The sequence below is a fragment of the Falco cherrug genome, chromosome 5 (assembly GCF_023634085.1).
Source record: "Falco cherrug isolate bFalChe1 chromosome 5, bFalChe1.pri, whole genome shotgun sequence".
NCBI classification, from domain to species: domain Eukaryota; kingdom Metazoa; phylum Chordata; class Aves; order Falconiformes; family Falconidae; genus Falco; species Falco cherrug.
Window position 1 is genome coordinate 27,072,166 of NC_073701.1, and position 72,089 is coordinate 27,144,254.

The 72,089-nt window shown below is 38.4% G+C and overlaps 1 protein-coding gene across 2 annotated transcripts; it reads right to left on the reverse strand.

Annotated features, from left to right (window-relative positions):
- Positions 1-4,141: 4,141 nt before the first annotated feature.
- Positions 4,142-48,591, reverse strand: MTPN (myotrophin). Of its 2 annotated transcripts, XM_055711748.1 has the most exons (5): positions 48,240-48,591; positions 41,908-42,060; positions 23,758-23,871; positions 22,294-22,377; positions 4,142-7,368 (listed from the first exon to the last, which is right to left on the reverse strand). In XM_055711748.1, the coding sequence occupies exons 2-5, from the start codon at positions 41,935-41,937 to the stop codon at positions 7,282-7,284; spliced, it is 315 nt and encodes a 104-aa protein (XP_055567723.1). In that variant the 5' UTR covers positions 41,938-42,060; positions 48,240-48,591; the 3' UTR covers positions 4,142-7,281. The 2 variants fall into 2 exon arrangements, with proteins under 2 accessions (XP_055567723.1, XP_055567722.1); XM_055711747.1 differs by lacking the exon at positions 41,908-42,060 and having other exon boundaries at positions 48,240-48,587.
- Between the last annotated feature and the right edge of the window lie 23,498 nt (positions 48,592-72,089).

Below are 72,089 nucleotides of genomic sequence, written 5' to 3' on the forward strand. Positions count from 1 at the left end.
TTCAGGTAGCATCAAAGATCTCTGTGGCACCACTGATACTACCGTATTCTGCAACCAATCTGTCTTCCAGCAGCTTTCAGAAAAAAAAAAAGAGAAAGTAAATCATATTGTTTAAGTCCTAAAATTACTCAGGGTACACAAGAAGATAAAGCATCTGACAAAAAAAAAAAAGTGGGACATGCTACTATAATATTTAAAGTGGAGAACAAGCCTGCAGCAGCAAGGATAGGATAGAAAAAGTCTTGCATTTACTTGATTACTCCTCGGTCTTTCCTCCTGTGTTTTTAATTCCTCCTTTCCTGTTATAGGTAACAGGCAGCCTCAGATAGAGTATTTTCGAGTAACATCTACGAACAAGTTCTCTGCTTACTTTCTCGCCACCTATTAAAAAGAGAAAGCCAAGATGGGGCTAAAGTAGAGCTTTTGAAAGCTGTGCATTCAGGAAGGGTAGATAAGGATGAGAGAACAGCAGCACCTGTCACAGGTCAGCCCTGGCAGGTGAAGAACAAATACAGTTGACAGAACATGATTGTTAGAAACCACTCAGGGAGATTTTGGCATTAATTCCTAGTACATTTCACTCTGCGCATCTCTGCAAATCTCACCTCTGACAGTAAAAACCCCAACCCCTCAATCCCAACCTCTGAACTTTGCAAATTGGGAACAAGGGATTTTTCTTCCCCCAAAGCAACCATCGGCTAAATGCCAAATTTTTATTTTTTTTTTAAACTGACAAAAGAGAATGGCCAATATATATTCAGTGCTTTACAGTAAGAACAAAGCCTTAGAAGTACATCCTTATTAAGTATACAGGTTATGCAGCTTTATTACTGTAGGCTAGGTCTTTTTTCTTTCAAGTTATTGTTTAATATGGCTTTGTAAATATTTCAATTTATAGCTATCTTCAGAAATTTCATTAATTTATAAGCCTGGGTTTCGTTCTTACATTTTAAGCCTCCGACACTAGAAATTGGTGTGCTTCCCATCTGTTTAATCTCTCATTAAATAAACTCTTCTGTGCTTTTGAGAACAGTACTGACACTGACTGCAAAACACACAAACCCCCCCAAACACACTTTAAGGTGTGTCAGGTCCAAAGAGATAATCCTTCAATCATCTTACAAGCTAAGTGCACAATAAAAGACATTAAGTTTTCCTATTGAGAAGCGAAATACAAAGAGGTCTGTGCATACTCACAGAATGCATCTGTTGCTGTTGTAGTGATCCCAGTTCTAACCACATCTCATCCAATGCCTCAAAAACTTAACTATTTCTTCCCGTATTCTATTTATGCCTACTGTTCAGGATGTGTCCACGTGTAGATACTGGTATCAGGTGTAGGACTAGATTTTCACAGCAATTTGTCAAAAGTATAGTTGGGATGTATCTTTCAGCACACATTTTCTTTTAGAATAGATAAGAACACACAGACTACATTTTTTATTTCAAAATGACGTAAGAGATAAAACTGTAACTTTACCTTTTACAACAGGGATTTACTTTTTGCAAAGGAGCAATGAAAGAAAACTTAAAAGCATTCTTGGTTTAGGAGGCTTCCTAAAGCACATGCAAGACAAATTAAAAAAAATAATATATACATACACACAAGTGACAGGAATAAACTTTGGGAAATACTTTGGGAACCATAGATATTTTTTGCTCTTTCTAGAAGGCTACCATGCTATGATGACTACAGCTCATCCAGTATAATGACAAATTACTGTTTAATAGTCTTTAATAATGGCCACTACCCTCGCGCTCTGCATGCTAAGAGATTGAGAAGTCTTCTACATTGCAGAAACTCAATTAGGCAGTAACAACTCCGTTCAGGTATCTGTCTTTACCACAGCCCTAATGAAACTTCTCCATCTGCCCTGTGCTACAGTGGACTGTAGCATGAAGCTGTTAGGACACTCCAAAAGCCTAGGACATCATGCAGCTCTCCCACAGATATCACCACTAAAGAGAAACCAAGTTGAACCATTACACAGGGACATGCAAATACCGATCTGGTTTGGTGGCTGCACTGAGAAGTTGGGGGGAAAAAAAACAAACCACCAAACATTTTGTGTCAACCTGGAACATATTTCTTGGTTTTCCATGAAAATAAATAAAAAAGAAATGGGTAGTTGGATTTTTTTTTGTCACAATATCCTGCTACTCTTTAAATAAAAGGCTACATTTCTTAATTACCAGTGTATTACAAAAAGAAAGAGGAAGTACAACAATTTCCATGAAAAGCTACAGACTTTTCAAGACATCCCACCTCCAAACTCCCAAAATAGTTTCTAAAAAATGTTTTCTTTTACTTTGGAACAAAAGCTTTGGTGAACAAAGTGAGGCTTCTTTTGAATGCACTGAGGAATTACTTTCAGTTATAGGAAAATAAACACATACAAAGGAATGTTAAAAGGTAAATAACTTTATATATATATAAACTTGAATATATTGTAGGTTATGACATTATTTTCGAGACAGAGGTTTGGATCCTTGAAATTTACACTCAGTTTGACACAACTGTAAGAATTTTTCCTTTAATGAAGTTTGATAGATGAATTGAGACAGTCTATTGTGGTTTTGGCACACTGTCCTGCCTCTCAACTTTAATGGCCATAAGATGAACCTCAGTGCATGAAAAAGAAAGCCTCTATTCTTAATTTTGAAATGTTGCAAAATGACATGGAAAATGAAAACTCTTATTTTCCCATACTGAAAAGTACAGATGCACTCTGAATTAACATTAATCAGAATAGCAAGCAATGGTACCTAAATGCAACTTTTCATAGTTTAAAATTATTAGAAACATTGTTTTGACTGCTAAGGCAGGGAGACAGCAATGCTGCTCCTAGGAAAAAAAAAAAAAAAAAAAAAATCATCATTCACCTCCCAAGCAGGCAAACACTAGGTGCTTTTGAAGCCTTTTAAGATACTGCAAGAAAAAGTGCTTTCCAGGTAACTCATCTAGCAAGTTTGTGGCATGACTTAGTTGAAAGCTGTTCCAAGACATCAGATAAGTAAACCACAATTTAGAAGAGAGCTTTGAGAATGCAATTTTCTCAAAATTGAGAGAAACAACCAAGTGATTCAATTGAAAAAATTGCTTTCTTGGGCCAACTTCCTTTTGGAAGGGAGCTGAGAATTCCATTCCAAAAGATAAGCCATAGAAAAATACTAGGAAGAGTTTTTACATGTATAGATGAGTTTGGCTAGCCAGTCGCTGAGGAACGTGAGTGAAAGAAATCTTCATTCTGAATCTTAGCTAGTATTTTCTCAAACAAAAAACCAACACAAAACAAACCACAAAAACCCCCACCCAGTAAGATGAACACACAGGCACTGAAGCACACACATGAGTTGCCACTGGTGATCACACTATTTGAACTGCTTTGGTATGAACATGTCCTTTTCTCCAATAATTGACTGAAAGGTTGTGCGTACAGCATTAGAAGTCCATGTTTTCGAAGTTTAGCACAGAAAAACAGATCAAGTTTCTTTTGAATTTTTTCCCTATATTTATATTTTCCCACTTTGACACAACACTTTCCTGTACTTTTCTTTAAAAGTGTATATTTTAAAACAAATCGTATCAAACAATTCAAGCAATTGGATTTAAATTTCTATGGACAAGCAAAGTTATAAGAAGTCGTCCTGACAAAGTCATTGTAAAGATGCAACAGGAATAATGAATACAGTTTTCTATACAATTCTATTTCAACTGTGCCTTCTGTAAATAACTGATTCAATTTCTTTGATTAAGTAAAGGAGAAAATAAATTCCTTTAGTTTTCACAGGTAACGGGAGGATGATCCCTCTCTCTACAGACTGTCTTGGAATTTAACATGAATAAGAGATCTTCAACATTATGCATTACCATTTCAGCAGGAAATGCAAACTGAAAGACCACAGAATTAATCAAAACCTCTTTTAAATGGATTAATTAAAAAACCCAAAACAACTTCATATATTTAGTTCTCAAAGCAGCTTCCATTCCACATTTAAGTCTTCTAAGTATCTGAACATTTTAATCACTGTACATATGAGCTGGAGCTTAGATGCCTTCCAGACAAATATAAAGTTGTAGCCAGAGATTAAAAAACCAAAACAAAACTGGAGCAGAGGGAAATAAAACTCTACATTCTCATATCGCACAATTCAAGTTTATTCCATTCATTCTTGCAACACAAACTTAAAAATACAGTATCATTTAGCATTCTGATGTCTATGAACCATGATAATGATGAACCCAACTGTGTCAAAACAGTTAACAATGGTGAAAAGAGGAAGTCAAATATCAAAATGCACAGAGCACTAGTTTTCTTCTGTCACTGCGTAGAAAGATGATTGTTTATCCATTTACAAAATATAATTAAGACAAGTTCATTTTGAAATTTCGCATGCAACACTGCAATTGCTTGCCTAGGACACTCCATTCTTACCAGCCTCTTCTACAAATAATTCAATCTTATGTTAAAGGATAGAGTTCCATTTGATTATCATATTTCTTTTCCCATTTGCTCCCCTTAAGAAAAAGGAGCAGAGGGTATTAAATTCAAAATATACTTCAGGTTATAACTTATTGAGCACAAATTTCAAAGAGAAAGGTTTAAGAACAGAGTAGATTTCCAAGTATATGAGATTCCAGTCTGAGAAAGTATTAAGTTCTGTTTATAGAATATAAAATGATTTATGGTTTGGTATTTTCATCTAGTTAGGACCTACTCAAAGACAGAGGCAGCCACCCATTAATTTTTCCATAATATAGCTAACAAGAAGGGAAGAAATGAACAAGCCCAGTTTCTAGACAACTAAAAAAGCATAAGCTTTTATCATTACTTTTTTTTTAATCCTGGGCAAAATGATCAATTACCTCTTAAGTAGTGCAAAAAGCAAAAAAGTATTTCTTCTTTATGAGCCAAACATTAAATGCCATCTTTTAACTATCTCAAAAGGCAGCTTGGGTATATATTACAGCCAAATTAACACTTGTCTCACTGAAGTCTGCATTTTTTTTTTCAAGTGAAGTAAGAAAAAATCAGGTGTCTACATAATTGTAGAAAAAGGGAGGCAAAATTGCCTCAGTGAATCACCAGAAGAGTTAGTACAAAGACGATGTTCATTTACTATAATGCTCAGTTGATTGAGAGTCAATGAGAGTTGAAGGGCAGGGCAGGAAAGAATGCAGAGGAAAAACCCAAAAAAATCCAAAAGCACTACGGCCAGACAACTCGACACTAATTAACACAAAAAACTTGAATAATCAAGTTTTCCACATAAGAACAGATTGCAGTTTTCTAGACTAGTATTTCAATAGCTAAGTATTTAGTAGCATAATACGGAGGCAAATTTATGCCAAAGATTGTTACTTTCATAGCTGAATAAAGAATTAAACCTATAGTCTGTGTTCACACTGTTACAATGACATGACAATCCAGCACTGATCAGAGATAAGATTAAACAGTTCTCTTTAAATAGTCATTAAAAGCCCTGTTCACCAAACATGCTTGTTCTTTTATCAGCAGCTCACCGACTGATTTATCACCGATTTCCAACCCTTCTGCTCTTCCTTGCCACTCATCTCCAAGAAGCAAATAGTAATTGCACTATACAGTTCATGGCCAGAGTTGATTGTTTTCTCCATTGCTTTTCTTATGGAATGTGTACACGTAAATCAGTTTCTGCTCTCATTTTACAGTTTAAATGCAAGGCTTTTTATAGCTGAGACATTCAATCATAATATGCAACATATGATTCAAGTAAAACTAAGTCTCCATTAAATATGAGTGGTAGTCACTAGCCTACTTCTATGTAACTTCTCACTTTCAACAGCGATATCAAAATACCAGCTACTTTTGTTTAAGAATTCAGCATGAGACATTATATACATTTGTTTTCTGTATTCTGTACGCTATCAGAAAGTTTGAAATCTGTATTCAAAAAAGAGGAAGATGTACAGTTTGTGGTATACACTTTTCTGTTATAAAACTTGTTATTCAATTTTGGGTGAATCAGCAGTCTAATGAAAATTTTCAAGATGAAACCCAGAAGTTCAGACATTCCTGAGGACTGTAAGATGTGACAGAATCCCTACAACATCATTTAATACCTTCCCATGAATTATCAAGGCTGTCACAGTACTGTCATACTTACTGGTACAGCAAATCTTATCTAAAAGTCCATGGATAATGTAGTATGGTTGCACTGGGAATTTTCACAACAAGCTCCATGCCTTAATGAACTTTAAGAGGTTCTTTCAGCCAACAATAAAACGCCAATTCAAAGATATGCAGAATTAAAAGTTTGGGTTCTTTCCTCCGGTAGTTAGAGCAAGACTTCTACTTGTACGTCTTCCTGTTCCTACCACCCAAACTTAGAAAGCTGACATGTATCTTTAAAGTTTACCAGAAAAGTTCAGCATCAATATTCACCTAACATGAATGTCCAAATCTGACTTCATTATCCTTGTGTACCAGCCTGTAGCTTTTGCACGTGTCTAAATTTTATGACACTAAGTAAAGAAATTCTATCTTACAATCCTTTTGGAAATAACTACAGTGACATTTTGAACTCTCTCAAGAACAGTTGCTTAAAATGTCTGCCCTGGACTAGAACAAATATGGGAAAAAAATCCAAAAGTACCTTGGCAGATATTCTGGAGTGTAACACCACAATGCCTCAACTGATCTTTCCTGGTTTACTTGAGTCAGGAAAACATTAGTGTGACATCCAATTAGTCAATATAAAGAACAGCTCCAATAACTAGTATCAAAAGTCCTCAAAACTGCAACAAAAGCTTTAGGCAGAATAAGAATAAAGCTACCTGCTGAGAGAGAAGAGAGAAAAGCAACCCAGCCACCTACATTACTACACTTCAGATTATGGCAGACACTAATAGCATGGGACTATTGTCTCCTTCACAATTAGTTTCAGGTACATAGCACAGTACTTCCATCTAAAGGAATCTTTCAACAAAAATCTTAGTACTAACCTAGGAGGTTTACAAGCCAAAAATTCAAGATCATGGTCTGTCTTCCTTCTTCCATTTTCGTGAGAAATGGGAAGAGATTGTGCACTGACAAGAAGTGCTACAGGAACACTGTTCCTAATAGTTTTCAACCCTCTCCAAACAGATTATCTTTGATACAAGCCCCTAACTAGTCTGATTCATGAAGAATTTCCCTCCCCCCCAGAGTATTTAGCTGAAGAAGCTGGAAGATGCAAAGAGTGACAGACAGGCAGCAGTGTGAGGCCACAAGAGAGGCATTTAAGATATCAGTCCATCCGTCACTGAAGAAGAGTTTTGATTGCCTGGTTGTCAGTGGCTTCAAAGGCAGTTAGTCCATCTGGGCCTTTCACAGTCTTATCAGCACCCTGTAAAGACATTGAGAAGGACTGTCAATTCACAAGGCCAGGCTGTATTAGTATTAAGTGTGTCACAACAGTTATTTACCTTGGATAGTTATATTAATTACATACGGCTTTCTAGTGCAGTGCATTGTTTTCATTTAGAAACTAAACCGCCAAGATTCATGTACAAAACTATCTGGCATGCAGCTAATCGAAGTTTCAAACTTTACAATTAGAAATAAAAAGTCACATAACTTTTGTCACACAGCAAGTTGCAATATCAACAAATTATCAATTAATCTTGGATAGAAACAGAAGGATTTTTGTTTGTTTTTACTCTTATGAATGCAAGAATTCAGCGTTACGCACTTGACGAAATCTGTGGTGCAAAAAGCTTTTTCACATGCTAAATTAGACAGTTAACATCTGGAAGTGCTTACTTATTATTCTATTAAAAATATAAAATCATACTATTTTCTTTCTATATCATAAAAGACTACATCCATCTAGGATTGTGCTTCTCTCCCATTTTGAAAAAATCCCTATTGCTACATACATAATAACCACCACCAAACCATGAAATCACTCCAAGTCCAAAACTGATAAAGTTTGTTTTGAATGAACTATGCATACAACTAAGAGGCAACAAAACAGAATAGGGAGATAACAGAAGTATAGAGGATAACAGAAATGCACCAACTAGACAAAGTGCAGAATAGCAAGCACAAACACAGCCTCAGTGCTAGGATTATGGAAGGACAGCAGAAGAAGAGAAGCAGAGAGCGATTAGCTACTCATGTTTGAGCACTGTGCAGTCATATACCTAAAAAGGAAAACCCAGATTAGATTGTAAATAGGGTAAAGGGATAAATATTATTAGAGAACACAGGACTGACTACAGAAATAGAGAGATGTTTCCTGAAAATAAGGTTAGACTCCAGAATAACTTTTCTTGAGAAGATAGGCAAGTGTAAGACCTTTTAAATATGTGTATTTGCTCAATCAAAATGACAGGAAAAAAGACTGTGGGTACAAGACACACTTTTTCAAGAGCATGTACTACAGAGATTTGTCTTTATGTATAAACCCTCTGTAGAAGAAGTACAAATCCTTTCTCACACTACAAGGAAGTGCACAGATTAATAGTTACTATTAAGGACACCCAATCGCTTTTTAAGAACATAATGGACCTAGAACTTCCAGAGGTTCTTTACTGATAAAATATTATACACGAAAGCCCCACTAAATTTCCATACGTACTACCACGTCTGTTCCCAAGACAACTCTCAGCCTAATAAGCTTCCCATTGTAACTGTTTCCAAAAATCTAATAAACTGGATCTGATATTAGAATGAATCATAGAATGGTTTGGGTTGGAAGGGACCTTAAAGATCATCTAGTTCCAGCTTCCACTAGACCAGGTTGTTCAAAGCCCCATCCAACCTGGCCTTGAACACTTCCAGGGATGGGGCATCCACTTCTCTTGGAAGTCTGTTCCACTGCCTCACCACCTTCATTGTAAAGAATTTCTTCCTTGTATCTAATCTCTTTCAGCTTAAAGCCATTACCTCTTGGCCTATCACTACATGCCCTTGTACAAAGTCCCTCTCCAGCTTTCTTGTAGGCCCCCTTGAGCTACCAGAAGGCTGCCATAAGGGCTCCCCAGAGCCTTCTCTTCTCCAGGCTGAAGAACTCTTAACTGTCTCAGCCTACCTCTGATAATTTTTGTGGCCCTCGAATGGACTTGCTCCAACAGCTCCATGTCCATATGCTGGGGGCCCCAGAGCTGCATGCAGTACTACAGGTGGGGTCTCATGAGAGAGTGGGTAGATGGGGAGAATCACCTCCCTTGAACGGCTGGCCAGGCTTCTTTCGATGTAGCCCAAAAAGCTGACCATATTCTAGGCTGCAAGCTTATATTGCCAGGCCATGTTGAGCTTATCAACCAAGACCCCCAAGTCTTTCTCTTCAGGGCTGCTCTCGATACATTCTCTGCCCAGCCTGTATTTGTGCTTGGGATTGCCCCAAAAATCATGTGCAGAACCTTGCAATTGGCCTTGTTGAACTTCATGAGGTTTGCATGGGCCCACCTCTCAAGTCTGTCGAGGTCCTGCTAGACAGCATCCCTTCCCTCCACTGTGTCGACCACACCACACAGATTGGTGTCATCAAACTTGCTGAGGGTGCACTCAACCCCAAATTGCTATGATCTGCTACCAATACTACTTTTCACATCATAAAATATCTCCCTCAAACACCTGAATATTCACAAGTAATCTGCCATTCTAAAAAGATGTGTTTACAGTGGTTTCTAAGGCTGTGTTTGGTGGCAGTCAGCTGTGGGGGCAGGGAGACATGCTTCTGCTATCAGGGAAAGAGCCTGAGAAAATGAAATTATATTGGGAACTCCAGTAAAGAATTTAGAGGGGGATATTTATAATTGCAGTAACTCCTTCCAAGCAGCTCATTTTCTCTAGTACCTTTCAGGAAGCAGAACACATACAAAACATTTAGCGCACATGCAACAAATTCACTCCAGGACAGGTGCAAGCCTAACATTTACATCTCTCCTGTTACCGTGTAACATCCTCATCCCAAACAGTAGGCTCCACACTGCAGTATCACTGTTCTACTCAGCATGAACATGAGCTGAATCATTCTGTTCCTAAGAAGTGACATTGTAAACACACACTTAGGCTGAAACCACTGAAACTCACCGCTTGTGAAACATTTATTTTTTTTCTCCTGAAAAAAACACAACTGAGATTTAACAGGTATTTTAACAGTTGCCATCTTGGCTGTCCTAGAAGAAAGGCAACCATGAAAGAAGTAATGGCTTCTTTTGCAGGTGTTGGTTGTTTCTACTGCTTAGATAGCACTCTCAAATTAGAATCCATATGGAAATCAAAGGGCTTCAAAGCTGTTCTTTGATGTTAAGCTCAGAAAACCTGAAGGAACTCAGACTTGAAGGAAAATGGAACTATGCAGTAACTGACCAACTGTATTCATCTTGAATCAGAGTTTAAAGAACTTATAAACCTCTCCACCAACGTACCAGCATTTTGGGTATAAAAAATGTAACTGTTAAAAGTTCTCTTCATACTTTAAAGTTACTGCAGCTAATTTAGACATAGGACTGCTTTCCACCCTCATGCACATTTGTACTTCAGAAAAGTTACAGATATGCAAGTCCTGACTTTCTAAAACAGCTTTACTGAATGTAGGATAAGAGGGTCATGATTACCTAAGGAGGACACCGTTTAATAAACTCTGTGTTAATAAATTAGGAGAACGGCCCCTTAGCTAGGCTGAAAGATTTCTGCCTGCATTTAATATAATGAGAAGAAATAATAAAGTTCAGGTCAATAGGACTTTAATTTTCAGAAGTACAACACTGCCTGGAAGCAAGTTTAATGAAAAGTTATAGAAGTATGATGATTCTACAGTATTCTCTACTTCCTCAGAATAAAAAGTATTAACAGATTATGTTTGCATTTATGTTGTTTTCTTAAATTACACACAGAAATACATATAAACTCTTCTTTCCTTGGCAGGGTGATAACAAACAAGAATGTCTGCCGTCTTACGCCACTGAGCAAATCACAAGCATTAAACATGCTCTGAAGGCAGTAAAATAGCTGCTAGGGTAACACTGCAGTTCAGGGGGAAAAAACCAACAAACAGCAACCCCAAAACATGAAGGCAGCAAAGGCAATGCAGAGCTGTCACCAAACCCTGTGAAACTGGAACTGAGGGCACTTAGTTAAGCTGGTAGAAGATTGGTACTCAGAATGAGTTGCCAGATGAAACTATGAAGGCAGATGTCCGTTTGTTCAAAAAAGGATATGGATGAATTCAGGCACAACAAATTATAACATTTCTTAAAGGGGATAGATATGCGTACCTCTGAAGTCCCTAATACAACTATGAATGAGGGGAATAGGTGAGCAGAAGTGCTCATACTCACATCCCTTCCCAAATGTCATCCCTTCTGCCACTGTCAGAGGTGGAAAAAAAAAAAGTGCTAAATTGCCTAACTCAATAGGATATTTTTTAACACATTTTTAGTAAAAAGCAGAGATCAAATTGCATTAGATATTTAAAATCTAAAAAACCCAGAACTATCTTGAAAACTGAACAAATGGGTGTGATTTATCAAATCTTTTGCAACAAACCTCATCCTCCATTAGAAGCATTCAAAACAGTTTGTTTATTGTAACATCGCAGTGGCTTCTACACTAAAAATCTTTTTAAATTACAATCTCAAAAACAAGATTCTTAAAGAAAAACATTGAACAATTTGAATTTTGTATATTTTTGCTTTTCAAATAGGCATCCCTTAAATCTGCTATTCCTGAAGAAGCTAAAAGCAAACTGAAATACAGTGATGTTGCTTCAGTCCAGTTTTTAGTACTCATTACTTAATCTGTTATTCTGTAGAAGGCTGGCACATAAGATGAGCAAAATAAAACTTTGGTGTTTTGGAAGACAATTCAGTTCAGACTTTGTCAAAAGCTACTAAAAATTAATTTTCTCCCCAGTAGTAGAATATGGTCCACTATTATGTTACTTAACATTATTAATAGTTCTGAAAAGACAGAGGTGAAAAAAATGAACAAAAGATCGGTCAATTCTGCTTCATTTTGAGGTCACAACATGCTGCAAACAACTTCACTGTTTAAAATTATAAAGACTATTTTAATATACCTCAAATTCCTAGAAAAATATTTTTAAGATTAATAAAAAGGAATAACTTCTGTTTATGTAGTAGTAGGACAAGCCCTACCTCTGAACTTTAAGCAGGAAATGCTCTTTAGACCAACTGTAGTTACTTTCATCTATTACAGTAAGTGAGAGCAAAACATTTTCAACTGAAACTCAGACACTGATAGAGCAGTTTTAGGCATCACAGCCTCCATAGGTGTGCTCATGGTGATGTCCGTGGTATAATATTACACACACTTTCATAAACTTGAAAAATATCCTACAAATTCCCAGAACTATTTCTAGGCTATATACTGTATTGGTAAGACTTGATAGTTTAAAAAGGAAGAATTATTAAAAAGGGCAGTTCTATAGGAATAGGCAACATGAATTCTTCAAAAGATATGTTTTAAAGGATACGGTATTTTGATTTCTAGCCTGACCAAAAAGAGTGTTTATTAGAAAAGCTTGTCTCAACTCTGACTTAGAGCATTTACACTACTTCTGGTAGCCATAACACCTTAAGATTTAACTCATTCTACTCTATTAAATTCACCTATCCCTTGTTGATGACAGTAAAAACCATCTTCACCCATTGTTTATTTCAGTACCTGAGTCTTTCAATTTTTAAGAATTAATATGACACTGTATATTACCTACAGGTAACTGTAGGTTAATTAAGCTTTTTGGAGGCTGATCTAGCATACATGTAGCAGCTGTTTGTTAATCTAAACATCAAAATCTTGTGCCCAAATGGAAGGTAAAGTCTTCTCTAATGTACAGAAAAGTTTCAAGTGTAAAACCTCACATTTAATTCCGCCCCCCCACACACACACACTTAAATGTTTTACAGTTTTATAACAACTTTGTGATTTCAGACCAGCATTGGAGCTTTAACCCTTATAGATCTGGAAGGAGTGACACTCCTTGAACATTTTAAACATGCCAACAAAAACTTTGGTTTTAATCTTTAACTTTAAATTGTCACATTATCGATGTTTTAGTTTAGTTCATATTGGGCAGACCTGAACCACCAGAGATGGCCACAACTGTGCTATGTTGAAAACCATTTAATGAATCCAATCTGTGAAAATCATGGCAGTAATTGATTGTGGTTGATCACTACGATTAGCACAATAGCAGTGCTTGAAACCACTCGATCAACTGTAATCTCAATTTTTGAAGTTTTAAAACTACATTTAAGTTTCTTATGTAATAAATCAAACTGAGCATTACTGATTCCAAAATTAGAATATCTAAACAAGGCATCAGGAAACTCACTGAAATGATAACTTCAGAAGAAAGCATGTAATAAAGGCCCTTTTGAGAAACTCCTTTGGAAGATTTACGTTAGGTGTTTTTCAGTTATCCTGTGCATGCACTGTAATTATGAGAGCAAAGTCTTATAACTATTTCACTTTGTTTTGAACAATGCAAGTTGTTTTATTTATGCAATGTAACTGTATGTTGATTATATCTGTTTTTTTCATATTGGAAAAAGTGTCTAAACTTGAATACCAACAGACATTATTGTAATATGTGAAGCTACAGTTCAAAGTACTTTAATCATAAAACTGTAATTCAACAAAATGTTTTTTACTATGCTTCATGAATAGAAAAAAATGCAAAATATTGGGGATCAAATCTATCCAACCATTCTAATGGGTGAAGACTCAGGTTTTGGGTTTGGGGTTTTTTTCCCCTCTAAAACACTGTCAACAACTTCAATACTGGACAAAGGATTTACCAGAGCGAAAACAACATTCTAGAGCTGTGTGCTTTCTGAAGCTGCAAAATAACTGCTTAAAACTGCTGGAGTACTCATTTGCAACCACTAATGAATATTTAAATCACATTTCAAAAACTTCCTATAAAACCTACCAGAAAATTCCATCAGATGGTTCTTTTTTTCAGTACTTAATTCACCATTTTTAATGAATATACTTTCCAAGGTCAAACCAAATGTTAACGGATTACTTGCCTTTCACAGATCACACTTTAAATGATTGCAGGATTCTAAGAAGAAACTTAATAGCTAAATCACTTGGTTTGGGGAGCTCTTAATACACCTCCAGAGACAGTGACTTGAAAAGCTAAAGTGTTAAAACACAGACAAGATTATGGAAGGAGTTCTGCAGTTTTCCTGTTGCTCCAGTTTTAATATGCAGCCAAATTCTACAGAATCACCAGCTGGTTTAGAAAATGTTAAATATGTCATAATTTGGAGCCACAGTTGACGCAAAACAGAATTTAATGCATTCTTAGGGGCATAGTGGGAGGGAAGAGGCAGGGAATAAGATCTATTAAATCTAAACTTACCCAGAAGTAATCAGTTCCAGTTCCCTGAAACTGCACAAGGGAGGTATAGCAGCACGGTATACTCTGTTCTGGCAGGTATAATATTCTAGACTTTCTTACTTCTACCAGTGAAACCCCTCCTCTGAGCATGTAACTACAGCTTTTTTTCAAGCATCTATTTTGCTTCCCACCTCCTTGAAGTCTCATGCTACCTGCAGTTACAGCTGAATGTTACTTCCCATACAAAGGTTAAAACCACTGTTATTAACCTGAACTGGTATTCAGATTTTGCCCTGCCTATTTCTTTGTAAAGGTTTTTAATATTTTTATTTTCATTGCTAAAATGAAGCAATGATAAGCTTTTTTTTCTTAGAAAATGCATATATTTGATTACAGGTACATTTCCCAGACAATGAAACTGTGCATTCCGACAACATGATTCCCTGTGATCAGGTACTTCCAGACACCCTCCCAACATAAGCTTCTAGACAAATTTAATTTTCCACAGACCTTATACTGCACAGCTAAGGGATTCAGACTTGCATGGAAACAAAACAAAAACAACAAAAGGAATATAGCTGTGGCAAAAGTTATGCAAGGGCTAAATAACCTTTAGCTTGACTATTTTTTTTTTCATAGAAGAAAAGTTGTAAGGCTGCATTAATCCCTCAGATACAACAATATCTCAGCTACCTGCTGTCAAATGACAATAGCTAGTGCTTTCTTTAGTTTACTGAAACTAGTAAAAATCAAACCAGGCTTTCAAAATGATGATGACAAACAGGCTTGCAAAATATTTTCCCCAGTTCTTCAAGAATAAACATGAAGTATGGTAATAAAGGGAAACAGACCAGTTGTGCCTTTGCAATTAATAGTATAAAGCAAGTGTGGGTATAAGGGACACTACAGGGCTAGCTAAAGGGACTTCATCCTTCCCATCCGCTCCATGTCTCTTATTCTCAAATTTCATCTGAAATTCATTCATCTCCTACAGAAACTGTCAGAACAGTCAGCTGAGCAAGTATTTAGTACGTGGCAACAAGCAAACACCACCTGCCATTTACAAGGAAACAACACAGAGATCAGGTGAGCAGTAAAACAGAGAAACTAGGTTCTATCATACATCTGCAAAAACTGTAATCAAACCCAGGAGGCCACCCTCTAGAACAGGCAGGTCACATTGCAAAAGCACTGAGAAAAATTTCCAAGGCAGCAGCTGAAGTGAAACTGATGATACCTCCGTTCCGTCTCTTGATTTGGCACCAGCATTTCTCGAATTCCGTAAACTAACACAAGGAGCTAAATCCACAACAGAACTTTAATTTAAAACCACTACAGGACACCACAAACTAAACTTCTGAAGACAGCTCAGGTGTTTGGCTGAGCAGATTTAAATGTGACTGCACATTGGCTGTACGTTACAAAGCATCCAGTGGCAATGCCTACTTAATCAGGTCACCCTCCATCTCCACAGACCCTTATCAATCCTTACAAGGCTACCGAGGTGGGTTTTTTTTGTAAAGTCTTGCTAGATTCCTCACTCATTTCCAAACGCTGCCATACAAAATCCATTTTAGGGGACTGGTAATAGTGTAGAGACTCCTCAGCCCACTGAATGTTTTGTCTTGTCAAACTATAGCCTCAAAAGCTAATTTAATAATAGAATACTTCAAATTGCCCAAGGAAAGGGCCATTTATAGATCATATACCACACCTTTCCACTTTGTTTCTTCAGACAGCTGCACGTTAAATTATATTTCCCTACTACAGTGTCATGGTTTAACCCTGGCTGGCAACCAAGCACCACAAAGCCACTCGCTCACTCCCCCCTGCCCCCCACAGGATAGGGGAGAGGACTGGAAAAGTAAAAGTGAGAAAACTCATGAACTGAGATAGACAGTTTAATAGGTAAAGCAAAAGCCATACACGCAAACAGAGCAAAATAAGGAATTCATTCGCTACTTCCCATCAGCAGGCAGGTGTTCAGCCATCTCCAGGAAAACTGGCCTCCATCAGGCATAACAGTTACTTGGGAAGACAAACGCCGTAATACCAGATGTCCCCCCTTCCTTCTTCCCCCAGTTTATATACTGAGCATGACATCATATGGTATGGAATATCCCTTTGGCTAGTTTGGGTCAGCTGCCCTGGCTGTGTCCTCTCACAATTTCCCCTGCCCCTCCAGCCCTCTCGCCAGCAGGGCCTGAGAAACTAAAAAGTCATTGACTTGGTATGAACATCACCCAGCAGCAACCAAAACCATGAGTGTGCTATCAACTTTGTTCCCACACCAAACCCAAAACACAGCACTGCACCAGCTACTAAGAAGAAAATTAACTCTATCCCAGGATATGCAGCCATGAATGCCCAGAACGAAATTATTCCAGAATTAAGGTTGATAGTTAGATCTTTTGAATTTTCAGAAAGAAGCTCATTTATGTAACTTAATAAACATTCAAGTCCTTGAAAGCCACAAGATTTAGACATAAGGCATGCAACACAACAACTCTCCCAGCAACAGTAATTTTACTCAGCTGACCAAACCTAGCCACAGGTAATGAATGGTGGTGATAATTTTGACCTGACAATGTACAGTTCTATTCCAGACTTGAACACCAGCATGATGGAAAGTTGAATACATTGAGGAATGGCAGACACTGAAGTTGGCTGATAGAAAGCCTTCAAGGACAAGTCAGATAGTCATCTACTCTACAACAGTGCCATTCTTAAAAATGACTTGAAGATAACCTCTTGGGATCCCTTCCAGGCTTTTTAAAAATTATTTAATCCGCATGCTAGATATGGTTGAACCTGATTTAAGTTTTTCCTCAACATATTCCAACAAATACTGCAGAATAAAATAGAAAATTCTGCTTCTGAGACAGAGTGCTTATCAAGGTATCACCCTGCTATGGTACTGTCAAACCAGATCAGTGCTTCAGGGAGCTCTTGAGAATTTGAAACATCTCTCCTTCTACTGCCTTCACATAAAACTTCACATATGGTCAGCTCCCAGAGGAATCTTGCTTCCCCAGAAGCTGTGAAGCCATTTGATTCTGATGCATTGCTAACCCCAGTGAACAAGAACAGGTTAGCTGGTTGTGACTATAGCAAGAATGGCTGGAAGCACTACTTGAAAGTTGGAATTGGCTTTATACTGCTTCTCAGAAAACAATCGGACAAAAAGCTAGTTTAGGAGTAGGAACAATGTCTTTAGTCTTGCTCCTCCTGCTGTCAGTCCAAATACAGTCTAACACTTAAGTTTTTGGTAAGAAAGGAAAACACAGTTAATGTCACCTGTGTGTTCAATAAATGCATATAATTAGCATAACAACTCTTGCTCTATATAAGTCCAAATGGGTCCACCAGCTTTATAATTAATAACAGCTTCTGAGGAGAAAAGGAGCATCTTCTCTCCAGACCAATGGAAGAACTGGTTTTTTACTTGTCTTTATAGTGTTTATTCTCTTCTGTTGAAAAGGGTGATAGGGAACAGAATTAGAACTATGTCATGTCATTTCTCCCACCTTACCACTAAAAGAGCAATGCATATAAAAGACAGTTTGACACATCACATCCAGTGGATTAGATAGATTTCAATGGATTCATAAAAGCTGTGTAGCTCAGATGTCATAACTACATGTCTAAAAAAATCCTAATCCTCAACTCTTGCAGGTGAGTGACGGTCTCTTCTCCTGAGTAACAAATGAGAGGAGAAGAGGAAATGGCCTCAATATCTGGGGAGGTTCAGAGTAGATACGAAGAAAAAATTCTTCACTAAAAGGATAGTCAAAGCATTTGAACAGGCTGCCCATCTTCACTAAAAGGATAGTCAAGCATTTGAACAGGCTGCTCAGGAAGGTAGTGGAATCACCATCCCTGGAGGTATTTAAAAAGGTGCGTAGACATGGCATTTAGAAACATGGTTTAGCAGTAGACTTTGCCAGTTTACAGTTGTACTCTGTGATCTTAAGGGTCTCTTCTGAACTAAATGATTCTATGATTCTATCAGTTCAGCTGTATATGGATGGCCAGCGATTCCCAGATAAACCACCAGCCTTCACTATTCCAAAAAAAGTCATTTGTATTTTAGACACAGCGTCATCACAGCATTCAAATTCCATGTGTGATAAGCATTAGCTAAGAAAAATGAAACAGTCCTTTCTGAGGAATACCAAGAGCAAACTGCTTTATCATAGGAAAGTCCTGTTGAAAGTTAGTTGAAATTCCATAAAACAAATGGTTGCTTTAAGGGACAACAGTTGGTGTAATGTCTTCAACTATTAGTATAATCTACAGAAAATTCCAAGTCACGTGGCGTACATGAAAACTTTTGTAGAGACTGAACTGATAAGAGCCAGGATAGGTCCCCCAATGTCTTTCAAGTAAAGCCCTTATGAGTGTAACGTGTTTCTAACATGAGCTTTGAAGAAGCTCGGCTGTGTTTTACTGTGCAACTGCATGATCACCAGTATCAACAATAGAAAGCACAGGTTTGCAGCAGCCCAGACTACTTCAATTTAAGATCAACTGGCCATTCTAATAATTCTAGTCAGTTTAAGAGCTTAGAATCTTGATTCAGTGTCTCTATATGTATTTATTACCCTCTGAAAGTGAATTACGCCCAATTATTTTTAATGGGTTTACTGCTTTCAGCGGAAGAATGTTTAAAAAATGCTTTGCAGTCACACCATGTGAAGGAGTAAACAGCTTATTCCATCATATGAATGAATCTTCTTCAGTAACAGAGTTTACAAAAATCCTACAGTGTCATCTTGACTAAGCTAACCTTTTTCATAATTGATACTTTTATTAAGGTACATTTTCTGCATTTTATATTCAATTAAGGTCTGAAACACTACTTGGAATGACCTTCCTCCTCTCAATAGTTCAAGAGTCTCACATGAAAAGTTTATGAACATTCCCACAACTCACAGTACTAGAAGGCAGTACAGAATGTTAACTTAAAACAATTCAATTCCCAAATCAACAACTGCATCCAACAATTATTTATATTACATCTAATCTTATCAGATCAAGAAGAACAATCTCTTCTTCCTTACAAAATTTTAACTTGATCAAACTGCTAGCTTTTTTATATTTGTAATATGCACATACACTAAGGAGATACGCATCACTGTGTTAATCGGTTCTCAGAACTTATGAAAGTACAAAATAATACTCGTTATTTTTGTTTTCCGGTTTAAATTACGTTAAGGAGGTTACTGACTTTAGTCCAAAAGCTTAAGGTATATGCTATGACAGAGGCCATGTATGCAAGAGATCAGCTAACAGGGTAAATGAAGGCAGCTGAAAGTAGGTACATGTAAAATAATGAAGCTTTTTAGCAGTAAATAGAAGTGTAATATTTCAAAAGCAACAAAGAACAGCTTTGAAGAAATCTTAAATATATTGATTGGTCCTTTTTTTTTTTTTTCATTTGCAGTTCCATTACTTACATACACTAACATGAGACATTCTTAATATTTTTCCTGTATTTGGAGTTACAATAAAATATACCCATTCCAAAAGTAACTAGGAAAAACACTGAACAAAGTTAAACAGTAATTTTTAAAACTTTCAACAAAGGTGGAACTACCTAAACTCCAAGGTATCTGCTGTCAAAGAACATTGAAAATCAAACGATGTTACAAACTGTGTGACAACAGATGTTCAAACAAGGGTCGTAGGATAATTGTATTAAGAGAAAGAACAATCTCTTAATATACGATCTGCCTCAGAGTGAGCTGATGAGCAAAGTTTCAGTTCATAAATACTTCATCAGCTAGCCCATGTGAATGGAAGCAATCAGATGTAGTACAACATTCAGCTCTGCATGAAGAAACCTGAAAGTAATATAGGCTTTCCCAAACTACTGAGTTGAGGTTAGAAAAATGTTCCTGCATCTCCTAGTCCAAGTTTACTTTAACATTCTGCACACTTTGTAATATTGCCTGATCTTTATGACTCTTGAACTTAACCAATGCCATTGAAATTGTAGCAAGTACAGAAATCAATACATTCTCACAAGCTGCGTGAAAAACAGCTGGTTCAGGAAGGACCTTAATCCTTAATGCCCTTGCTGACAGAGACTACTATGAATGCACAACCCTTACTAGCTGCCTGACAATTCATGTGTGAACTCAAGTTTTGAGGAATCTTATTTATTAATTGAGCAACTTAGAACACAAAACACTTCAGAACAGAAATGGAGAGAAATACAACATGGCAAAAGGGTAACTTTTCTTGTAATGTGTATATAATGATCCTAAATGAAGGATCAGTCCTCACAACAAGTTTAAGCAAGTTGGATGTACCACTTGAATCCTAAATTAACCCACACAGTATTTCTTCACAGAAAGGCATAACTAACATTAGACAGGATCAGAGAAGTGAAGAAAAGTGCAATTCATGCAGCATTAAGGCAGTTAACGGAAACTTTACCTTCGAAGTGGCATATGGAAACATTACGCAGCATGAAATCCTTTGGTCAAATTATTTAAATTTGTTCATATACTGAAAACGCACTGTTAACCTCTTTTCAATGTAAGTGAGGTGTTAACAAGAAGGAGCACATATGAATGGAGACAAAACATTGCCTGAATTAACTACTGCTTCGTGAAATGGATCACCTTTGTAATACAAATCAAAGGGAGAACAGAAACAGATCAAGTTTATTCTCCCCAGGACAAAATTTACAAACACTATTAATAGAGAAACTTGTCTTCCTACTTTTTACTTCCCCACACTCTGCCAACCCAGATGGGTTTTCAGTCATCTGGCAAAAGCAGGAGGGAAACCACACCTCTGAGCAATTTCACAGTGGAGATTCCATCACATGAAACACTTAAACAGCTGCCAAAGCTAAATCCCACTCCTCCCTGTCTGATGAAGGATAACATTTTTTTTCTTGCCTGATTTGTTGTTTATTGCTCTATAGCTGGAGCGCATAGTACTTTTAGTGGTCACTACTACTACTGCTACACTACAAAAGTCCTGGAACTTTCTTCTTCAGCTATCTTCTCCATAATCAGTGTATCCTTTTGTAGGCAACCAAATGGAAAAAACAATTTAACACCAAGGAAAGCCCAGAAGGGTGGGAACAACAGCAGGAGATGAAAATCGTTAATAGAACAGGGGGTGGAGATTCCCTGAGCCTGTCCAAGGAAGGTCTCAAACACTTGCAAGATCAAACAAAAGTTTACTTTGTATGACCCTGAAGAGGAACTAAAGACTGATAAGAGAGAATAGCCTGCTGAAGGATGGGTAATGGGCCAAGAAGCAGCGGAGTCCGAAGTTTTCTGCAATAACTGGGGGAAGATAAATGTGGAAAGGGGAGATCCCAACCACGGGCTCAATTCAATGCCAAAGGACGTGCCCTGCTTGCGCCCCCCAAAGAAGCATGTGTGCTAATTTACATGGCAAGCAAAGCTGATTTAAGTAAGAGGTAGTCCACATTAAAGGATAAGAATAAAAAAAAGGAAGGCAAGTACCATTTTGGGGGGGAATAAGAAAAAAGAAGTGACTTCCGGATGAGTGCTCCTACAAGAAACACCCCGTCGGCAGGCCCGATGCTAGACCCAGGACTGGTGATCCCTCCCCTGCTTCTCTTTTCCTGGTAAGTAACACAAGGCATAAAACTTTATACACATGGTGATTGATAAGCATTTCTACTAGCCAATTGTTTACCAACGAGCCTAACTATGGAATAAAGTCTTTGTTTACCTACAGACTTCAGATATTGTGTATATCCTATTCCAACCAACAGAGTCACCAAATCTGAGGCACTCCTACCTCCTTGGCAGGACACGACACCTCTCTGGTTTAGCAACATAAACAGCATTCGTTTGATGTTCTGAACTTACCTCAAGCATTATAATCTTATTTTAATAATCATAGTAATATACTTTGCTAACGGATAACTTGTTCTGAACATTTGTATCTCACCTTTGACAGAAGCAATTTCACACAGGAAACATGGCCCTCATAGACTGCTGATAGGAGTGGTGTGATATTATGTTTGTCTGGAGCCTGTAAATTGAGACACAATTTCACACAGCATTAAAAGGTTTCACTTTTGAATTATTTTTGTCAACAGAAAACTGAAGGTAAGGATTTAAAATATCCAGAAACTTATTCCCTCAAGAATGTTTTACTCTTCTTTGTAAAAAGAATGGTCATTGTTTAAAAAAAAAAAAAAAAAAGGTAACAGCAAGATGTTTCTTCCATAAGTCTTCTAGGTCTATATATATAAAAATATATATTCTATTTCTATATATAAATATATATTCTATTTCTATATATAAATATATATTCTATTTCTATATATAAATATATATTCTATTTCTATATATAAATATATATTCTATTTCTATATATAAATATATATTCTATTTCTATATATAAATATATATTCTATTTCTATATATAAATATATATTCTATTTCTATATATAAATATATATTCTATTTCTATATATAAATATATATTCTAGGTATATATACACACAAATATATCTATTTTTAGGCCAATAATAGAAATTGTGGGGTTTCAGCTGACAAATTTTGACCAATTTACAAACACTACTCCTAATTCTTCCATTTCCCAGCCAGTCTGACTTCAGAAGCTAGTTTTGGCTGAAACATTATTTGGGCTGTCTTCTCTAAACTATAATCCTGGAAAGAACAAGAAATGAAATAACTGCAATGTTCTTTTCCCCTCTATTTTTTACTCCTCTCCAGTTAGAAGGACGTCTGAGGGAGACAGTCTTTTCAGACACCAATGGAAAAATCCAAGCCATTTTGTTACGGACTAAGTCTAAGAGGTTTTACACATAAACTTTCAGAGAAGCATTCTAAAGCGTAGTTTTTGGGGTATATGGTTAAAAAATTTTGAAACTTCACTTTATGGAGAACTACACTATTTTGAAGTGCCAATACAGCCCAGCACGTCTTTTCACAAAAAGATCCATGCTTGTCAAGATACAGCAACATGACTAAATTTGTACAAGTAAGAAAGTCTCAAAAAAAAAAAGGCACACCAACAACAGTTGATTCTACTCTAGCCAAAGATGCATTGCACTGCCTTCTGAAGTCTCTTCCAACAAATATATAGTATGTATTCCATGTAAACTTCATTCAGATGTGACGACTCCATTTATTTTTCTAAACATGGTCAAATTAAGTTTAAACTTTTTATAGCTACAAACAGCTTTTCCTAGTGTGTCCAAAAAGAATAAAAACATTTAATAAAAATAATTTTAAGCTTCTAACCTCTAGAAGCCCACCACAAATTAAGTGCATCCAATTTTTTCTCTTAATCTAAGTCCTTCAGTAACCTTAGCACTTATAACAATCCCTTGTGTGTGGGGGCAGAAGACCCTAACATCTGTTTGCAAGTTGAGGTACATACATTAATATCAGCTCCTTTCAATAGCAGAAATTCCAGAATCTCAAGCTGTCCACAGTCTGCTGCATAGTGAAGAGGCTTTCTCCCACCTTCAAGTGTCCGGTTGACATCTTCACCCTTCAATGTAAACATAATCTAATAAGCAAAATTTTAGAGCTAACACACCAAGAGCTTGGACAAAAAGTCCAACACTTTCAAATATGCTGAAGAATGTTCCATCAAAATATTTAAGTCATTGCCCAAGAAAACTGAAAATTAAGTTGCTTGATTTCCTTCCCATCATCTACGCATTTAAAAATGTAAGACAATCTTTGTCCCTCCTTCCACACTGCATCAAGTGTATTGAGTACCCAAATGCACTTGGTAACATGTATTATTAAAAAAAATACCATCAGAGCTTGTAAAAAAATGCTCACATTTTGCTTCTTTGCCTGAACTGGGACCCTAGTTATCTGGCCAAGTTACTTTACCTACTTCTACACATACTGAAGTTTCACACACTGAGAAACCAGATGCATAGAAATAAGTCAGCATCGTAACTATTAGCAAGTGAATACAGATCATCCATAATTAAAAACCCAATTACGAAACTGCCCATTCTGTTTTATAAATAGCACCCAATAATTCTACACGACACAAAAGTCTGAGAACAGTCAACCAAATCAGGACACAGGAAGCTGTATTCTAATGCCACTCATACTAGTGAATCAAGACCTTTCTCAAGGCGTAAACAAAATTTAATTCAGTGAGTGCCTAATCAGCTTTATTTCTTCACCTTAGGTTGGGCAACTAAGGATAAACTGATTTGCTGCACTTCAGTAATGACAAGGTGGTACTGGAAACCAAATACTGACAAGCTATGTGGTAAGTGAGTTCCTTCTTGTTTGTATGTGCAAGTAATAGTATTTTAGGGAGTGGCTAAATTTAGCATCATATCTCCACAGAAGAACAATCAAAAGAATTACAACTGCAGCACCAATTCATACTTCTCTAGAGCCCCTGCAGTTCTCTCAGTCCTGCCCCAAATCTCTAGAAAGTCCACAGAATAGAGGGCTTGACACATCTTCTAGACATTACCTCCCTTCTAAGAATGGAAGGAGGACTGTCAGAAGGAAATCTTATTCTGCATCTAATGTTCTGTATTATCAGTTTTATACTACTGGCCAAACAACAAGATGATCTCTGAATTCTCTCCTAGCAGCAGGATATTAAATTCTCATAACACACTCTGTTGAAAGTCAAAGCAACACCACAGCATTTAACTAAACCACTGTGCATTCTGTGGTCTCAGAGGTCAGGACCCAGTTCTTACACTATTGAAGGTTCTGGCTTCAGAGAAGAATAAAGTAGCTGCAAGTAGCACAGTGAAAATAACTCTGCAACTGCTGTTACTGACCCAAATATGGCTTCCGAAGTATGTTGGATATCAGGAAAAAGACAGTTTTACCTATGATTTTCAGAACAGCAACAAATTGTACCTCTAAACAAAGTCCACCGCGCTTTTAGCTATGTGGGCTACCAACACGGTACAACAGTTTATAATGTAAAATTCCAACATGACTAACTGAAGATCTAACTTTGTTTACCAGTAAAATTGTTGCAGATAGTTTTGTGATGTAAACTTCCCTTCCCTTTTGCTAAGCTCTACCCATGTTCTTATTTGCACCTTGCCACTTCCCATCAATTTAAAAAACAGCTGACATTTAAATATAACACACAATGTTTGCAGATACATTAAGGATTGGGATGCATAGCTTTAGCAAGCCAACCATGTAAAAGCCATGCAATCACTACTCTGAAGAAGGCTTTAAAAACTCCTGTAATGTTTGACACATGCTAAGACATGGCAAGTAAGAGGGTAAGGGAGAAGGCCAAGCAAGTAATACCTGGGCCAGTGCACAGTAAAGCTAGAGCATTCAAATTCAAGAACAAGTTTAGAATCATCATGTCTAAAGATTAGACCAGCCTAGCAAAACTCCCCCTTCCTTAAGGTCATAAATATTTCTCCCATTGGCTTACATTATCAGATTATTTCTTTTTTTGTTTTAAAGAATATACCACAGACCCCCTCTGTTCTCTCCTAAGCTGGCTGTAGAATAAATTCCTGCTGGATAATAAACTTTTGGAAGGAAAAAACATCACCTGAACGCAGAATTTTCTCTTAAAGATGATGAAAACTTGCTTACAGGGGAGTACCTAGCAAAAAGTCTGCAAAGATGTCCCAAACACAGATTACACAAATTTGAATACTAGCATTGAGAAAATGTATTGGCAGCATTCAAAATCAGAGTGTTTCAGTCTGAATTAACAGAACCAAGATACCCTGTAAGTTACAAAAATAATAAAAAAAAGCAAGTACTCCTAGATTCTGCAATAAACTGTCCAATATCCAGTTGTTCCATGGGTGTGAAAAGCCACGGTAAAACAGAATGCTGAATGTTATAAAACTTTGTTGGGTCTTTTCTACTCCTGGTTCAAGACATATAGAAATAGGAAGGGAAGAAAAATCAACCCATTTCATAAAAAGGGATCAAACCCTGGCACAAGCACCTGCTTTAAATGCAGTCTCTAACACATGTATGTCAGAAAACTCGCAGGACTCTTCATAAGTAATTTTTCCTCTGGCCTTTAGATCTCCTATTTGTATTGTCTGGGGCATCTCCCCATAGAAGAGCAGTGGTCTCCAAAGTGGGGTGCAAAAACCCAGACAGGTGTGCAGGACAATCCATTGGGGTACAATAAGAAAAAAATTTTTGCACTGTTAATAAAATGTAAAATAGTGTTTATTTCAACTTTAATTTCCAATTTTGAGCATGTTTTATAACATACATACTACATAATACATGTATAAAATTTATTTATAAATATAGAGATATTGGTGGAACATGCTGGAAATTTATTTATTGATGAGGTGCATGATCAAAAAGTTTTGGAGGCTACTGGTATAGAGCTCTATCGGTATCCATGGGAACAACAATTTAATTCTTTTTCAGAAGGAGCTTCATGCTGTAACACTAAATAGTTTCAGTAGAAGTTGTATAGGTAAACTGAAACCCCCCGTAAACCATACCCCTACACACAAGTTACGCAGATTAAAGACCAATTGTCACAAAATTCACAAGGACATCTTTACAGTTTTGCTTGTGCAAAGAGAAAGTGCGTTTAGACATGAAAATACTGATTTCATATCTTTAATTGAAATTCTATTAACATTTTCTATCTTTATCTACACCAGCTTCCATTTATATGCTTAAATAAGTCTCTAAGATACAAGTTTCATATAAAATCACCTATAAAAATGGGGAAGTCAGGAAACTGCTTGAACCCTCATGATCCAAATTAGTAATACACAGGTGAAAGACAGTAGTTAACCAGTTACAACAATAAACATTTTACTTGGCTAGACAGTGATACGAAACATCTAACACCCTAGATAAGGTTATTAAAGATTAACTAAACAAGCTGCTGTTCTCTTTTGAGCTTTGGATATACAATCCTGTGGGTGTTGACTTTTGTCTTCACTGGATGAGCACTCCAAGTTGGATTCTCTTGCTCTTCAACTTGTAAGTATTCTGTTTAGCTAAGCTAGGGAGAGATGTTTACTTACATGGGCAGATGGATTCTCAGTTCTGACAGCCTGGCCAGCCATGACAGACCACATTTTGTATAGGAAAAGCATCTTCTCTATATGGTGACATGCAAAAAGTGATTGACTATGCACTACAGAATTCAAGCATTCGCATTAGCAAAGAAATTATACTATATAGTAGCCATAGCTACAATGCTGATTCACCTCTTCATATGATAAAAAAATACCTAAGCATAAGGTCAAGACTTGAGCCCCTCATAAATAAGGCAGCTCTGGTCAAGGTGTGGCTAATTATGTCAACAAAACAAGACAAAGTGGTCTCTGAAGCCCTATGACAGGCAAAGGCAGGAAAGAGTGCAGGAAGTAAAGACTTAAAAAGAGTTCTCTCTATGTAAAGTTTTGTGAAATTGCTGTGTTTTCATATAATATTGGCCAGAGACATTATACTGAATGTTATAAACTTCCCTATCAGCAATCTTTTCAAGTGATGTTTCTCAGTACTGAACTTGGAGACAGCAAAGTAAGCGAGATTTTTGGTAGGATAAAACTCAGACTATATTAAATAGCTGCTAAAGGTTTTCTTTTAAAAGACTATATTCTGCACAGGTCAGAACACACATGAACTGCCAAAGAGCATGATTTTTCCTTTACACCCGTAGGAACAAAATCTTACGTACATTAGACAAAAAGTGATAGAAAATTTTCCCAGGAACATTTAAGGGACTTTTGTCATCTTCTAGAATCTAACATAGCAGCAAAGTAGGTATTTGTTACGAGGGTACTTTGAAGGAGACTTAGTTAAGCCAGAATCAAAGAATCATATTAACTTCAAAATAAAAATATATTTTCAAAGGCATGAAAGATTACTTAGTTTCACTTTCTAGAGTGGACCTACAAATTCACTAAGAATTGTGTAAACCTTTGTGCAAAGCCTCAGAAAAGAATTTGCCCTTGCAAAAGGAAAGACATGAACACCTTTTAACAACCTTCCAGAATATGCTGAGTTTACTTAGTCAGACATTTAAGGCTATGTCTGGTATAAGCTACATCAGTAATGTTTTTCTTTGCAGATCAACGACCTAGAGCACCAGCTATGCAGTAACATTAAAAACCAGTTCCGCACATGAAACATCAGAACCAGCAGTTAGCAGGTATCTGCCTTAATCCCCTCTATTAAAATCTGATTACAGGTAACGAAAAGCCTCTCTGTAAATCTCCAGTTACTAAACAAGACAGCATGAGAAGATTTTTATAACATGTTAATCTTATGTCCTACTTAGAAATAGCACATACATGGATAACAGCAGAATATTCAATTAGAAAGGCTTTAAATGTCATATTAATTTTTCAGTGAAGGACAGGAAAATAAAAACTCAAAGCTCAGCTCTAAATACTTTCAAGAATTTTCTCTGCTTTTTAAATAACTAATAGTAGGGTTCATTATAGCATCCTCCGAATGCAACTATCACCCACTTTCTGTAATGGAGCAATTAAATCCAAAAGATCTGTTCTAACTAATTTCTTAAGTGAGTGCTGTCAAAATTATTTACTCTTGAACTTTCTTAAACTTAATTCTTCAACTAACTTCTATCTCACACAATTTCCTTGCTCCACTTTTTCTGCCAACATACCTACACAAGCCAGGCTGTATCTCATGTCCTTTTACAGTTAAAAAAGCCAAAGCTTGCCTGGAATTCAGTTCCATCCCTGTGCACTCTGAGAAAGTGCCTACATTCTTCTTTGTTACCCACCCCCAATTCCACTTTTCATGCTCCCCCTTTTCATACCTAAGATCAGAGAGGAGTCCCCTGACAGCCAAGCTGCCCTCCTGCTGGATGTCCCAAATCTGGAAGGATCTGCACCTTAACAGCTGCCTTGAATAAATTCTGCCAAATTTAATTCCTTATTCTTTTGCAGCCCAGTTGAAAGTATGAATCAGATTTCATTGACTTTCGTCCCTAATGCACATTATGACGTCAGCTCAATGGAAATGTTGAATAAACAAGTTTAGTCATAAATTACAAGTTCTGAAACTCTTTATTTACTGGGCATATTATTTAATCACACCAAACTGACACTGTCCTTGAATAGACCCCACCTTTTCTGTAGGCTTTATTACACAGACTGTATTCTATGCACCCCTTCATCTAGCTTTACCTGCTAACCCCCTGCTTTCCCAGTTCCCGTCAGTTTCAAAGGCATCAACACTTAAAGCGAAATGAGCTGAACCAAACTTCATCTAGTGCCACTCTAGCATTTCTACAGGATATTCCGTGTGCTTCAATCACAGGCTTACGTTGCAGTGGCACACCAACCACAACCAAATCCGAGCCAGCTATTCACCTGAGCACCATGGTTTGCCAGTAGTGTTGCTCTAGAATATTATTGCCATGCTATTAAAGTCACAGCTCACCCATCAGTTTAGCACCGATTTTCTCCTGTGTAGCAGTTACAGTATCACTACTCTTATCCACAGTTTAATCCTTCTCACCTCTGCATCAGAATTAGTGGCTGAACAATGAATCCAATGAAGGAACTAATCAGTATGAGAATTAACTTGCTAATTTTCTCCTTTCCAGCTAAATCCATTCCTTCATCTGACTCACCACTTGGCACACGTACACAGCAGAAATAAGTAGCTGGAATTTACACTGCAGTTCTACCACAGGAATAGAAGCTGAAAATTGTGACCTCATTAAATCCTATTGCATAGGCTAACTGTATTAGTAGAGCAGTATCTGTAATACTGGTGGCATTAAAATGCTCTTTCAAATTTAGAAACAACTCCATATTCCCATCTGTACTTATCCTGCCATGCAGAAATAACTTCATCTCCCTATTTCATGCACTCTTTTCATTCCAGTTTTAATGAAGGAAACCTGATTCTATGCAGTCAGATGCCCTTGGAACACAGGGAAGCATCCTACAGGAGCTGCACTACTGGGTAATTCCTATCTCCATTGTTCCGGAAAAAGATGAATTCGCTGTACAAACTGTTGCATTACTTATATCTCTTGGCATACAAAGGATAGCCATTGTTACAGTCTATTAGGTAACGCTGACATTTTAAATATAGAAATACCTTTATTGTTGTCTGAGTGGGAAAGAGGAACAATGAAAAAAAATCTCTTTATTAAGAAAAGTTTAAGTCCTATGGATGAGATATTCCAATTATCTTACTGCATACTGAGAATACTACCTCCAAACACTTCATATTTTACTACCTTCCTGTAGGCCTTTGTTCACACTGGGTTTATTGTTTTTTTAAAAAATTCAGCAAAGAGATCAAGTGACACAGGGCATGAGAAGCATTTCAAGCCAATCTCATTGTACAGATCTATAGCAAAAGGTGTTAAGAATTCAACTCATGGAAAGCATCTCAGGTTTTGAGCATTTATATTACTCAGGTGTAGAAACAATACGCAAATATGTGCGGACAAAAGAGAAAAGAAAAATTTAGGTATTGTACCTTCTTGTTTCTTTGTCACATCTCAGTGCATGGTCTTTATATCAGAAGAATCATGCGTAATATTCATTTATGCACTGTTAGCAACATTCTTCACTTTTAAAGCACATAGTGTAACAACAACAACAAAATCCTCCTGGGAATTTATGCCAGAAGAAACATTAGGAAACAAGTGAAATTCAGTGTAGCATCTGCTTTCTATATTCATCTTCATAAGTTGCCTTTAAAAAACAAATCTTAGTAGATAGGTAGGTAAGCTTTGATACACCCAATAACAATGATCAGAGGTATAACTGAAATGTAAAAATCTTTCTTACATTGTGATATTCTGAATCCGGAAATCCAGAAATTAAATTGGGACACCTGACCATGGTATTTTCATTCCATCAGAGGGGGATTGAAAATGCCATGGTCAGGTGTCCCAATTTAAATTTAATTTTGTAAAATGAAACTGGGAGAAGTAAACTATAATTTATGTGTTAATGTTGGACACAATCTGAAGACATTTTGCCATAATTGAAACTATATTGGTAGCCACTGAAGGAAATCTTTCCTTCCAACCTAACTAATTTTTAGTTTTTACACCTAGTTGCCTGAAATAGTAAATTTTATGGTTTTAAGTGGAACACAGATAACCTGAGTTTTAAATCACTTAAGAGCACTGTATTCCTTAGTCTTCTGAAAGGAGAGCAAGTTTGGACAAACCACACCTTGTAAAAAATTATTAGCCATATACTCTGCCACATTAAACTATGACATACACGAACAGGGTTTAGCCGACAATCTTGCACTTCCACAACGGGAATGTGGGGGATGTAGCGGAACTAATATATATTAATCTTCCCCTAACACTCTCCTTCATTTTCTCAAACTTTGAATCAGCTCACACCCCTTCAATCACTGTCCAGTATAACTTTTTCCAGACTCATCCATCTCTGGAAAGATTTTTTAACAAACAAAACCACCGCCCACAACTTAAGTACTCTGACGATAAAAATACATTCAGCTATCTTTGTCATCCTACTTGTATTCTCAAAATGGCTGTATTTTAAGTATTTAAGCCAAAGTTCACTGCATAAACCGTGTTCCAGTTGTATGTTCATAGACTTTTCAACTGTTTATTGCTGTCACATGTCAGCTCTGGGGCTCATCTAATCCAAAAGTCACCTCTCTAGCACTGCAGATCTGAATATCTTTATTAGGAATCCTTAATAACAATACAACAGAAACAAATGAAGAAACCCCTATTTTCTACATACTTCTGTTCCTCAAGGTCAATTATCCTACAATTCCAAAAATAAAATATTAAGCTCACAATTAAGTCAAATAAAAACTTCTGTCATTAATCTCTTTGCTGTAACAGTAAAAACATAAGATGATGTTTTTACATAACTAATCCATGGGTCATAAACACTAGCAGTAATGAAGGAAAACTCAACTACCACACTTCCTGAGACCTGACTAATAATCTAAAAATATAAGGACAGTTTAATTCTACAAGCTTGTAAGCCTAATGACTCATGGAATCACAGACTATTTAAGGCTGAAAGGGAACTCTGGAGGTTTTCTAGTCCTAACATCTGCTCAAAGTAGGTCCAAACAGATCAGGCTGCTCAGGACATTGCCCAGCTGAATTCCACACACCTCCAAGGACTGAGGATTACACAAGCTCTGTAGGCACAAACCCTTCCCAGGGTTTGATCATACTCACAGTGAAGTATTTCTCACATTCAGACTGAACAGTTGCCTCTTAACACTTTCACTATGCATCTCTAAACAAACCTCTCTATATCCTGCCCTTGGTAGAGAAAGACAATAAAACGTTCCCTAAAAAAAAAAAACAAAACCAAACAATCAAAACAAAAACCAACAAAAAACCCCAAACCCAAATCACCACAACTGTAAACAGCATCTCTTTTTATGTCCTCAGCAATCCTGATGGCCCCCAAGCTCTTGACTCTCAATATGTTCCAGTATGTCAATGTCCCTCTTCTACTAGGAAACCCAGAACTGGACACAGTGCTCAAATGCAGCCTCAGAAGTGGTAAGAAGGGAAACATTTCTTTCAACCTGCTGGCTGTTTTCTTGCTAACACAGCTCTGTATGCTGCTGGCCTTCAATAACACAAGAGCATGCTGCAGACTTATCTGCAGCTTGATGTCTACCAGGACCCTGAAGTACTTTTTCTAAAGAGCTCCTACTTAGCCAATTAGTCCCCAGCTCGTACAGGTGCATGGGTTCACTTCTTTTTATCCTATTGTCCTGAACAATAAAGACATCCCATTGTCTAGGTCACCAATAAAAACGTTAAGCAATACTACTACTACCAAGCCCTGACAGACACCACTGGTAACCAGGCACCACTTAGAGGTGACACTGCTAATCACAGCCCTTTGAGTCCAACAGCCCAGTCAATTTTCCACCAACCTTACAGTCCACATACTGCAAACTTTGACTTGATCTCCCACTATATCCTTACAGCAAAAGTCTTGTCAAATGGGTTCAAGGAAGAAAAGGATTTCCTGCATAGCCTTCCCAGAGACTGAGGCTAAACTGACCTACCTACAGTTCCCCAGGTGTTCCTTCTCACCATTATTGAATATGTGAGACATTTGCTTTCTCGGATTCATCAGAAACATTCCCCCAGTCACTAAGGCCTTTCAAAGATGACAGAACAGCTGCACAAAGACATCATACAGGTCTGTCAGCACCCTCAGATGCATCCCACCTGATCACATGGACTGGCGTATGTCCAGGCTACTTAAGGAATTCCCTAATTCCATTTTCCTTTACCACAGACAGTGCTTCATTACCAAAGGCTCTCCTATTAGGTGGAGGGCCCTGGAAGGCCTTACCAATAAGAAGGGCAAAAAAGCTTTTTATGTATTTTATCACTTGGTCCTCTGCTCAACAAAGCAGTAGCTCCAGATCTTCCTTTGCCTTCCTTTCATAATCAGTCACTAGCTCCTTCTACCGCTAGTACCGATTCCTTGCTAGTTTCAACTTCAACTGAAGTTCAGCTGTCATACTCCCATCCCTGCATATTTGTGCAATGTTTCTACATTCCTTCCACTGGATCATTTTGCTTTCACCTTCTGTGTAACTCTGTGTATTTTACAAATTCCTCAAAATAGTAAGTTGTCTGTCCAAGTAACAGCCTTGAAAAGCACTCTCTCAACTCAACATTTCTCATTCTGTCATGAGTGAGTCCCTGAACAGAAAGGCCCTTGAAGCATCTTAACCTTCTTCAGCCAGGCTGCAGTATCATCTATATTCAAATAACAAAAAAAAAAAAAGGGCAATCTGACCTTCCATCCTAGAAACAAAATTTTATAGCTTGCCTCCTCTGAACTCTTCTTCCACCGATCAGTTCCTTAAGGACAGAACTGGAGCCTCAAATATCCCAGTTTTCAATTACCCTTCTAAAGGCTTCAGAACTAAAACTGAATGCTACAAGTTCAAACACAAAAACACTCTCATTTTTTTACTTTTGCCAACACAAAAAGCTGAGGTTTACCACTGAAAATTCAAGTGCTCCTACTTCAGTTTCCTTACTATTGACATTTTCTCACTATTGAAACATTCCTTGGACTTCGGTACAGAGAGCCCAGATTCCTCATATGACCTGATGGAGAGTGCTCTCATCCTCCTCAGTCCACCTTTGGAGTGGTTCCATATGTATACCATTCTGTAACCCTCGTTCTCACCTTAGGACTGCCAAAGAGCTGATTCAAGCACTGCTAAGCTTAACTCAAAGTTGGATTTGTAGGTGTCTTTTGCATTTCTATAAAACATGTTGAAGAAATCTGACAGCATTATAGAACACCAGTTCCCAACCACAGAGCTCACTATGTAAAAGTATTCACCTGGTCTGCACTTTAGGCCTTCAGTTCAATAACCCCACAACACTCGTCTTTCGAAGTGGTGCTGTAATTCAACCGAGTTTTTCCCCCCTACAAGAATAGCCTCAGGTTCTAAAAAGCAGCATTGACTTTAAAGTAGTTTTCATTCCTGCCAAAATATAGACTGATCTAGCTAACCAAAGTCTACACTAGCACTTTCACTGGTCCTTGGAGGTTACCGATAGAAGCACTCTTAAATGAATTCAGTAATTTGGGCCTAATGGCTTTTCCTGAAAAACTTATTACTAGTTTTCAAGTGTTAAAATTTATGCTACTGAAAACACCTTTGAGTAGTGGGAACAATAAAACGATCTCTTCTTCCAAGCCGGTTATACAATTTTCTCTAGAAATTTTGTCAAGTTAACTGACGTGGAGCACTAGCCTGAAGCAGTTTCTGCTGGGTAGAGCAGAGAGGTTAGATATCTGCATCCATTACTGAAACTGTCTCAGTTTTAAATTGCTACAGTAGACATACCCTCACATCAGCTATCTTAACACAAACCTGACTATAACTGAATCACTTGTCTAGTACTTTAGACAAGGAAACCATTTTTATAAGCTTCTGGGTATTTCATCATAAGCCTAGACTAACATGCTATTTTCAATTCCTGCCCACTTTTATTGATTAGAAACAAGAAAAATTCAAGTGATCAGCTCATAACACAAGTCAGTGCAGCATATTATTTAACTTTTGTACATTTTTTTGTGTAAGAGGAAAAAGCTCTGACACATGATGCTACATGGATTGATGAACTAACAATTGGGCAGAGCAGGTCAAAAAAGATAAATTCCACATTTGCCCTAACTTGATGCATTAAAAAAACACTCAAACAATGCAGAAGGCCTAAGGAGACGCAACATTTTTCTATATATTCTGCTCAGCTTTACTATTCTCAGATTACTGAGTCTCAAGTTTTCTTGTCTCTATCTTCTGACTCACAAGGACAATGACCTTGTTGCCCCCTGGTCAATATTCAACCTAAAAGCAACAGTGGAACATGGTGAAGTAACTAATAAAGGCTGTGTTAGGTCCAAAGAGCAGAAAGGGAAGGAAAAACATTGTGTTGTAACTTGTGGATAAGTTATGATTTTGAAGCAGATTTCTTCAGTTAAAAACCAGCAGTAAGTTCCTGCCAAAGCTGAGAAATCAACCCATTGTAACTGCAAGTAGGCAGTTTCCCATGGCAACTGCAAAAAATTTGTGCAGGGTCCAAGTTTTCATTTGAATCCTCTATATTTTCAAAAATTATTTATTTTCAGCCCATTAAGTAAATTAACATAATCCAGTCTCATCCAGCCTGCCACAGAGAGACTACTGCTGCTATTGCTCAGTGGTTCAGCAAATTCTGACCATTCCAGTAGTTTTCCAACTGTAGCCAGCACGGACTACAGTTGTCTGTGGACAACTGAACAGAAGCAAGTGACCTAGATATATTGTATGGGATAACTACTTTCCACTTCAAGTATTTCAGAAGATCTAGAAGTTCTTTGGTTTTTGTTTAATGGCTGAGAGGGACTACATTAGCTAAGCCTTTCTACTGATGATCTTTGTGTTGATGGCAAGAGATATTTAATAATGCCTTTTTGACACTGACAGGTTTTTTTTATTCCCTGTCCTCTATATTTCATAGCCTGGAGCAACAAGGTATTTTCTCCCAGCCGTCTTCTTTCTGCTGTGTATGCTTTGGAGAATATTTGGGACAAGCTGTCTTTACACCTTCCTCTTATCACGTCTTCCTGAAACAGACAGAAACAGCAAAAACATCCACAAGAAACCCTGTAGATGATTATCAAAAAGCAAAATCAAGTTAACAGATGTTGAGATGGAAACTTCTTGAATACAGAAAGTTAAAGCTATGTGGAAGAGGCTACGGACATCAGTAACAACTTGTCATTGCTGTTCTGGATCCACATCTAGTCTTTGTTATTAGTTTTGCATGCCACATCCATCTGACCATTTTTTTAAAAGTTGAAAAAAGGCTACTCAAAGGATTACAGCATAACATTCCTGCTAAAAGACCCTCACCCATTTACCAAAAAGAGGTATATGTTCTGATGACAGTATGGGTCTCTCCAGTCGGCATTTTGCAGCAAGTTCTACGGCCAGAGCAGACAGATGTAGATGGCCATGTATGTTTAAAATTAGTATCTACTTTGCAGTTCTCTGCTTTGATAGAAGCCTCAACTGCTAATGATAACACTAATACTTGCTCTACACAAGAAAATTAATTATGAACCTCATGCTGAATTTTGCCTGTCTTGATATGGTATTTAAAGTACTCTGAAAAGCTTTCATAAGCACCCCTACACTTATTTTGGCTTAAGCCAATAAGGTACTTAGCAAGCGTAATTTTCAGGTTTTATTTGTTAGTGGTAAAAAAATACCTAGTTTATCCATGATAATCAAATGCAATGTGAAATCCTTTGTCTCAGTCAAAAGAATACAAATCCAGAAGCAACTGCTAAATAAACTGAACTACTGAGCCATCTGTGCTTCAGTTGTATCAGCATTTTTAGAGACAAACAAACCTGATACACAAGTTGTTCTTTAGAACAGTAATGAACCTACTGTTTCCTAGCTACAGCTTCTAGAAACTCATGCTACAATCCCAGCTTCAGAGCTGTGTCAGTATGTGCATTATTGAAAACAGTTGTTTCACCTCCCCCACCCCCAGCCCAAAATCCTTAATCTAAGATTTGAGCAAGAAACAGGGGAAACCACTCACTACTTGCATTAGCAAGTGATGAAACAGGAATGAAGGGACCAGTTTTGCAGCTTCTCTCAGCTCTTACGTATTCCTATTTAAAAGCTGTCCAAAAGCACTCACCTGTCAGTTAAGCAACAGCTCAGAGTAACAGCAGCAACTAGTTCTGACAGAATACACTGATGCTTATTTTTATGTATTATTACTTCTAACAAGAGACTCTGTTCAGAGTACTACTTCTAATTAATGAATGTCAGTGCGCTAAACATTCTAGATTCTGAACTGAAACAGTCAGTGATCAGACACACTGAGCTATCTCTGCTTAGAACTGTTAGAATTTGGAATTAAAGCTCAAATGTTTTAGTTGTGGCACCAAGGCTTGTCTATCAGACATGATACAGTGGCCACAACCAAAAATAAAACCATTTAACTACTAATTCTTAAGGAATCACAGACAGATCTAATGACTTTATACCCTAACTTGACATAAAACTAATGTTCAGTCTAAAGAGACGTGTTAAGTACTGTACCCAATCAACACAGCAGTGGTCCATTTTCACAGGCAACACTGAGCTGACCTAAAATTGTATTTCCTGCAGAAATGACTTGCCAGACTCCACATCTTAACACTGCTGCATTTTGATCCAATTTGGATGATACCCACTCTAAGACTATACCAAGCAGAACATATTCCAGCCCACATGGATGCCAGATGATTGCTAAACAGCAGACATCAGCCATACTTAAACCAGAAATCAGATAAGGTCTCAGTAATTCAGTACTATACCATCAGCAGATTGACAACAGATGACACTATCAAACCAGAAAAATACACAGAACACCTGTTCATGTAGTTTCACACAAACTCAAGCTTAACATGTCAGATCATCTAGCCACGGAATTATGAAATCAAGTTTGGACAGATAAAAATACAGTGCCACGTTTTTCTTCCTTGGTGCACTAAGTTTGTTTTAGAATACGATATTAAGTTCAAGGATAAAGCAATCCAAAGGTTTAGTAACAGGATTCAGGCTATTTCCATCATCAGATCACTGCTCCAAAAGTTAACCAGCTGAGCAAAGAATAAAAGCTATTACCATCCAATCTGCACTTAGTTGCTAGCTTTGAATTAAAGAACTTTCAGTCACTGTAAAAGCCCCAGCATCAACATCTATTAAAATCCTCAGTACACATTGTCCAAAGAATGCACAGGAAGTGACTTTTCCTTCTAGAAGAACAATAGACACCAGATATTGAGTTTCTCTTTCAGCAGATGCCACCTTAATATTTCGACTTGTGTGCATAATCTAAAAAACTAAGAACACCAATCCTTCCCCCCGCAACTAAATATGAGTTCTCAAATTTAAGGTTGTACTCAGTCATGAAGATAGGAGAGGATAAACAGGAAGATGAATTTATCTTTCAAAAACTACTGGCATAATTTCAAAAAACTACTGAATTTCAATGTCATAATTGAGGCTTAATATCATAAGCATTACTTACTTCTCTAGAATATGAACAAAGGATATGTCCAAGGCAAGATCAAGTGTTCTGTTACACCCAAGCTTAGCTTCTAAGTAAGTTTTGCTATGAGATTAACAGGCATTATTTTGCTGTGCAAATTGAGTTTACATTTTATTCACACAACAATGCATAAAACGATATGAAATATCAAAAGCAGTATTAATGAGTTCTAGAAGATCTGTGCCTTAACACATTTTTTGTTGAATTGCTGAAGCTGTTTTTGATTCAAATCACACCAAAACAAAACACAGAAGTAAAACACTTAAACATAAAAGCTGTTTTTAAATTCACAGAAAAACCACTGTTTTCTAAGCAGTATATACTTTAAAAAATATGCATTAACATCCACAGAATGGCTCTGTAAACCAATTACATACACTTGGAGTATTCAGCTCCACTGTAATACTTTCATTAAAAGTTACCAATACTGATATTGCATTTTTATAATTTAAATAATCCATCTACAAAAGTTAAGCTATTTTCTCCAGATTTCAACAGGAATTACTGTTGAAAATACTTTAGTAAATACAGTCTACTAACTTGTCACAGGAACAGAACTGAAGACTGTATTTCATGTTATAGTCTAATTGAAGGAACATATTTTGAAATCAAGTGTATTTACTGTTGAGTTATTATCTACAAGGTAAACTTAAGTAACAGATAATTAATGCTTTATTACAGAGCAAATTCAAGTTTTTTAACCAGGCTAAAAACCCTTTAGCCAAGGAAGAGTTAATAGTATTACTGAAGTTATTGAAAAGTCAGCAACCCAAGAAACAAAGGTTCTCCCAAACGCCTCACTAAAATACAAAGGATCCTGCAATTATTTTTTTTATACAGGGCATAGATAGAAATGCAGATCTCACCCTACAGGGACTCTCCTGACCAGTCTTTTTTATATGAAGATTTGAAACCTCCTCCTTTCAATTCCACACCTGAATCAAGTACTTGAAGTGTTTTAGAACAAACAAAAATCGTTTTAAAGCATTTATTGCTTATGGTGTTTGTATTCACAGCATCATTAACAAATCAGTTTAGAAGACAGATGCTGATGGTAACTGTTCTAAGGACAGCCTCTATCTTATTGTCTCAAATAGCTTTCCAGCTCATCTTTCCTCCTTGAAGCTAATCACTAATTTATAGGCCACAAGTGTGTTAAAAAGCAAGTTCATAAATTACTGGAGTTTGGGGAAAGAAAGTATCAGTCATTCAACAGTAATTATCAAGACTTGATCTTAGCTCATAAGAAACTTTGAGCACACGATTCTGTTTTATAAACTGACTCCATAATTAGATACACTTCAGAATATTCTTTGAACTTTGGCTGAAAGCATGACAGGCAAATGCCCAGAACACATTTCTAGTGATGTTTTGGTCTGTTCAGCTTATTAGCCACTGTGTGCAATTACTCCATTTTATTTTCAAAGTGTAGCTGAAGGCGAAGTAAAATGATTTTACCATTTCCCTTTTGGCCTGTAACCAAAGAGGAAGGCAGCAATATACGTAAGAAAAGACAAAAATCTAGACCATACTCTAATCCTTGTTGCAGCAAGAAAGTTACAAAAATTCTTTCTTTGGAGAAATGCAATAATGCTTAGTATATTATGAGTCTGTACTGAACTATGAACTATACTACAGACAAAAGACTAAAGACCATAAAAACGGGCAAAGTGCAAAAAAGCACCAAAACCCCCAAACTACCTCAAAGCCATATTTATGTGCAGATGCATTACGAGTTTACAAGACCATGTTTCTCTGTCCTTTCCCACTTTCTCTCACCAGGACTTCAGTTCCTTTCAGGATAATACCAATTTATTTTCTGTCCTTTTCTTGGTTTGGTTTTGTTTTGTTTTAAAAGCACCACGAAAAAAACCCCCAACAACCCACACACAAGTACATTCCAGTCAAACTAAGAATTAAGAACTGTAGCTTGTTCAATAGGACTTACTAATACTAATTACTTCCCAAGTCAGAAAGCAACACAGACACTAGTCCCTTAAACATTTAAAGAAAGCTACTGTATCCCTCCCCGTTTCTGGCACATGATTGCCGAATTTGCCATTGGTGGTTGCAATCAACATAAGCTTTAGCATCAATTTGCAATAAAAACAACTAATAGCATATCCAGCACCCAATAAAGATTTCAAACTCTTTACTACGAACTGTGCTAATTTGTTCCCAACCCTTCTGATAACAAGCTAAAGCAGAAAAATATCTAATTGTTCAAAACTGCTGAAACTGCAACTTTTAAGAAAAACAATTGTTGTATAACCAACTGGTCAGTTATTGGGACTTATTAATTCCAGTCAACGCTTTTGTTCTAGCAATAGAAGATCTGTCTACACAAATGACAACTGCCTCTTTCCACAGAACTGTATTGGCTGGTAAACACAACATTCAATGTGGAGCTTTTGCTAGGGGGGAATTAAAACTAGTAACAACTTAATATAAACCTTCCATTTCTCAAGTGTGCAAATTAGTTACAAAGAAGTGACTTTGTTTGCACTTTTGTCTGGACACATATTCAAGTTCAAATAAGCATAAACATAAAGCCATAAAAAAACCTCAAAAAGCTAAGAACACTTGGCTGGGGATCCATATAAAGAAAAAAATGAGTACAGGACTGAAGCAATAAAATTTTATACATTCCCCTGGCTTTCTTTATCTTTCCTAAATTTTCTCTTCCAACCTTTCACCTACATGTTTTAAGTGCCTTTCAGTCTCGAAAATTTTCGGCCTTGAGAACCCCGCATTTCTGAGTCCACTATGTTCTGCTTAAATTTGGGTAGGATATTTGACCTTCAGGTCCTGATATCTTAACAGCTAAGCATATGCTCCTTCAGAACAAGCATAAAGAAGTTGTTTGGTCTATTGTGACCTATCTAGGGATTCCTTATTTATGCATTTTGACACTGCTACAAGATCTATTCATTCAGTATTTTTACTCACGTGGCCTGCATAACTCACCAATTCCATGGTACCCAAGTCAACGTTCATTGCACAGCCTTCACAACTAGCACCACTTTCCACATATTATTCCAAATGGAGACAGAATACAAACCACTGAAGAACTGTTCTCTTGGAATTTTAGAAAGCTTAGCTCATCTTCCGTATGCCTTCCTGTGGAAATCAAAATTACCTAACTGAGTTGGAAGACAAGAGCTAGGCTTGAAGAACAAGGATTTAGTAAAGATAAAACAGATACAAGAGGAAAAATTGAGGTTAGAATAAGGGAGGGTGGGAAGAAAAGGAACAGTACTAGATGTGTTTTCCTCATACCACTGGATTCTCTGCCTGTTATTCATAACTTATTCCTAACTTTGTGCTGTTATACTTAGTAATGCATACACTAAAGACCAGAAACTCAGACAAAACAGGATATATTTGCAGCAGAAATAAAATTTCCTTTCAGTTTAAGAAATGTTATAATTAGTAAATCTTTCGGCAACAAAAGTTTAAACTTAATGTTTTATTAAAATCTGATTTTGATCACACTCTCTTTACTTTTTGCAGCAAACATCAATTAGACACAGGACAAATCAGCATAAGAACAGCCCAAACAAATAAATACTTAATTTTTTATTTAAGCGTGAAAAAGTCAAACACAAATCACAGACTTGGGCAGTCTCTTAAAGCCACCAAGAGTTTCAGAGCACAGAAGTCAAGTGAACCAACAAAACGATCATAGGCCTGACATCAACATTTCAGAAAGATACTACTATGTTTAGCAGTTCCAGATTTGTGATCAGTCTTGTCATGACTTTCATTTACAATTCAGACAAAAATGGCTTCAAAACCAGTTATATCTGTACCTTCACCAAAAGAACAGATTTGAGGATTTGTCCATTCAGCTAGCAACTTCACACTTTCCACCATAATGCCAGGTTTACAGGCAAGATTGTTACTCCACGCTGTTCCTATAAACTACTTAAAAAACTGGTGCACAAACTGTAAATATCTGTGAGCAATTCTTTACCACATGTACTCAGACTCTTTTGGATCAGACTGGGGAAATTAATTAGCCATCCTGAAAAGGTGTTGTTCATCAACCTCATACATCTTATTGTACGCACTACTAAAAACTAGCTGCCACGTTGTGTACTTCTGAAAGTTCTTCTAGTTTGTTCATGTCATTATAGTTAAGAGTAATTCTACCATGAACATGGAACCTGCTAGCAGCAGGTTCCAGTAGCAAGCAACTGTCTCATTTCATAAAGTAAAGGTTTAGGTCATCATGTTCAAATTTACAAAATATAAATTGAACACCAAGTTTAAGTAGAACTAAGAAGTAAAACAAAACTGTATCTTTAGGAATCACATTCCAACACGCTCAACAGTAATCAAGAGAAAATAACAGAAGGCCTAGAATCTCCAGATAAAGAAAAACCCACACAGTACAAGTATTGGCATAACACCAAGGAGTTACAGTACAGAGATATCCAAGAGGCTCTCATGGGGATAAACTTCAGTCCAGTAGCTCCCAGGTCAGTGCCAGACTTGATATGCCTCTAGACAAACTACTGAGGTATACTTACACTGCACTGTAATCCAGCTAGGCTTTCAGGCTCCCTGTCACTGAAAAGCAAGAAAACATTTTCCAACCCAGAGGCAATCCAGCTATCAATGTAGCTGTAACACTGAAGTGCACTTCAGTATTCAACATAGTGAGACAAGGTAAATTTCAATGGTTTCAATTAACCATGGTATGGTTAATCTGTAACTAAAAGTAATCCACCCATATATAATGGTCACTTAATTAAGTGTTTATTTTCATTTAGTTTGTTCCTGAATAAGTCATTTCAATGGACACACAAAAGAATAGAGGTTTAAACTTTTGAGGGGTAACCTATTATTTCTCCATTCTAATCAATCTTCTCACAGACATATTTAAGTGTTTTCTCTTTTTCACAACACTTAAACCTTAACTATACCCCTGACTGCTCCCTCCATTTCAAAAAGGTATTTCTAAACAATGTTTCTGGTTTAGTCTCTCCAGTTAGTTTTGCAGTAGTCATGTTTTCTGCATTTCTCAAGACATGTATTCAAATGTCATTATATCCCAAAGAACTGCAAGACTTTGTCATATCACAATTTTGTGAAGGATGCATAGGTAGTTGCTGTTTTCTAGCAGAGTTATTGAAGGTCCTCTAGGAATTTGGTTTTGTTTATTTTGTTATTTAAAAAAATATTTTAAAAATCCACACCAGAAATGCCTACTAGGCAAGCATAGCATATGCATACTTTCTGAAAGCGTTAGTTTCACAGCGTACCATCACCTCAAACTCCCAGTCCTCTCAGCAGTAAAAATCTGGTGCTTCCAGTTTGGTTGATTGTCCTATCTTCTTATGGCGGTAGGTTGGTTGACTTATTGAACATAACTAAGCAGTGGTATGTTTAGGAAGCAATGATGTAGGGGACTACAGCAGCTCCTGAAGTGAGGACTTCTCAGTTAAGCTATGTGAGGTGAAATTACATTAGAAAAAGATTTATTGTAACCTCTTTCTTACCAATCCAAGTTTATCTGGCCAAAAACTTTGTGTCTGGTGACTGAACAGATGTTATACTTCACCTGAGAAAACTACTGCTGACTGGAAACATTACATGTACATGCTGATGGTCTTTTGAAGCAACTGTACAGCCTATCTCATTCCACTGGTGAATGAGTATAAAGAGAAGGTAAAAGAGCAAACGCCATTCACATTAAGAAGTTCTGCAGGCTTAATATACCCTGCTCTTCTTCTAACTGAAACTTTTTAGCCCCCTGTTCCCTTCCTCGAGGGAAGCAAATTAATCTGCGTGGGTCCTCCTCACCCATTTAAATGCACATTTGATTCATCTCTTCCCATGAAAGCTTCTGTTTTCTTGGGGAATTTTAAAAATTTGAGTGGATGTATGTAGGAAGAGTGCAGAATTCCTTCAGTCCCTTCAATTCGTGCAAAGACACCTCTGAAGCTAACATATGCTGGCTATATTCAAATAGACAACATCAAAGAAAGCGAATGGTAAAAATTACTTCTTAATCTAGTCATAAAAATAGATGACACCATACTTAACTGCTAGCATAACACACTAACGACAGTAGTTCAGTAGAACTTATAATTTAACTTAAAGAAAAAGTTGACAGGATTAGAAGTCAAGAAAAGGAGACTAATAAGATGTTTCTTGCAAAAAAAGTATTAAGTCTTACAGGACTATTCAAACTATACAGATAATCTTTCAACTTTTTATCAAGTAGAAGTCAACAGTGTCTTCTGAATGCACACACTGGCAGCACTAAGATCTCTTTTCTTAAGCAACAAAATAGTATCATTTGACATTTGTTTGTTTCATTGCCACCCCTCAGAACTACTATTTCCATGAAAGATTCTTTCTGAGAAAGTATTTTCAGTAGAATGAAAAACCTCTTTACACAGACATAAATAAAGTACAAATGGAGACCCTTCCTTCTGCCTCTGTATCCCTTGTCCAAGAACTGCTGAAGTGGCAGAAGCTTTCTCCACTTAAAGAAGATAAACTGTCATCGAAAAGAAAGGTTTTCACGTTATACTTTTTCACCTGCTGTTTGAATCAAAGTCTGAGTGCTACTAAGCTACCTTCCTTTTGGTACCTACTAGCCAAATCTGAGATTAAATAATAATAATAATAATAAATACTAGTGACTCCAAAGACAGAACTTCTACAGCTTATTTCACACATGTGAAGAAAAGCCAGGACTGACATTGTCAGAGTTCAACTCTTACAGTCTCCCTGATGACATCCATTTACACTATTATTTTTAAAGTGCCCAGGGTCATCTAGTTAGCATTTCAAACTCTGCCATTTAGATAGGAAACAAAATCAGAGGTCAAACACTTTATGTTGTAATTGGCAGCAAAACTACAAGATTATAGTTAAAAGCTGTACTGTTTCCAATCAATTGAAGAAACAAGACTAGAACAAGGAACACCACAAATGAGAAGCTGGAAATCAAATGTTTCAGGAAGGCAGACAAAAAAGAATTTTATGAAGATGCAGACTAAGATATGTAACACTGCCTCCCACATTACAGGGAGAGGAAATTTCTACTACTGCAAAGTTCATATAAGTAAACTTAGGACAAGAAAGCCATACAACTGATAAGGAAGGCAGTCAAAAGAGAACAGGCAGTCCAGAAAAGACACTTTCCTGAGAACTGTAACTATCAAAGTATGATTTGCCTTCACAGAATTAATTTAGGAACCAAGAATGTGAAGTTCCAACGGAGGCTTCTCCTACAGTCAGAGGTTTCATATTGTTCTCTTGCCCCTCCTCAATGCACATTTCCTGTTATAAACATAAGCTCATTCCTGTACTCTTCTTCCCTGAAGGTACCTCCCTCCATTTTGTTTCATAAAACCCACCAGTTTATCACTGTAAAACTTACCAAAAATTAGCCAAACAAGTTAACAAACCATTAGGAAGGGTGTCAGTCAAAATTTGCTCATATAAGCTTTGTCTCTACATGAAACCAGGGTAGCCTGGGTACTAGCCCACAATTTGTCAAGAAAACATAATGGACAACTGGAAAGAAAACATTAGACTTCTTGTGTTACTGGCAAGTAGGATGCTTAAGAGCTGATGACAGAAAGCGCATTTGCAAGTGGGGGAAAAGAATGGACAAGATAAGGTCACAAATAAGCAGAAAATTCCCACAGTTTATTCATCTTCTACAATTGCCAGTGCTAAAATGTAAGCTTGTTCAAGGATTGCAGGGTTCTTTTACTGTAATCACCTAACCACAGACAGTATCTCTCTTTTAAGGATTTCTACCTCATTAGTGCAGTTAGATGGTGCCCTTCAGCCTCTTTACTACAGCACCACCCTGGCTGGCTCAAGCCTCTTTCAGCAGCAGATGGAACGGAGTATTTGACTTTATGCTGAAGTGGATGAAGAGTGATCACATAAAACCATTTGCCACATGAGTTGCAGTGCCACTCAGGAAGAGTGGGAATATAGAAAAGCTTTGTAATTAGTACTGCAGTGATCTTGTAGATATAAACTGACTGAAGATAGTTACTGCCAAAGTTTTTGCCTCAGGAATAGATACACAAGGATCCACTACTCACTAGTGTGCAGTGAGTTGTCTAGATAAATATGGCATTCTTGTAAAAGGTGTATCAAGAAACCAAATCTGCTGCTGAAACACTCTGGAGGCCCCAAAGCTGAGAAGAAATAAGATACGTCAATGCAATACTCAACTGTATTACACAGACATAGATATGTGACCCTTAACAGACTGCTTAAGTGGGATAATTATATTATGCCTACTTATTAGGACCTCTAGCACTTTACAGACAGAGCACAGCATGCGAGTCCACAGCCACTTTGATGCAAAGTTCAGTAGCTTAGCTGAAACTGTCAGAGAAGACTATTAAAGCTAAACTGTTGGACTTTGTACTAAAGCAGCTGTTAAGTACTCACACACATTTCTTTCTGCCAAGAGTGCTACAAGTTTGTGTAACTTTCAACCGAAGTCGACAACTAGAGTAGGAAGAACTTAAGTCATCACAGCAAGATATGTCAGCATGTGTCAAGCTCCCAAAGACAATCATTAACTTGTTCAGAGATCTAAGTAATTACAGCTAAATTACATGCAAACTTCTGCTCTGATGTAACAGTTTCTAGACAACACTAAGGATTCACCGAAGCAGCATCTTGCCCTTATGTACATGCACTTTACCCACAAACCTCATTGACAAGCCATGGCAAATAAGGACATAAACCAACCTCCAAATACTACAGTGTACCTGAATACTTTTCACCCCTTACACAGGTATCTACTGTTCCTGTAGCGCTTGCCCTAAGAAGGTATCAAAACACTTCACAGAAGGTTAATGAATTAAGCCTCAACACACCCGGCAGCTTAGTAGCACCCTATTAAGGATGAGCCCTGAGGCACTGCGGGGAAGGATAACCAAACCAAGGCCACATACATATACACACACACACACATAAGATCAGCGGGGCAGTACTAGGACACAGGCTGTTAATTCAGGAAGTTTCGCGTACTGACATATAATAACTTCAGCAGCAAGCACAAGGGTCGACCGTGGGGCTGGAGGGGCAGGGAGGGAGCCCAGGACCCAAGCGGGCCGCGAGGAGGGGGAGGGGAGGACCCGCAGCGCCGCGGAGGCTCGCAGCCCGCACCCCGGCAGGCGGCGGGTCCTGCCCCCCGGCCCCAGGCGGCCGACCCCCGAACGGAGGGCCCCGAAGCGGGCCCCGCGCACGTCCCTCCCTCCTCAGCGCCGCCTCGCCCACCCCGGGCCCCCGGCGCCTCCTACCTTGGCCACATAATCCTTCACCTCATCCAAGTCCCCGTTTTTGAGGGCCCACATGAATTCCTTGTCAGACATCGCGGCCGCCTAGCACAGGCGCGGGCGGGCGAGGCGGCGAGGGGCCGGCAGCACCTCCACGGAGCGAGGGCGGCGGCGCGGAGGGCGGGACCCCTCCCCCGGCTGCCGGCGGCGGGCGGCTGGGCGGGGCCGCGGGCGGCGGCGGGCGGCGGCGGGCGGCGCGGGGGAGCTCGGCACCGCGCAGCGAGGCCGGACACGCGAGCGGGGCGCAGCACGGGAGAAGCCGCCTGACTGAAGGGAAAAGCGGTTTACTTGCGCGCGGCGCTTCCGCTTCCGGTTCCCATTCAGCTCCCCTCCCCCGCCACCCGCTGCCCACCCCACCGAGACACCCACGCGGGAGAAGGGGAAGCGGGGCGCATGCGCGGGAGAGGGGGGGGGGCGGTGGGCGGCGCATGCGCCCGCGGTAAAGCGTCCCGGGTTCCCGGAGATACCACGGGGAGGGGGGGGGGGAGGGGGGGAAGGGGGGGAGGGGGGGGATGGCGGCGCATGCGCTCTATGTTCCCACGGCCTCGCCCCGCCGGCGGCCCCGCCCCCGGTTGCCCGGGGTTGCCATGGTGACGTGGCCTGCGCCCGGCCCCATCAGCCGTCTCGACTGATGGCCGGCGGGGCCGCTGGGGCTGCGGGGCGAGCCCTGCGGAACAGCGTCGCCCGGTGCCCGGCACCCTGTAGTCGATTTGCGTGGGACTTTGCTCCTCGGCCCGGGGCGCAGCAGGTCGTGCGGGGCTCGGTGGGGCGGCGGGCCGCCGGCTCCCTCCTCCGAAGCGGCTGAGGAACTGCCGGTTTAGGCATCTTTTCCCACTGAGGCAACCCAGTGTCTAAATAGCTGTTCCACAAAACCTGGGGCACTGAACGTGCTGTGAATAATTACCATCATGCTTCCCAAACATGAGCAGGGAGACATAAAAGGAAGTATGTGATAATTAATTAATATGTTGGCACTCGGTGGTTGCATCTGTTTTTCGAAACCACATGTTTTGCGTAAGGAACATGCGGCCTGTTCCGTGAATCATGCCAGAGTGCTGGCAGGCAGCCGGCAAACATCGCCCTCAACACCCCTGGAGCTAGAGCTGCTCCGCCGGGGCTGCACCCAGTCTGACAACAGTTTGAAAAAGCACAGATAACTCTTTAAGGGCAACAAACCCTCATTAATGAGGCAGAGGGAGCGCTCCACGTACAGCCAAAGAAAATTTGTGAGGAGGGGTGGTGCTACCACGCAACTCGTGATTTTTCTGGGTTTTCTTTGTATTTCTGAACCACAGAAATGTTAAATATGTAGGGATTTGCAGATTTTTGTCAGGGATTAAATGGTATTTAATTGAAATACCTAGAATGTTACTTGCAAGGAAGTGAAAATCTACAACCTCTCAAGCTGGGTTAATTACTGATTTCACTTACAAACTGTGAAGTTTCAGAACACAGGGTTTTTGTCCTTGTTCGTTTTCCTAATGTCATTAAAGAAAAAGAATACAAAAAAACTGTGAAAGACAAACTGTCAAGTGCCTTTGCATTGTTTTGTAAATACTCCCAGCGCATGCATAAATACACATATTTCAGTGCTTAAATTTTCAGTCTGAAGAAATTGTAAGGGAGCATGGATTTTTTTAATAAATTGAATCAAATTTCAAGGAGCCAAGTTGTGACCACATTTTTTAAAATGTTGCATGCTTCTGTTGCCATATTTGTGCTCACTAGCCTATGCATCTAATCTTCCCATTTTATCAACAATTTGCCTGTTATCCTTAATCCTATCCCATCACTAAAGCAGAAAAACTTTCACACTTCCCTTTCTCTCTACAAGTTCTGTTACCTTAAGTACATGGTTTAGTCAGGCATTTCCCCCCCTCCTACCTGATAGATGCCTTTTCTAGAGGAATCCTCATCAGTTAGCTTCAGGCCCAAATTCTAAATGGCTTTTGTCTGCTTAATGACTAATACTGGATCTCTCAGGCATGCATCCAGAAATAAAAACCCATACCCATTTTCTAACTGCGGGATGTTGTCACATGTGCCTTCAAAGCTGCATGCACTGCCTTAGCCCTCTTTCTTTATCTTGTCCTTTTTTTGAGATTAGTTCCAACTCCTAGAAGTCTGTTTGCAGTTAAGAGTTTTTGGTTCTTAAACGTATGAATCTGGAAAAAAAGTGTAAGAAATGCAGTGAATAAATGTTTGGCAAAGAAATTCCTTAAACAATTTTTTCTCTTGAAAGCATGATAAGGTTACAGATGATTGAACAGAAATGCAGTACTAAACATATAAAGCCTGTGATACCTGAATTTGATTATAATTCATAAACTAGGGAATTTTACACACCTCTCTGCTTACCTTGTCTGTTTTGTAAGCGGTAGTAGATTCACTTTCCACTTGTGGAAAGTATCTCCTCTTTGTACTGTCTTTAACCATACTAGGAAAAGCTCTAGGCCAGCTGCAATTTCACTGGAGAATTAATGCATCATTGGGAGGGAGTCCTAATGGTTAGCCATAGAGTTTACACTGTCTTCTGGAATATAGGCCTTCACCTGGTAACGTCCCCCACTTCAAAACACTATTTTAGTCTCATCAGCAGAAGTTTCACTGCAACATGCAAGTCACAGTCCAGAAGAGTTATAGTATAAAGGTGACCCCTAACTAAAGTGCCATTTGTATTGTGATAGAGATATAATCCAAATGTATTACAAGCAAGAACAAACATTATTCCAGTCAGCATAGCGTATCTTTGTATGTTCTCTAGGAATCTGTGCTGCATTTTTTGATTAAAAACTGGTTATTTCTGTTCTGCATCCTCCAGAAAATTTGAGAAGCACGAGGTGCATATCTCCATCATTTGAATGGGTGGAGGAGACAGGGAATGATAATGAGTTAAGGTGTAGGAAGACTGCTAGGTCAACAAACTAGCCTTCTCTAGCCCAGTTATTCCCATTGAGATAAAATTCATCTAGCTATTTACTGGTTAAGCCTTGTTTTGAAGACCTACATAACTGCTAAAGTGTCCCATAGACTCATCATGCTCTGCTGACCAGAGCTTCACTTCTGTAAGTGAATCTGACTTACGGAGTATAAACATTATTTTTTTGCATATATCTTCATATATTTGCCTATATATGTTTGTATATAAATGTAGTTTTTCATTTATCTGTTTCAACAAATAAATGGTAATTCATTGTTGTATTCAGCTATGCAATGTTTCTATAATATAATGCATATGTCTGTATAAATCATAAACGCAGTACACAGCCTAGAATACAAGACAGTCCAATGAATTTAGCTATCCAAACTTTAAAAAAAAGAATGACATGAAAACCCAAGAAAGAGACTTGAATACATACGCCTACCCTTGCAGGTTTTATTTAAAAATGTGTGCTTGATCTCATATTTAGTATATTGCCTTTTGGTAATGCCGAAGAGTTTGTACACAACAGCTGTTATATTCAGCAACAACAGCCAAGCACAAAATATCATCCTATAGAACTCAGTCTACTGAGGAGAAAATAATAAAGTTAACAGCAGACTAAATAAAATTATGGAACTGACACGAGATCTAGGAATAACAGGTGAAAATTGGAGAATTGGTTTGCTTTCTGTTTATTAGTTGGTCATATAGTATTTGATGAAGTTTGCCTGCCATGGAGATTACCAGAGAAGAAACACTAATATCTTCTTCTTACTTTTTGAATCCAGCAACAGTTTTACTTCATCTTAGCCAAAAAAGTTTCAGGTTTTGTTCTATGCATCTGTGGGAAAATTACTTGGGGGATGGGGGGTGGAATTAGAGAAGCATAGTATTACAAAAAGCCTTTCAGGGTAAAATACAGCTAGCATTTTCAGGTTGATTGACATGCACGGAATCTGCTTTACCACAGCTCGCTACTCAACACCTCCTGCCAGCTCAGCACCTACTGACAGGAGTAACGGGGGGGTGGAGCAGAGTGGAGACCCCCTGGCCAAGCTCTGTTGTACTCCCTGCAGGAATGGGAATTCGGTTGTACCATGCAGCCAATAAGCTGTATAGCAATTGTCACATGAAGAATATATGAGATGTCCACCACTGAGCCAGCTGCTGTGGCAAAATTACTTTCCTCAGATGAAATAATCTCATTATAATACAGACGCATACCTCCTTCCCAAAGTTACCTGCCTCCAAGGTACACCCTCACTGGGCATGTGATACCAGTCAGTAACAAAAATATGTATGACTAGAGTCAGTCAGGCTCCACCTAGATGTTAAGAAAATGAACTGGTCCTGGACTGAAATAAGTCCAAAGGTGAGGGGGTTGTGTGGGGGAATTGTCTAGACTCCTGAATTACCACACTGATTTAGTGTTTAACTATATGTTAAACACATCCATGCAAGAAGTTAGGTCAAGCTGAGCCACTCTCTAAAGCTGTTATGAATGAGAGAAGTTAGGGAAGACTCCATCATAACTTCTGGGATCATTTGACAGGCTGAACCTGTCTTCTTCCCCATAGGGACGCCTGTTGGGTAAGAACTTTATTCTATGACTAATTCATGCTAGCTGTTATTAAGTGTTGTTTTAAGCTTGTTTTGCAGTCAGTGTATTATCACCAGCCATCTTTGAACCTTAGTCTGTCACAAACTTGTATTTTTCATAATAAAAATCTTCAGCTGAAGTTCATTTGGTATAAGTCTGGAGATCTGAGTAGTTGTGTTAAGGGATTTGACACTGTCAGCGAAGGTCCCTGAACAGGTTAGTCAAATCACCCTCTGATACAGTAGGCTGTCAAAATGCAGGTTGTGGACAGGCTGGTCGGACACAAAGGTCTGAGGAACCCCCACCTTCTTAACATGACAGTATCTCAAACCTTATTGTACAGGATATGAAAGACAAGTATCTCCTCTTTCTCGGAGTTCTTTCTTTAGCTGTGTGAATCTTTGGTGAAATAGTTTAGTATTTGCTGACATTACTGCAAATAATTTTCTTCTGAACCTTTAGAAAATCTGTGTAAATGTTTGAGAGGTAAATACACAGAGAGGACCAGGTTTTGCTTTGTGTGTCTGTGATATGAAGTGTCTGAAGGAAAAGGGAGTGGAAAGGAAAGGGAAATGAGTTATTTTTTCTCTCCCAAGGTCAAGCAAGGCTTGCAGACAGGGAACCCAGCAATTATTGACTGTATTCATCATGGTACCTGAAACAGCAGGGGAAGCAGACAAAATCAGACATATAGCTCCAGTCTGTTGGTACATGCTCATGAATCCCAATGAGGCTGGGCCTTGGAAAGTAATGCAGTAACTTGGGTGCCAGCCTTTGGTAGTGAAGAAGGAAGTCATTCTGTGGAGATGCATCTTCCCATGGAGTGGAAATGCCTTTTCCCTGGACACTTCAGTAAACACAACCTAGCTGTCAGTTTAGCAATTGCTAAACAAGGGGTTGACTCTGAAAACTGAAGCAAGGAGTGTATCAGTGTTGACAAATACTCTCAGCAAGATCAGAAGGTGAATAACAGTTTGGAGGTTTGACCCATAAATAATCAGGCTGGACTTATTTATTAATACAGAGTACAAATCTCCTTTTGGCTGTAGGCCTTCTCTCTTTCAGTATCATTTGTAGATGCCAGTAGATTTTGTTGTTTTCTTTGTTTATTTCACATTTAAGTTCTTTACCTTCTCTTCTTTTATTTAAAAGAATATGAGTATAAGTCATTATTACTGTCTCCATGAGTAAAATGAACTAAAATCTTTGTGTCTTCACGCAACAGAAGATACTTTTTTCTATAACATTATTTCTCTTTTTAGAAGTAGTATATAGGAAATGGAAGTTCAAGAAATCATCTTTTTATAATGTTAGTTATTTCTCTGTATTAAAAGAATAAAATTATAGAAACATAAAATAATTTGGGTTGGAAGGAAACTCTGGAAGTCATCTGATGTAATCCCTGCCCAAAGCAGGGCTAACTTGAATGAGGTTGCTCAGGGCCTTTTCCAGTCAAGTTCTGAATGTCTCAAAGTGTGATGAAACCACAGCTTTTCTTGGCAACTTGTTCTGATGCTTGACTTCTTTCACAAACCAACCAAATAAAAATTCCTTACCTCTAATGAAAATTTCCCTGTTATAACTTTGTATTTGTTACCTCTTATCTTATACCTACCTCTTCAAGAAGAGTTTGCCTCTGTCTTCTCTCAGGTAACAAGTGATAGGACAAGGGGAAATAGCCTCAAGTTGCACCAGGGGAGGCTTAGATTGTGTATCAGAAAAAATTTCTTCACTGAAAAGGTGGTCAGGCATTGGAACAGGCTGCCCAGGGAGGTGGTAGAATCATCATCCTTGGAAAGTGTTCAATAAACCTGTAGATGTGGTGCTTAGTGACAGGGTTTAGTGGTGGACTTGGCAGTCCTGGGTTAAAGGTTGGGCTTGTTGATCTCAAAGGTTTTTTCCAACCTAAATGCTTTTATGATTCTCTCTGTATTCTCATGAGGTAGTTGAAGACAGCAGTAAGTCTCCCTCCCCATACGTTAACCTTGTCATCTCAGGACTGAACAAGCCACTTTCTTTCAGCTTTTTGTCGTATGTCATGTACTTAAATCAGCTTATCATCCTGGTTGTCTTCTGATGGGCTCATGCCAGTATGTCAATGTCCTTTTTACTCTGGGGACCCCAAAACTGGAAGCGGTGCTCTATCTGCAGCCTCACAAGTAATGACTGGAAAGGGTCAATCAATCATTACTGGTTATTCCTTTGAAAGCTGAAATTGCCTTCAAGCGAACTGCTGCAATGAAGGGTTAAACACCAGAGAGCTCATGCTGGTCTGAGTGACAACACAGTCTCTGTTCCAAAGCAAGGGACTGTTCAGTGTAGCTGAGCATCACAATCAGGAGAACTTAGCCCAAAGCTTTGCTGATGGTGCAAGAATCTGAATAGGTTGCAGTTTGCTTTTTCACAACAGTATGGGCTTTGCAGTGCTGACAAAGGTGAAATCTTTTGCTAGTAAGCAAATGACAGTTGAGTGCATTAAGGACTGATACTAACAAAAAGGAAACATAAGCAACATTTTTCTCACAGTACTCGTTAAAGCAATAAACAACTGACTACTAGAAGTGATAGTAATGTGATTTTCCAGTTAAATGAAAATAAATTATTATTGAACTTGCTCAGCTGTATAGAGATAACTCTAAATTATAATACTGTAGGTGGAATGCTAGGATTTTAGAAAAAGTTAGAAAACTGAAGTTGCCCATCTCTATAGGGAAGAATTGCAGATAGCAAAATTCTGCCTTTTGTAGAAATGACAGCCACTGAGAAAAAAAAAACTTTACATCTATTCATGCATTTTTACCTAATTCAGAGAAGATGTCTGTGTGAAAGTTACAGTTTGGAAAGTGAGTGTAACTTGGTGTAACTTATATGTTGGTTGGGTGAATGAATGAGTGGAGACGTTCCATAATACCAGAAGTAGAGCAGACAGACAAGCAAAACATGTTTAGAGGTTTCAAGAGAAGCCAGAATAAAGCATTTTATACTTAAACTTTTCTTTGCTGCCATTGGCATTTCCATCCAGGTCGGTGCCTTGAGATAGCAGACGCTTGTGAGCAATCTTCCAGTTTCCTATTTAGAGAATAGTCATAGGTCTGCTTTTCGTAGGAAAGAGCTCTATCTGAAAAATCTACAAAGACGTTGTGGAACCTTCTGGTTCCTACAGAGCAGAGAAAGCTGCTTTTGGAGCTTTTGCTTGTTACATCTGCAGTTTTCCACATATGGACTGTGTACTTCAGCATGTGTTAGGGTTTCCTTACCCTTACTAAGCTAAGAATTTCCTGGGACCCTCTTTTTTCACGGTGGCAAGATTTTGCAACCAGGAGAGTCATTGACTGCTGCCTTCCAATTCTTGTTCATTTTTGAACAGTCATAGTTTTTTTTTAGTTCTTTAGGCACTGTCTGAAACCCTCCACTTTCAACCCAAATCACAAAATGAACAACCTTAGTTCAGCATCCCAATTTACAAAACGAAATTTAAACATGAACATTTATATCACCCACATAAAAAAGCTGAAATATGCTGTATTTCTGCTCTTTGAATGTTTTATGGAACAATAGTTATGGATCTAGCTGTAAGCAGTAGAAACAAATGCAACTGCCTAAGTATTGTATGCAGATTTTACAGTGTATATAGCTTGTGTGTTTACTGTAAGCTAGGAAGTGCATATGTTGTGATTATGAAGTATGGAATAAATCTTCTTTAATCAAAACCATGGTTTTCAAGTTTAGAATGTTCAAATTAATCAAACAGATTTTATATAGGAAATTTAGTGTTTGAATATTTAAAAACACTGATGAAACATGTATATTAATATTCTATTCAGTACCATAATAAAATTGGGACCACTGGTTCCACGCTGACACATACCATTTCAGACCACTACGGTCCTGGCTTTATGTAGGTTGTTCACCAGTATGTTGGTTGTCCTGTCACCATCAGAGGATAAACAAGACTATAAATATAATCTAGCAAAACCCATTCACACTTATGTACGTTTGTGCTGATTTAAATATTCTAATACTTTGAGGAGTATTTTGTATATTCTAATGTGCTTCATAAACTGAATCTCTCCTTATAAATATAAGGGCAAGGAGAATAACTTCTTTTTTTCTTGGGTTTTACATTGTTTACTAGTGACATTTAACAAACAACAAGCAATAACAGTTACAGTGCCACAGGGAGACACTGTTGTCCAAACCATCACTTCCTATGCCTTCAGTTTCCCATACATAATCTAATACTTTTGTACAATTGTAAAGAGTCTTGAGAGTTTCAGAGTGAAAAAATATTACAAATGTCTCGTTGTTCCTGACAATCATAGGCCAAATTGCAGAATAGATAAGTGTAAGGAATCAGTTATGATTGTTACAACTCATCTTTGGAGAAGAATTTTAAAGCAGAGAAGAGTTAGGAAATTTTGTTCAAAGGTGATTTTTTTTTAGAAAAATGGAACATACCCTGCTTTTGCAGACTGTTTGTGTCAAAAAAATAATTATGTTTGGAAATAGATGTAAGAAAGGCCTTAACCCCACTGCAGATATTTGTTCCCAGTATAGCATTGAAAAAGTTTGGCTTTCTGCATTTTTGTTAATGCTCTCCTTTCAGAATAATTATCCATATTCTTACATCATTTATATTGCAAACGTATCTCCAGTTGTGTCTTGTAGAAATGCACACAGGATATAACAACTAAAAATGCTGTTCTTGAGATCTCTTTTCAGTGTTTTTCAGATACCCATGTGACTTGGTGTTCCATCAGCAACCATTTCGCTAGTTCAAAGGTTCTTTTAATTTTGTCCTTTTCATTCTTGATTTATTTATTTGTTTCCATATTTTTTCTCTTTCTCTTGTCCTTTTGCTATTTAATACATTCATTATCCCTTCATATTAACAGAGGCAGAACTGTGGTAATGCTCTTACCATAATCTATTTATGTAACATTTTGGGCTAGGCTCTTCTTTTCCAGAAGGGAATAGCTTCCATGAGTGGGTGTATATCTCTTCTAGTTACATGGATCATATGGATTATATGGATTATGAAACATTTTGCTTTCCATTTGGTGAGGGTCTCCAGTAAAGAAGTTTGGAGCAATGTTATGTTCGATGCTGTCCCTTCCATCCTCCCAAGCTATGTTTTTGCTGTATTCTCCATAGTCTTAGTAGGCAGTGGGAGGAATAAATGACTTCCTAACTTTAAACAGCTTAAAATTATATCTTCACCTTAATAGTGCAGTTATTGAAGGCTTGGCAAACCTGTAACATGCATTATTCCAACACTGTGTGTGGGAATACTGTAAGAGCCTTACAGTAGTCTCAACTGGGTAGCTAATTAATGCTCAGTGTATTCTGTCAGATTGTTTATGTCCTGTATATGTCACACTTCAGAAACATAGCTGCTAATGTTTGTGATGATAGGTACAGTGACATAGTATACAGCCGTCACTACTGTTAACAGGCTGTAGCACTTCCATTGCCCATATAGCCTTTACACAGAGACATCTGCATTGCTCTTTGTCATCCTAGTTTCTGCTTTGCTGGAGCAGGGGAACCAGCTCAGGTGCCCCTGCACCACACCGTCCAGTGCCTCCCAAAGTGTCTGCATCACCCTTGATAATGGAAGACTGTTGTAGCCCCTCCTGATTCTGCCACTTTCAGTCTATTCGTACTTTCAATTAACCATGCATGCACTAATGAACACTTCTGTTTAATTTCTTAGCAGATTCATGAGATTCTGAAGTCTAAAATAACACAGAAAAGGAGAGCAATAGTCCCACACCCGGAATATTTCTGCAGTTATAGCTATTTATAAGGCTTTGTGCTCATCCACCATGAGTTTGCATAGCTACTCGTTATCCATGCTTTGTTACATTCAGCCAATATGCTCAGGAGCTCTGTCACAATTCTTGTGATGCTATCTCCTCTGCTTCTGCCAAAGGGGATGGAGTACAGCAGCAGCGGGTCAATACAGCCTCTCTGGATAAATGGTTACAAACCGACCACATACTGTGTATGCCTCATTCCATGCCTGTCCTCTGTTTCTGGTATGGTCTTTGTTAACTTGCAGAATCACTAATAGCACCTTATTGAGCGTTTAGAGTGTTTTCTCACAATTCCCATTGGAAAGGCAATTGCAGATTACATTGTGTACATGCTAATAATAAAGGTTGAACTGTCCTGTGCACAGAGCTGTGACATTTATTTCTCTCTCCACCCACCAGGTGTTACTCTCCAATTCCTAACTGCTATGTCATGTGAAATTCAGGGCTTTGCAGTGGAGGTTGAAATAAAAACAAGAGACAAACAGTGAGTTTTCCTGTGTCTTTATCTTTCCTTGTTCCTCTCCATGGAAACTGATGAGCACTTAGCCCCCACTCCCCCACCCCCCTTCTCTCTAAGGAGTCTAAGTAAACTGAAGGATACATGGGTATTTGTCTATGCATATGGTACAGATTTATTAAAACAGCAATGCCACATATGTAAAATACATAGGGACACAAGAAACAGAAGACTTGTACCACTTTTCAGTTACTTCTCGAGTCCCTATTCATAGTGATTAGAGGTAGATGACTCCTACTAAAATAAGCAAGTTAGTATGAGCCACAGTTGCAGAAACAAATTTACACCATTACAGGTAGCAATTAGACATTAATTTTTGTTAATCAGTTCAGATACAAATCCAGAACAGAAGGGTTCCCAGTTCTTCTCACTTTGTGTGAGGCCAATTCTGACATTGAAGCAGCTGCATAGAAGATGTAGGACTTATTTTTAAATATCAGTTAAAGATGATAGCTGTCATATGAGGAAAAGGTTTATCAGAAATCAACAAGTATTACAAATTAGCAGATTCTCTTTTAACTACTAACACATATTACGCATGTCTTTCCTTTTTTTATTTCCTGACATATTGTGGCAAGTAGGTCTAAATTTTTTGTATCTCTTTTTGCCTAATACTTCTAAGGACTTAGATACTTAGAACTCTCTCACAGTCCAGCAGATGTCAAGTACCTATACAGATTTTGGCTAATTTGAATAAAGTGATATTTCTGATTGATGTGCTGTTTTGACAGAACTATCAGAGACAGGATCTCTAAGTATAGATTTACAGATCTATACTGAATTAGGAATGTAGGAGATACAGTTAGATGCGAAGCTTAGTAAATGTTACCAAATTTTCAGTCATCTGTTCACCCTGGGTACGGTACCTGATAAAACATAGCTATCTACAAGTAAGTAAGAAAAACAAAACCACTGTAGCCTTGGTTTTGGATAACTGAGCCTACCTTAATGTCAGTGGTGGTGGAATTAGTTTAAATGCTTCCAAGAAAATCAACTTCCAAGAAGTATAGAAGTGCTGTCAGAGCACTCAGCTGTAAATTAGGCAGGATGATGACTGCACCAGGTAGTGAAGGGGTACAGGGGTAAAAAAACATGATTGTTTGAGGGAGTTCTCTAAAACATACTCTGTGAAGTACAAATTGCTACCTAACCTTTGAGCTTATAGCCCTGTATTGGCTGCAAGGGAGTATGGGCATGTACACTGAAGGGCAGAAACACTGTGATCTGAAGTAGCACTTTTGTGGACATAAAAGCCTGTGAGGCAAAGGAGACGCTGGCAGCTGCAGGTCGGCTCTGCCGCTGACTGGTGCCACTGGGTTTGTAACAAGAAGTGGTCACCTTGCAGCCACTGCCCTTAACTCATCTGTTTCCACTGAAGGAAGAGATGTTCCTGAGGAGCTCACCAACACAGCGACAACTTAGTCAGGCGAGTAGGTGCTGAACTATTTTGCACGTTTCAGTATGATATTCTGCATGTATTTGAAGGCTGGAACTGTGTTTCTCATTCAGCCAAGAAAAACAGAGTATTATAGTGTTTTTCTACTTCATAGTCTCCCCCCACCATTATATAATGAAAGCAATGTGGAAAAACTGCTTCAGGTGGCAACTGATCCAGTAAGCAAGCAAACTGTGGGTAGATTTGAATACTTGCTGAGATGTTTACTGTGACCAACTTCTATTTATGTAGACACCCACATTTAACTGCGCAGCTATTTCCTCACCATTACCTTCGTACTGGTCTGTATGATCTGCCTTGGATACATCCGTTTTCAAGAGTAGTTTTGCTTTCTGATGTGAAAAGTAGCAAATATTTGAATCTTATGTAAGTCAGTCTGATCACTCATTTCTCTTGCTAACTGCGCTCCGAAAAATCTCGTCTCGCTGTGTCCATGAATTATATCCTGCCTGACCTCTGGTGGTTATCTTCATGAATTGAGTCTAACTGATGAAGTTCACTTAGTTTGGCAGTCAAGGGAAAGGGTGAGCACAGATTTAAGACTACCTCAGCTTTAAGAGGGTGCAACACACAGAGAAACTAAATGGGATTCCAGGACCAGGCATCAATTAAAGTCGTTGCATGAAGGATGGTATAATTAGTTGCACGATTGAAGAATCACTGCATGAGCTTAGGCATATCTTCTGCACATCCGTGTTGAAATAATACCTAGCTAACTTCATAAATTGCTTTGAGATCTATGGCTAAGTTTTTCATGAATTTAGGTAGACTTGATCTACCAGTGGTGAGAGGTAGGGCACAAAAGAGATGCTATCCTGCCCCGATGTTATCAAGAAGCAGTGACATCTTCTGCATCTATGTAAGGGTATGTGTACTCTCAGTGCATTGTATTCATCATATACTCATGCCTATATACTCAAAGGTTATCTCTATTGCGTGTAAAATCAAATGAAGACATCATTGTAGTCATATATCTTACCTCTTTGCAGGTAATTATGAAGCATGCCTATATGCATGCATGTACATGTAGATTATGCAGACATGTGTACATATTTTAGCATGCTGAATCTGCATGCAGATTTCTGTATGCTGTAAAGCTATTTCAGTGGGTGCAAAATCAATCTGTTGTCCCCAAACCTGTTTTTCCATTGAGCATTAGTCATATTTGTATTAAACGTAACTGTCTGCTTACTTAACAATTGCAATAACAAACTATGGATGAAACATAAATCATTCATAATCACTGGAACAGACATGGAAATAACCAAGTTACCTGAGAAATGAATGGGCACATAATCACACTACTGTTGCAGTGACTTGTATCTCAGCAGCTCAGCTCCACCAAATTCCCAGATGATGCTGCACTTTTCCATCCAGAATCTTTTTGGCTACATTTGCTGTGCTAATAGAAAAACAATCTTGTTGTTAAATGTGTATCTACTTCTAAAAAATGATCCACTATATATAGCTTTGCTCCTAGAAGAATGAATGTGCCTTTAGAATGCTTAATGTCAGTGCATATGCCAATTTCTCTTGGTAATGATTTTAACGTAAGCAGTTCTGCTTCAAAATGTTGACATTACAGATTTTTTTTTTTAGCCTGATATTAATGTTTGCTGTCTGTATTACAGATACTAAAACTGGTAGGAGAAGCATTCCTGTATTTCAGGAAGGGGTTCTGATGAAAAGACTCACCAGACTGGGTAATGATATAAAATCTCAGTGCACAAATGTGAGATCACCTGAGAGCTTTCTATGCGAGTGGCAAAAGTAAACAGGAGAAAGTGTAGGAATGTACTCTAAGTAACAGTAAACAGATTTTTTATTTTGTTTTGTTTCTCTCTGAAGCCTGTCACTGTTGTACTAACTACTGCTTTAATAGATTAAATTTTAAATTAAATTTGCTGTTACTGCACCTTGTGTGATCAATGAACCAGCCATGGTATTTGAAGCATAGCTTAGTAAACTGCAGTTTTGGAGCTGAACTGAAAGTCCTGTGGAATATTCCATACTACCATCACCAAGTAACAGTTCTATGTGCTTATGGTTAGGGGAATTTACTATGTGATCATCTGACATAAAAATAAGAGCTATAACTAGTATTTCAAGTCAATATAATAGAATATCAAAATAATAGAATCTGAATTAAAACTATTTAATAAAAAATATTAGTGGATTTAACCATGAGATTGGAGGCAAGAAACTTCTCTCATCCATTGGCAGTTTTGATATTATTTACTTCTATAGCCTTAGGCTAGTAATTTAAAACATGTTCTGTCAAAAATTTCTGAACCAGGAAATTATGTGATTTAAGTATATAGTATCTGTGCAGAGTTTTGACCATGATAAGCAGGCTTTACCTGCTCAAGATCATTATTAATGAAAGTAGATTAAGATTGCCAAGGTCAAGCACTTCTAAATTAGGATGTACCAGACTGATTATTGTCCACTTTAGCCATTTACCAGTGGCTAAAATTCAGCAAAATTAGGAGTAATTGGGATGATGAGCAGGCAGCCTTAATTAAAATCATCACTCACAGTTCCTCTGAGGTAAAGAATTAGATACTGGAAAAGGATAAAATCAGTTTTAGCCTTGCTAGCAGAAGTGGGTATCCAAACAGTTGGGTTTGATGGTACTGTAAATTCACTTTCTAAGAATGGGATTTAACCTACACTGATGTTTTTAAATAGTTGCTTATTTTACTAGTAAACTTCAAATAAAACATGTTATTCCCTTGCCCTTCGTTCATTGAAAGATAAAGGACACTTTATTTGGGAATCATGCATTTTTCACTGCTGTCCTTCATGGACTGATTCCAATTGAAGGAAACAGAAAGAGTTAATTTATGGATGTCATCACAGTACCTGTAATGGATTACAGATGAAGGGTTTTATCGCTATCCTGCCAGTAAACTGCCTGGGCCATCTTCAAATAGATCAAGGTCAGCATCGCCTTCCCATCAGAGTGGATGGAGGCAGCAGTTATCTCATACTCCCGTCCTTAACGAAATGTTAGAGTGTTCATTTTGGAGGAGCCATTACTGGGAGGAATGCTTGGAGATATTTTTGGGGAATGGCATAGTGATTTTGTACCTTTTTTAATGAGGTGGTGATTGAGTTCAGCTGGAAGCTGTTCTGCACCAGGGTGGGGAAATGAGGGAAGAGAGGAATGTTATAGGGTCCTGTCTGAACCTCAATAAGAAACACAACAACAAATGTTGTAATAAGAGAACTGCTTTAATAAGACAGAATAATAATAAGACTATACATAGAAAGTAAATCTTAGGTCCCTTCAGATGCTGGGCACGCTACGTTTGTGGGGAGGAGCTTGGGTATATTTTCTCACAGCACACTGTGGAGAGAAGCTCTCCCTTTTTGTCATTTGAGCTAATGTATCATTTCCCTACAAGAAAACAATTGCTCCTACAGGTTGTTTTTATGAGAACTCGCTGCACTTTTCGACAGAGGCAAGGCCAGGCAGGTGGTGCCAGCATCAGTATCAAGCTGCAGAAGGATCTGTAACGATCTGGCTGAGGTTGTCCTATGGCTGAGGATGCTCTGCAGCACAACGGGCCTGAGGGCCGGGCTGGACATGAAGCACAGCACAGGCTGGTTAGTGCCTGTGCAGGTTAGCTGTCATGTGGATCGCTGGCTCCCAAACATGCAGCGGTTTCTTGGTCAGGACCAATTCAGAAGAGCGGAAAAAAGCAGGTTGAATTTCTCAGTAATGCACTGTCTTTTTTGACTTGCATCCCTCTGCAGGGACCACAGACAAATCAACATGGCTTTATGCAGAGCTTTGCTAGCACAAAGACTGAGTAACTAACCCCATAGTATTCTCATTTCTTTCCCTGTTTTTCTCCTGGCATTCCAGTTAGGAAATTTTCATTTACTTCACATACAAATGCACATTTTTTGCTGTTGCCTGGCTTTGCTTTATTTAAGTATTTCCTATTTAAACTGTGTCTAAAACATGTTTTCCTAACTGAGCCTTTCAAATGCAGGAGGCAGTGCTGAGATCTGTGGAAATTATGCATTTGCATTAAGCCCTTTAGATCTGAAAAGCTATAGGATTTTCATGCAGTTTTGTATACAGTTTTCATGTTATTTCCAGATCAGAAGCTAGGATTTCACTCCATGCACTACAAATAAACTCTAAACAAAATTTCAGGTGTAAGCTTTTGAATGGATAGAACATTTAAAATTTTCTCTGTAATGTACTCATGTGCAAGGAGTTAATTATCCTGAAAAATGAAAAAGTGACATCTGACATTTAAAAAATAAGTCTATTAAAATAATGCTAGGTAATCAAATAAATTGTGTGCAAATTTGACAGTTGAACGTCCCCAAGCTGTTAGGGAATGCAACATCCCTGCGTGAGTTTCCACAATTTTGTGGTAACATTTCAATTCTTACTATAGGAATGGAAGGAGATCAAATAGCCAGCAGTGACAAGGTACATTATGAAATCTACAATAATGGGCAATTTTTTTCATTAAAAGGCAGACTTCTGCTCTCTAGAAAAATACATATTTGCTGTCAAGTACAAAAAGAGGAGTTTTTGTACATGAAGGGACCCAATTCACTAAAACTAGTTGGGGAAGTTGAAAATAACACCTTGTGTTGTCACTGTCACTTCTTGTGGACTGCAAAGGATTGACATGCAGGGTGAGTATGAAGGTTTTATTGACACCACGGTTTATTTTGTCCCAAGAGCAGGAATGATGAGTACGTCTACACATCTGTCAAGTCTCGGCCACTTAGCATGAGCTTCATTCACCTGGTGCCTCCTTCACTCCTCCCCACTGCCAGAGCTTGTGTCTCCCATATTGGCAAGGCTTGGCTTTGGCATATCGACCCGATACCCCTGTAAAGGGCAACTGTGAAGGAGATGCCTATGAGGTCATAGGCTGAGGTCATGGGCTGAGGTCATGACATGGAGAAGAAACAGAGATACCATGTTGCTGCCAAGGAGCTGGTTACTGGTCAGACCTGGCATGTAATGTTGTCCCATTGAGCAGCACAATCTGCAGCCACAGCCCAGAGCTGTGGCTTTTCCCAGCTGCATGACCTGAAGCACCAGAAATGTGTCTCACTTGATGGGAAGAGGCAGCATTCCCTCTTGATCCCCAGAAAAAGAAGTCTGGGAGGTGTGCATGTGCTCAGCAGCAGAATAGCTGAAGGTGTTTACTGAACCTGGTTTCTAGTGTGCATTTGCTTGACAAAAGCATTTGTCTGCTTCCAACCTGGGGTCTCGCTTTAGGTGTCCTCAGGATCTGAAAGGATTCACATCTCCCCTCTGGACTGTGGTTGGAACCGTCTCTAGTGTCTATAGAACTTTAATCTGTGGGGATTTTTTCCCCCAAATGTTATAGCTATGTGACATGATAGCTGTTAAAAGTTCAATGTAGAAAACAAAGTTTGGTTTATAAATAAGAGCTGTGAAGAGGCTATAAAATATATGTTATTATTTTGCAAATAAATTTTTCATTTAATACAACATTTTATATAGACTAGCTTCCTTTGATCTATATTTACTATCTGCCAGTTGCCTTGAAATGAGAAATGTAACTATTTTGATAAACGGATTTGAAAAGTTATCTAGTTTCATGGTAGCTTCTCTAAGTTACCATTACATGCTTTGCTGGAATGTTATTTGGTAACTTTCTGAAGGAATACTTTGGTGCTCTGGGGCAGTGATAGCGCTCTCTTTTTCACTGTACATGAAAGAACATGTGAGAGGCAGGAATGGCTTCTCTTTCCTCTGTGCAGATCATTGTTAACAGTCCAGTACTCTCTTCACTGGCTAGTGGAGGTCACCTTTTTAAAACCCTTCTTCAGACCTTTAAAAGCCACACTAAGTTTGGGGTTTTTTTCTTAAATTCGAAGTGATCCATGACATTTAGTTTTATCTTGAGCTGAATTTCTCAACCAAAAGATAAACTTACATGCTTGATGATTTGTTTCTTACCTGATATACTTCAGAGTTTTTAAAAATAGTAATCCTTCTTACTTAGGTAAGAAATGTTCCTTTATAGTGGGTCATTAGCTCAGCAGCAGAGTTTGTTGCATCTGATGCTACAGTGATTCAGTGAAAGTTTTTCAGTCTCCATATCTCACTCCAGAGATGACAAGGTGTTGCAGGGCTAGCGCTGAGCTGGGGAAGGACAAGGCAGCTAAAGGACAGTGTCTCCAGGGGATTCTTCCTCACTGTACCTAGTGAGGACTTTCCCACAGACTCCAGCAGCTGCAGGCTCATGCTGTATGACTAGAACCGAAGGCCCAGAAATCAATGGTAGTTTTTCAAGCAACTTGGGATGAAACAGCCTGAGAAGATTCCATATGCAGGATATGACCCTAATTATATCTTGATGTATCCAGAGACTTACACCTGTGATTTTAATTTATAAGAGAGCACTCTTGCTCCTCAAGTGCTATTACTCCTTCAGCCTCCTGCCTGTCAGGAGGTAGGGGCCTGGGGAAAGTAAGGTACTTATCTGAGGAAACAGTCCAAAACCACAACACTTTCAGGCACTTCTGTACTATTGTTTTGGCCAAAGACACCCTGTGCTTTTCCTACCTGGTAAGAAAGGACTGTCCTGTTTTTCACTATTGCATATGGCATTCTCTTAATGTTGACCTGCTATTTATCTTATGCAGATAATTAACATTTTAATATATATCTATTGCAATTTTTGCCACCACAATTTATTCTTCGCTATGGTTTCTTGATTCTCTTTTTCTTCCTCCCTTTCCACCAACAGCTCTAGTACAATCACTGGCTAAAACCCCTATCTCTATTCATCACAGTGAGATGTGCAGATTTATAGTGCATCAGCTGTACACTGTTTTATGGTAACTGCTTTATGTTTGAGTCATCCATCTCAAGACAAAGGACTGAAGCAGGACAAAATAAAAATATAAGTACCATTCTAAGCACTCTGCAACTTAAATAATCCCTTTTCAAAAATGCTGAAGGAGATTGGCAAGGATATGGCAATGGAATTTAAGTTCATTATTCATCATAATGGAGTGAGCTGAGAAGGGAAAAAAAACTGCCTCGTGTGGGTGTGTTCATATATAACGGGCAGGAGAGGAAGCCAGAGTTCTTAAACTGAAAACAATGAGCTGTTTGTTTCTGGATGGGTCAAGCAGAGAAGGTGGTTCAAATTTTGAACCTAAGTTTTTTGAGTGAATGTATTGTAGACATTTAATGTATATTTTTTTTACCGCTTCTCTACATTTTGTTGTTAGTAATAAGGTTATTTTGTGTAGTCTTTTGTTTTGCTTGCTTACAATATTTCTTTGAAGACCACAACCATTTCTTTATGCAATGCCAAATATTTATATGCGAGGAGAAAGGGCTGCGCTCTGGTGGGCTCTGAGGTTTCTGCAGCTTAAAGGGCAGCAAAAACAGGACCTTTGTCAGATGCTGGCTGTGCCTAGATTAACTGACAAAAATATTTGCCTTTGGAATGTAAAGTTCAGACCAGTTAGAAAACATGCCAATGTGTCAGTTCAGCAGGGGAAATAAGTGTGTCCTTTGCCATACATTCTTTCTTCTGTTATTTTAAGATCTTTCTTCAGCTTTGCTTAACTACAAGCAAGGAAGTTGAAACCTTGTGTTGAATCAGGGTCTGTATGTGAAGGTAAAGTCGTAATATGAATATGAATATGAATATGGAGGAAGGTAATTTAACAACAGGAGGAAAAGGTAACAAAATCCTTTTGTTACTGTTATATTGCTAACTGTCATACAAAACCCTTTTAGCTAAGAGCAGTGAATGTGATACAGCTCCCGAGTAGCAAATCTGATGCCAGAGTCACAGGTTTCCATTGTATTTGCCTGAAAGAGTAGCAATTTAGACCCAACTGAATAATTCATAGCAAACAATTTATCTGATGAGCTTGGCATTTTTCTTAGATCATGAAATATCTGTGAGCAAATTGTAGCTTCCTTACATGTACCCATTTTTTCAGTTTGATGAATGCATTTTGGAATTTTTCTCTTTTAAGCTTGTGATTGACAGAAGTGCTTTAAACACAGACTGTGTTGTAATTGGTCATACAAGTGTAGGCATTTTTGTGTTTTCTGACCCTTGGGATGCTCTTTTGCCTCCATTATCTCATTCTAAATGTGATGGGGCACTCAGCATGCCTAGAGCTTTAGGATTTCTCCCCTACAATTCCTCCTCCATTCCCTGCCTTTTTAAACTAAGTAGACTAAATGTGAATACTGGTGTATATATATGAAGAAAACATGAGGAAAAAAAAAAGAAATTATATGGGTATGAAAATTACCAGAGGGATGAGTGAGACAATTGTTGAGAGAAGGCTGATTTGAGTTTCTGGGTATCCTATCCACCTGCCTGGTAGCTTATATTTAATTATCCTGTTTTGAAGATATCTTTTCTGTCTGTCAATCTCTCTATTTTTCCTCCCCCCCCCCCTTTTTTTTTTTTTCTTTCTCTCTCCCCCTCCTCACCCCCAGTCATCAGTGCCAGTAAACCGGCTGGCTGAAGTCCTTCTGTAACACAAAAACAAGAAGATGCACAAGCATTACTGAAGTGAATTTCATTACAACTATGAATGAGCTTCAGTAGGTATTTTTCTTGCACTCATTTGTTCTGTTCTTGTGGTAACATAAAGGGGTTGCATATGTGTGACAGCTGAGGAAGGCATGGAAAGGCTAGCTTATTAAAGCTTTTTCTGTAAAAAGAGATTACATCATAGCACTAGCAAGCTCCTGTTTTAATTTTCTGTGTCAGCTAATACTTGGAGATAGAATGATGAAGCTTTTCTACAAAGGAAGGAATCACCAGCCAGGGAAACAAGCAAAGGAACAGAAGGAAAGGAAAGCAAGAAGATCTTATGCCAGATGCTCACTTGCAGCTGATTGATAGAATAGAGTCATTCTAACACAATGTAGTAACTTGTCCTGCTGGGTGTATGCCTGCCTAATATGACAGTATTACTGTTAACAGGAAAGAGGTGCTGGGTTTGAGGGTTCAAATAAGGAATTGGAAATCTGGGGCTCAGTCCCTAGTTCTGGCTGAGACACCTGTGCTGTTTTAGACAAGTCTTCCTTGTGTTTGTCTTCTCCATGTGTAAAATGGGTTACCTGCTACCATACCTGTGTTTTCTGCATTCCTCATGGGTAGAAACTGTTTCTAGCAGAAGCTGATTGTTTTAACAGTCAGAGTTGTGGGTAAAGTTAATTACTTAGTAGCAGACATCAGGCCTTATATTCAAAGGGTGCCTGTCAGCAGTGCCAGCTGAAAAGCACCCATAGCCACCTTCAATTCAGGAAGGGCACAACTTTCCCCACCCTACTGCCTCTGGCTTCTCACCATCACCTGGTTCTCCATGGGATCATGATCATCTCCCACCCTCAAATCAGATCTAGCTTTCACTCCCCGACTGAGTTCCTCGGCAAGCAGAGATCCTGGCACTCGCCCATCTGGGGCAATGACAATAACCTGTACAGTGATCAAGGTCTCTTCTAAAAATCATGTAATATTTACTTGGAACAAAATGTTTTTAAGGGAAGTATATTACAAAACCAGTAAACCCAGAATGTGTATATACTTGCTCTTTTTCCTAAGTCCATTTTCCTAATGTTTCCTGGATCCAAGAAGGCTGAATATCCTGAGGATCTCTCCACAGACTCTGCCTGTCAGCCTGGCATCAGTTCTGGTAGAATCATAGAATCATTTAGGTTGGAAAAGACCTTTGAGATCATCAAGTCCAACTATTAACCCAGGACTGCCAAGTCCACCACAAAAGCGTATCACTAAGCACCACATCTACAGGTTTATTGAATACTTTCCAGGGACGGTGATTCTGCCACCTCCCGGGGCAGCCTGTTCCAATGCTTGACCAACCTTTCAGTGAAGATTTTTTTCCTAATATCCAATCTAAGCCTCCCCTTGTAGAACTTGAGGCTGTTTCCTCTTGTCCTGTTGCTAGTTATATTGGAGATGAGACCTACCCCCACATGCCTGCAACCTTCTTTCAGGTAGCCACAGAGAGCAGTAAGATTTCCCCTGAACATTCTCCTCTCCAGGCTAAACAACCCCAGCTCCCTCAGTTGCTGTTCATAACCCTTGTGCTCCAGACCCTTCACCAGCTTCGCTGCCCTTCTCTGGACACGCTCCAGCACCTCAATGTTCCTCTTGAAGTGAGAGGTCCAAAACTGAACACAGTATTCAAGGAGCAGCCTCAACCATAACTGACCTTCCTTCTCTTCTTCAGAAGTTCTTTTGATCTGCAGTCTGCCAGCTTTGTCAGGCGAGTAATTGTTATCTGCTGGAGCTAGGGTGCTTGAAGCTAGCAACATGCCTGCCACTTTCTCACTGGAGAGTGTGCTGTGTGTCCCCTGTCTCCTCTAGATATGTTGTGTAGCTTTTCTGCATGCATTCCTGAAACCTCAAATCAGTTTTCAGTCAGTAAGTTCCTGTAGGGCACAGTGATACCTCACTGTAAGTGTACAGTGACTAACCACCTGGGCAATATCCCTACTGTAACCTACAATATTTATGCCATGACTGCATATAGGTAGTCCTATATTATTACCCAGAAGTTCCATATTTGAGACTATAAGGACGTGAAAAATGTCCTGCTAACTCAGACTGATGGTTGGCACTAGGAGGTGTTGTTTGGAGAGGGTTTGTCAGCCTTAATGCTTGCTTCAGTACGTTCGCTTTATACTCTACCCATCCAGGATTATGGTACTAGGGTTTTTAGAGGTATCTGCTTAGAGACCTGTTATCCATGACTTTGCCTAACCATTTTTTAACCTGCTGATACACTATCTAAAATCACAAGTTCCTTTGATGACAAATTCCAGAAGCTCATTACCCTCTATGTTAAGAATGACTTTCCTTTATCCATTTTAAATTGATTTCTGAATAGTTTTGATGGGTATCCTCTAGCTCCTGTATTGTGGTATGGTGAATAATAGTTCTTCATTCACTTTATCCACTGCTTTAATTATTTTTTAAATCTTTATCTCACCTTCTGTCATCTTTTTCTTCTCCAAATTGAAGGCTTCCAGCCTTATTAGTGTTTTCTCATGAAGTAGCTGCTCATCACCGTAATCATCTTACCTTCCCTCCTCTGTACCTTCTCTTTCTCTACTACATCTTTCTTGACTTGCAGGGACCAGAACATCACACAGGACTCAAGATGTGGGTTTTAAATAGCAATAAAATAATGCCCTTTGTCTTGTTCTCAGTATCTTTCCAAATTACGTCAATTTTTGCTTTTTTGATTTGTTGACAGTTGTTACATATTGAATTAATGGCCTCAGCTGTTTCTGTGATCTTTTCAGTGAACTGTCTGGCAGTTCTCAGTTTGGTACCCTGTAACCATGGCTCAGGTTACTCTTTTCCTAGGTTCATTGCCTTACATTCATTGCAAAACACATATCTAGACTCCTGCAAAACACTTTTGTATACTGTCACTCTATTTTATGAAGTTCTTTAGGAGTTCTGCACT

What these genes read in the sequence shown, in the direction of transcription:
- MTPN (XM_055711747.1), bottom strand. Translation starts at nt 48,311, where the DNA reads ATGTCTGACAAGGAATTCATGTGGGCCCTCAAAAACGGGGACTTGGAT. An exon ending in TGAAAGGAGCTGATATTAAT is followed by an intron (nt 22,378 to 23,757) that starts GTATGTACCTCA and finishes CTCAATTTACAG; the next exon opens with GCTCCAGACAAACATAATAT. An exon ending in TGAAATTGCTTCTGTCAAAG is followed by an intron (nt 7,369 to 22,293) that starts GTGAGATACAAA and finishes ATGTCTTTACAG; the next exon opens with GGTGCTGATAAGACTGTGAA.